Genomic DNA, 68,882 nt, shown 5'->3' on the forward strand with positions numbered 1-68,882 from the left:
TTTCTACAATATTTAAGGTGTATGGTTAGAAAAAGAACTGGAGGAATATACCGGACAATTAACAGTGTCATCTCTGAGGGATGGGTTATGAGGCACCTTCCCTTTGCACTGTGTATCTCTGGGGTTTAATAATAATCGTGTATTACATAAGTAGATTTTAAAAATACAGATATTTTTTAACATAACCATGCATGTACATATATGTGCAGGTAAACACATAGTAAAGGGGCCTGAAGAACATATATCAAACGGTTGACAGTGGTTACCTCTGGGGGGGTGTGGAACTTGTGCGGGTTGACAGATGAATAGGAAACTGTTTCGCTGTCTTTGTATAGTGTTTAAATCTTGTATGTAGAAAGTATGTAGAAAAACGAAAAACTCCAGTGCCCAACAGTCCAGACCATCCATCCAGAAGTAAAACAACTCCCCCCGATGGGACGGAGGGGAAAACCTTCGTCAGGACATGGACAGTATTGCCTTCCTCCCTCCGACCCCAGAACCCAGCCCAATCCCCAACCCCAAGTGACCCACACACACTGAAAGAGGAGCCAAGGGGCCTCATTGTAACACTCATTTTTATATAAATATCCGCAAGTCATGTTACAGAATAAGCCCCACCTGGGAAAAAAAGTCAACATTATGTTTTTGTTAAACTGACCCCAGCCTGGGGGCGCCTGCTGTTTTGGGAAGGCTGGGGCTGCTGCCCAGAGGCTGCTAAAGAAGCTGCCTGTGTGGCCCACCCCCAAGCGGACCCCCTTCTTTGGTGTGTGGTACATGGTGACCTTCTCTCGCCCTCCTTAGCCTGGGGCAGGGCTCTGGGAACAGGGCTCTAGAGAGCAGGGCCCAGGAGTCCTGGGGGCACTTGGAAATGGAGTGGGGGGACTGAGCCACTAAGAAAGTAGACTCTGAAGCTTAAAGGTTGAGCCTTTTGGGGATGGGGCACACAGAGGTAACAGGAACAAGTGGGGGGAACCTGGGCTGTCAGCCAAGCAGGAAGCATTTGCCCTTCTTCCCAGTCTAGGTACCCAGGTCCCTTCCCGTTGGTCCACTTCCTGCTGGACCCCATATTCCGAGGGATAAGCCTTGGGCCTGCTTGTCCCCTTCCAGCTCTTCCCCCTGCAATCTCCCCTCCCCCCCACAGAGAGGCCAGAGGCTAGGAACACAGCACCAGTCTGAGGATTTAATTAACCAGGAAGGGAGATTATTGGGAGGGGCACCCCTGTAAAAATGTACAAAAGGTCTGGGGGGCTATGTGGAAGGGGAGATAAATATGTACATGGAACCCCCCTTCCTTTAGCCCCTCCTCCCCCAGCCCTGAGAGGGCATGAGGACTTGGGTGGTAGGTGAAGGGGAGGGGGGGCACTTTGGCCTCTGGCTTAGTGAGCCCTTGGGGAGGCAGGCCAAGGGCCTAGGGACCCTCAGAGGGAGCTATGGTGCACCTCAGGAGATCATGAGCTATGACCTCTGAAATGACCCCCTCTCTCACGTATGTGTATAGACACCCACACACATACGCACGCACACACACCCCCCTCTCTAGAGGTTTGTGACCTCTGCCCTCCCAATGACCCCAAGGTTCATCTGATGCTTGATCTCAGGGGGGGGGAGTTGGGGCTCTGTTCTCAGGTTCCATGACCTCAGAGGTGGCTGGTGAGGTCATGACCTTGGCCCTCCAGCCCTGGCTTAAAACCTCAGCTCTAGGACCTTATCAAAAGGAAAGGGGGATGGAGCTTTGCCCCTGCCCCTCCCCTTCCCTCACCTGTCAGCCCGGGCTGGGCCAGGGGCTCTAGGTGGGGAACTAGGCCGGGGGGCGGGCACAAGTGGAGGTGGTGCCCCCAAAAGGGCTCCTGGTGGAGTCTTGCTGAGAAGGTGAGGGGTTCCCGGGGCTCCAGTAGGTGGTGGTGGAGGAGCCAAGCGGCTGTATAGCAGGGGATGGGCAGGCTCTAGACCATAGAGGCGGGCAGCAGCCACTGCCCCTGGTCCAGTCAGCTCCTCGCCGGCCTCATAGAAGCGGGGTGGCCTTGCAAGGCGAGGGGGCCCTGCCAACCAGGTTGGCTCCAGGAAGCTAGCACAGCGCTCTGGAGGGCCAGGGCCCAGAAAAGGGGGTGGCCGGGGCCTCTCAAACAGCAGGTGAAGGCCCTGAGGCCCAGTGGCGGCAGCGGCGGCGGCGGCGGCGGCAGCTGCGGCGGCTGCGGCGGCGGCGGCAGCAGCAGCCTCCTCTTTCCGTTCTTCCTTTACCCGCACGGATTCCTTGGCCGGCCTGGCCCCTTCCTCACCAGCCCGGGCCTTGGGAGTAGCAGGAGACACTCGGGGCTGGGGCCGTGAGAAGGGGAGGTCCCTGGGAAGCAGGGGTGGAGGGAAAGAAGAAAGGTACTCAGGCTGTCAGACGCCGGTGGAGGAGGCGGCGGAGGCGGAGGCACAGTTTGTGGGGGAAGCATACCTGTCTTTCTCCTCCTTGGTGATAGAAGTCTCCCTCCGCTCCACAGGCCGCTCCTTGTCTGAGCCTGGTGTGCGGGCGGCCTCAGAGGGCCGGACCCAGGCAGGAAAGGCCAGAGGACTGCGGTGCAGGCGTCCCCATGGGTCTGGGGGGGAGGCGAAGGCTGGTGGGGCCCCTGGGCTTTCTTTCTGGGCAAAGACGGCGCCGGAGTCTAGACAGAGGGCAAAGTAGACAGTGACAGGAGCCAGGAGTGGGAAGCCCCACTCAGGCACCTTCCCATCATCCTGCTTGAGCACATTAACCCACTGCCGCAGCCCCTCACCCACCCTACCCCACCCAGCACTCACTGAATGTGGGGCTGCCCAGGCCTCCAAAGGCCCCGTTGGAGAAGGCAGCCAAGGAGGCGAAGCTTGTGGGACGCCCAAAGGGATCTGTGGGAGAAAAGTAGATGGTCAGAGCATTGGGCAGCCAACTCTGAGAAGTCACCAAGAACTAACAGGGTAGAGGCAATAAGCAAGCAGGCTCCGAAGTCCTTGGCGGCTTTGTCTTAACAGCCAGGTGCTGGATACTTCCTTGGGCCAGGCTAGGTACTGAGCTCTGACCTGCCAGTTAACCTCACAAGCCCATATTAGATAGAGAGGATCATTCCCACTTAAAGATGATGAAACAGGCTCAGAGAGGTGAAGTGACTTGCCAACAGTCAACCTAGGGCCTCTCTGACTCCAGAGGTCAAGCTCTTACCCCACACGAGCTACCCAGACTAGCTCAGCAAGCCAGTCGCCTGAAGGCCTCTGCTGGCTTCCTGCCACCTGACATCAGGGCCCTTCCCAGCCTGACCCTAATTTCATGCATGTGTCACAGCCTGTCAGAACAACTAACCTATGCTACTACGGGACCTCACAATTTCCTCCTCTAGGAACAGCTTTCCCTATGTCATCATACTCAAATCCTCCTTGTCCACCCAAACCCAGGTTAAATCTCCCCCAATAGCCGCCTGAGATGGTTAGGAACCAGTGACCATGCTCTCTCCTGGGGCTGCGCAGTCTTCCTTCACCTTCCTCTCCCAGGTGGCACACTACCCCTTACCACTGGCTATTATTTCAGAGAATATCTGGGCTGGCAGAGATAAACAATCACTCTGCCCTTTCCTATCCCGTTTTACAGGCAATGAAATCAAGGCTCAGAGGGGGTACAGTAACTTGCCCAAGGTCACAAAGCAAGTGGAACCAGGTCTACTTTCCATTTCATCTGCCTTTCAGGTTTAACTTCCATCCCCAGCTTCAGAATTCCTGGAAGTCATAGACAAGGCCTGAGTTGCCCAACATGCCCTTGGCTCTTACCAATGTGGGTGCTGGGGCTCAGAAAGGGTCCGTGGGCCCCGGGAGCTGCCGTGAAAGGGTTGGCTGCAGCGTGGACGGCACCTGGGGCAGAGAGGTGGGAGATTCTGATGAGGCTGAGTGGGCGCAAGGTGGGCCTTGGGTTATAAATGGGGAACCTCAGGCCCCAAGAGGGCTGGCCAGACTCACCAGTCGCAGTGAAGAGGGAGGTGGCCGGGTGGGAGAGCTCCTGGCCAGTGGGTAGGGCCCCATAGGGCCCCGGAAGGCAGGGCAAGAGGTCGTTCCGAAAGTCAAGCTTGTGGGAGTCGCCCTGTGTGGGACGGGGAGAGGAGCAGTGAGGAGCCAGGTTTGGTCCTGCTCTTGCTCTTCCACCCCTAAACCCCCTCCAAGGACTACCTGGCGCCAAGATGGGGACTGAGTGCCTTTTCTCACCACCCCTTGGTTAGCCAGAGAACCTAGTGCTCAGGCAGTGACCAGGGACAGGATGGGATATTTCTGGCCAAGATTCTGCCAAGCTCTACAGAACGTAGAACCCCAGAGTTCAGGCAGGCCCGCTCTCCCCAGCCCTCCGGCCCCAGTACCTTCATCTTTTCCTGGTGTCTCAGGATCATGTAAGCCACGCGCACGTGCATGGCACACCACTTTCCTGGTTTCTGCCGCCCCAGAAGGATGACCAAAGGGAAAGGGAAGGAAAGAATGTTCACTTGTCACCCACTCCAGGCCTGGCTCTGGGCCCAGACTTGCCACACAACATCTTTTATCATCCCTACAAATGAGGGATGACTAGGTCCATTTCACAGCCTAGGAAACTGAGGCTCAGAGAGATGAACTGTTTTGCCCAAGGTCCCACGGCCAGTTACATCTGAACCCAGGTCTCTGGTTTACAGTCCTTTCTCTTTCTGCTATTCCACATCTGGGTGCCTCCATGTCTTGGACTTCTCACTCATTCTCAAGCAAGACCCCCCCACCCCTCAGTCAAACACCCTGACACCAGCCCCCAGCCTCATGCAGCCTGAGGTCCTCACCAAACTCACCCTCAAAGGTGGCCGGAAATGGTCAGGGATCTGGGGATGGCAAAGCAGAGATTGGTGGCGATTCAGACCTGTTTACTGACCTGGGCACCTCATCTCCACAGCCCCCGAACATCTCTTTGAGACCCTGTGTGGCTCCCTCAATCCTTTCCTGCTTGTGTTGAGACTCCTTGCCCCACCTCTCCCACTGTGGGCGTCTCCCCTCTAGCACCAAGTTCCTGAGTCAGGTCCAAGATGATGCTTTGCTTGGAAAGCTGGGGAGTGGGTTAGTGGGCAGGCAGGACATATTTCTCAACAGAAGCAGCTATCCTATTAACAGCTTTATATGAAGGTCTGTTTAAGCTTTCTTTAGAGAAAAACTTTTATTACTGCTTAAAGAGGTTGGAAAACCTCTGGTCTAATCTATCCTTTAGGAAATACATCCTGTGTTTTTTCACACTGCCCCTAGAGCCCTGGGCTCTAAGTGGGAGGGAAGGCTTGGGCTCCTTGTGCCATTTCACAAAGGGACAGCTTATCTTTACACTGTTTTATGGACAGGACTTCCTGGTATGATGTCATTTGAAAAAAAGAAAAAAGTTTTGTAACTTAAAAAATTTGAAAACCCCTACAAAAACCACTGCACTAGTAATCCTATTTCTTGGGCAACTTCATGAAATTCCTATTCCTCATGCCTGGGAAATCCTGTCATTTCCATAAATTCTCTCACATCAGATTCTGAGGAACACCCCCATCATGTATCAAAGGGAGGGATCAGTCAGTGATTCATTCTCAAGTCAACCCTGCTCTACTCAACAGATCTTCCATCTCCAGCAGAACCTGCCTTGGCGCCCCTCACCTGTGTCCCCTTTTGGGGAAGCCCGCTTGGCACTGGCCCCAGTCGTGGTGGCAGCTCGGGGTTCGTGCTCTGGGAAAGGGGAGTGGAGGGATCAGTCAGGAGAGCTGGCACTAGGCATAGAAGGGGTCTAGAACCAAGCTGGGGACTGGGACAGGGAGGAAATATGGCTTTGGGGAAATCTGGGCCCACAAGGGGAGGGCAGGACGGGCATGGTTTGGGGAATGGGAAGAAGGTATATGGACCTGGAGGTATCTGGGTTTAAAGGGGTGGGAGGGTGGTGGTAGTGTCTAGATTGGGAGCTCACCTTGGGCTGGAAGGCCCCCTGCAGGGAGCCAAAGGAGACAGCCGGCGGGAGGCCCGGAGGTAGGCCGGGCACTGCGGGAGGGAAGGCCGTGTACGGCTGTGGAAAGAAGGGGACTAGTCCAAACTGGGGGTGGAGGTGCAGCCCACGTCTGGTCTGCCCATCAGTCCTCTGGCCTCCACCCTAAAGCCTCCCAAGGAGCTCTCCCAGGCTCAAGGCTCTTGCTTTTGAGGCTCAACATAGGACCCCAACAGTTAGGGCCACACGCACTGATGCATCTATGCCCACACACCACACACATGCACTCACATTATGCCGGAAAAGGCCTTCCATCTTTCCTGGGTATTTCTCAAACTAGGGAAGAGAAGGGAAGAGTAAACTACTAGCCAGGGACCCCGGGCCTTCCCCTGGAAGCCAGACCCCTCCCCCCAAGTCTCTGAGCCTCATTACCGGCCCAATGAGGAGCTCACCATGTGGGGGCCATGGGGTGGCAGCAGGCCCGGGGGGTAAGGGGTGAAGTGCTGGTGGGTGTGCTGGTGGGTGTGCTGGTGCTGGTGGTTGTGCTGGTGGAACTGGAAGGCCAGGGGCCGGGCCGAGCCCCCTGCCCCTACCACCTCGGGATAGCGAGAATTCAGGTCCTGGCCCATCAGGTCCTGCTCTGTGGGAGGGGAGGGGGAGAAGGCTTTAACATCTGTAGCCACCATGTCAGCCTCCTTGGGCCCGGGTGACTGGCCTTCCCTTCTGGCCTTGAGCCACTCCCTCCTCAAGCCCTGCAGTCTGCTAAGGTACGAATGCCCCAAAGCTGACTGGGCCCGAGCCCAGGGTCATGGCCCCCCACCCCCCGGCCAGGACCCCAAACTCACCAGAAAGGGCGTTAGCAGCTGAGGCCCCAGGGTGCCCTGGCACCTGCAGCAGGGGTGGAGGCGGGGGCAGGGTGGGGCCAGGGGAGAACAAGGAGGGGTGGTGGGGTGGTGGGGGGGGCCGCAGCCCAGGGGGAGGAAAGCTGTGGCTGGACAAAGGCAGGGGCAGTGAGGGCGTCGGGGGCCGGTGGGTGAGCTGCGCGGACGAGGAGGAGGCAGATGAGGAGGAAGAGGACGAAGAGGATGATGAGGGGGGAGGCTGAGCCACGGGAGGGGCCGGGGCCTTGGGGGGCGGCCGCGAAGAGCTGGGGAGAGAAGTGGGGAGATGAGTGAGGGGCTGGGAGGTGCCAGCTCTGACGGGAGTGGGTCAGAAGCCTGGGCGATACCTTGACCCTGGTTCTCCAACATGGAAAGTGGCAGAACCCGGCCCCCAGAACCTCCACCCCCACCCAAGGAACCCATCCTCAGGCTGAGGTACCCCCCACAACCATCAACCCCCTCTCCCTCTCTAGGTCTCATCTTCCACACAGCTGCCTCTGATGTCTCTGGCCACGACTTTCCCTTTTCTGACTCAACCACAGCACAAAACATATCATTCACTTTGACGCTTAATTACAATAGGCCACCTGGGTTCCTACCCTAAGACAGTGGAAGCAGCACCCTGCTGGCCTGGCCTAGGAGTTCTAGGCCCATCTTGCCAATAACATCCTGGGTGACCTTGAGCAAGTCACTGCCCTTCTCTGAGCCTTAGTTTTCTCAATAATAAGAAAAAAAATAGCATTGATGACAATAACAACAGAGATAGCATCAATAATAATAGTGTCAATAATCCTTACCCTTTAATGAGCACTTACTGTAGGCCAAGTGCTGTCACTTGTTTTACATGCTAATCCAAGTCTCCAACATTTCACACCACCTTCCCAATTGCTGCCGCATCCATGTAACCACCTGTACCATTTACTTCTTTCTTTAACATAACTCAGTTTTTCCTTTTAACTTAGCTTCACCCAAGCCATAATGTGTGAAATCAAGGGGTGAGATACTAGTCATACTTTTCTAAAGCATGTAAAAGCTGAAAAAAAAATGTACTCACATAACATCTGAAATGATCTCACATATCACTAATGATGAGCGTACACACTTTGGGAAACACTGCATTAACTCACAATTCTCACAACAGCTTTAGGATGAAGGTACTAGTATTATTTCATTTTACAGAAAAAGGAAATTGAGGCTCAGAGAGGTTAAGTGACTTCTCGAAAATCACACAGCCAGTAAGTGGCAGAGCAAGAATTTGAATCCAGGTAGGACTGACACCAAAGCCAGCATTCTTAATCATGACAGCATTTCCCAAAGTATGTTCTGAAGAACACTATTCCTAGCAAATGTGCCTTGCAAAGAGGTCTCACCAGCAAATGGCACAAACTGGATTCCCCTGCATGTGAACATATAAAGGGTTCTATTGAGTTCTGTAATAATCTCTTTAAATTTGTTTCACCCAGTGTCTTCCAAATTTTTAAGTCTCAGAATCCTTTTTCAAATCACATCCCAAAGGTACTATATCCCATGTCCCAGTCATATAATGCAGGGGTTGATGCCAAAATGACCAGGCCTTTCCAGACCAGACCAAACCCCTGGACCACTCACCTGCCAGTGCTGAGGTCCAGGCTGCTGCCATAGGGAGAAGTGCGGAGGCCGAAGGGTGAGACCCGAAGCTGCAGCTGGGGTGGGGGTGGCAGACTGGGGGCGGCCGGCAGGGGTGCAGGGGGTGAGACAGGAGGCCGAGGGGCTGGTGGAGGTGGTGGTTCCTTTGGGGGGAAAGGCACTAGCAGCGGATCGGGCCCTGGGGGCTGTTCCTGGCTCCGCTCCAGGCCCGACACTTTAGGGACTATGGAGAGTTTTGCTTCACAGTTCCCATTGAAGGCGCCATGAGGGCCTGAGGCTGTGAAGGTAGGACAGTAAACATATTCTGTTAAGATCCATGCTCACCCCAATTCTCTCCCTTGTCTCCAGCCCCAGCCCTTGGAACCAACCTTTGCTGGTTGAAACAGTAAAGGATGGGTCGAGGTCATCATCGGAGACCTGGGGAAGAAGGGTAGGGATAGGGTCAGGTTCCGGTAAGGCCCGGCCCTTACCCAGGAAAGCCAACAACCTCTGAGCTTGCTAGGAAAGGGCAGTGGTGGCAAGCCTATTCCATCACCTTAGTTGAAATCCATCAAATACTATGCTCTAGGGTGCCTATGCTTAAGGAAAAAGGGTGGAGCAGCTCAGCCTAAGAATCTGATAGGCCAAGAGGCCTAAGTCATGGCAGCACTAAAGTAGAAAAGAAGCAAGAAAATCAAAACGATGTCACTAACTGCGGGCCAACAGGCCTACTTGGCTTATTTGGTTCACAAGTGTTAGCAAAAAATTATAAACTAATTGCCGATATTTAGAAATTGAGACTCCTTATGAAAACTCAGACTTGGAGCTTCTCTTGAGAACGGGCCCTAGTCTTACATGGCAACAATGAGCTAGTACTAAATAGTGGCTGCCCCCTTTAAATGGACAAGAACTCTCTGGTTCACCACAGTCCCTGTACAGCCAACTTTAAAAACTACAAGACACAGATCAGGGAGTACAAGTTGAGTTAGTTATAGGGGTAGAGCACTAACTGCTAGGGCGTACTATTTCAAAAGAAGCATATCAGCCTTATTAATAAACTGAAATACACCTTTATAGGGTATGTCCTCACCACTGACTACAATGGTTTAGTATCCTCAATGCCAAGACCACAGTCTCTGCTCAGACTCTAAAATCTATTAAAGACCGACTACTGGCAAGCAGGAAGGACCAACCTGGTTCCATGGCCACTCTGAATTTCCATTGGAGAACCCTTGGTATCTCTAGGGGCTTTAGAAATGATGGCACACCAAGGCAGGGGCCTTCTATTCTTTGGTCAACTGGCTCTGGTCACCAAGGAAAAGTAGTTATTTACTCTCTCAATCTACCCCCCTTCTCCCAAAAATCTAATCCTGGCTCAACCTAACTCATGTTTCCCACTCAAGAGGAGGCTCTGTCATTTTATAAGCTGCACCGCTGCCCATCCAACAAGTTCTAACCCCACTCACCCTCTCGTCCAGATCGCTTTCTGCATCACACTGGGGAGAAAGAAAGACAGAAGTGTGAGAAAAGGGAAGAGGAGTGGGGCCCAAAATCAAATGGGGACTTTTAGAGAGGGAGTACAAGGGGAGGACCAGTACAGGTGGAGAGCACTTACTATGTATCCAGCTTCCAGGGAGTGACGAGAGAAGGCCTGAGAAAGACCAGAGTCCAGAGGTAAGGGAGGCTGACTGGCGAGGCCTTCGGATGTCTAACCTCCCCAGCAAGGCACTCAAGACCCCTCATGACCCACTTTCAATCTCTCTGGCTGCTTCTACTACTGCCCACCCCTGTTCTCAATGCTCTGACCACCGTCCAAATATACCAGACTCTCATATCTCTGTGCTTTTGTCCTAAACAACTTTACCCTGTTTCTCCTCTTAGTAAAACTTACGACTATTCTTCAAGACCTGACTAAGATATCCTAGGGGGCTTTCCCTAACCACAAGCCTCCTCCCATCCCCCAGGCAGAATGAGTGGCTTCCTCATGTGGGTTTCTACAGCACCCCTCCCAGACCTCTGCCTTTGGTAGCCTATAGAGTTTGAGAACAGGTATTTACTTGTATATTGTTTCTTCCCTGCTAGATTGTCACCACCTCGAGAGGGGGAGGGCAGAGACATATCTAATTCATTTATGATTCAGCTAAGTCCCTTTGACACATCTCTGAATTATCAATGTTTGAGGCAGACAGTGCCTGCCAGAAGCAGGCAAGTCTGACCCTGGACATGGATGTGTCTTTGTGGGACTTGGATGGGGGAGTAGGAGCTCAGATTTGCTCTGCCTTCTCCTTTGTCCTCAGAGACTGAGATCACTGTTTATAGTGGGTGGTGGCACTGTTGATGGAAAATGGGTCTACGTGAAAGGTGTTCTGCCCAAGGTTTTAAAGGGCAGGGACCTAAGACAAACTCACCTCTTTCCTTCTCCGCTTATTGGGCCATTTTCGGGCACGATCTCCAGAGGGTCGGCCAGGCTCCCGATCAGAGCTGTCCCCTGGTTCCCCAGTGGCCCCACTGGAGCCCCCCCTCTTCCGCTTTCCAGAATGCTTTAGCCGATGTTCTAGTCGCTCTGGGGGCTGAAGAGAGGCATCCTTCTGTGGAAGAGGAGATAGGACTAAAGTAGATGGAGAAAGGAAAGCTCCCGACCTCCCTAGGGGTGACCAGGCTACCAAAGTGGCTCTCAGGCCGGGTAACCTGGTGGGTCCCTAGAGACTAGCTCTACCTCCTCCCACCCCAGGGCGGGGCAGAGACCTGGCCAGAGGAGCCGGTTGCTCTGGTTTGGGGTGCCACCATTCCCCCCTCAACTCCACCCACTCCAGGCACCGTACCCTTCCCTCTGCCCCTGTGAAGCCCCCAAAGGTCCCCAGTCCCATCAGGCCCCACCTGCAAGGCCTCGAGGCTGGCAAAGCTGGCGATGGCGAAGCCATCGATCAAGTCCTCCTCCTCTTCTTCCTCCTCCTCAGGCTCCTCCTCGGCCTCCCCGTCGTCTGCACACCCCCCCTCCTCCTCCTCCTCTTCTCCGCGACTGCCGGAGCCGGCAGGGCGCTTTCGAGCTCGGGGTCGCGGTGGCCGAGGCCTGGGACGGGGCCGCCGCCTTCTCGGGCCTCCGGGCCGCTCTCCAGACGAACCTGACGACCAGGGCCTGGCGGGCGGTGGCGGCGATGACGAGGACGAGGAGCCGCGCGGGGCAGCCAACAGGGCCCGGGGCGCGTCGCCGCCAGGACCTCGGCGGCGCCGCTGCTCCCGGTCTCGGCGCGAGCAGCGTCGCCGCCGCCGCTCTCCCTCAGCGGCCCAGCCCGGGCCCGGAGCCGCGGCCGTCTCCATGGCGACCGCCCTCAGTGCCGCATCCGGAGGCGGCGGGGCCCGAAGCGGCCTGTCCGCAGGCCCGGGGTCGCAGGCGCGGCGTTGGCGGCTGCACAGGGACGAGAGGGCCACGGCTTCCTCTTTAGAGCAGGATCTGCTGGCCCTGAGCTTGCCCCAAGGCCAAGGCCTGGGGAGCTGGCGCCGCCCCCGGGGCGACAAGCCCGAGGGTCCCCCCCCCAGTGGGGCCGGTGGGGCCAAGACGGCGAAAACGGGGCGGCCGTCCCTTTAAGGCAAAATCTCAAGTTGTCCAGCCCCTGGCCCCTTTAAGACGACCCGACAGTGTCCAGCCGGCCTAGTGCGGTGGCCGCCCCTTGCCAGGGGTCGAGACTAGTCTCCCCGAAGAGGAAGGGCCACCCCTTTAAAAGGGACCGAACGCTCGCCCGAAACGCAGACCTCCCCTTTAAAAGTGTCTCAAGTCCTCCGGCTAAAAGAGGCCACCCCTTTAAGGAGTCCTGGGTCCTCAAAACAGCAGGCCGCCGCTTTAAAGGCTCGGGAGTTTGTTTCCAGCCCTCCACAAGCGGCCACTTCCCCTTTAAACTGAATTTAAAGGACTTTCTGGAGTGGGGAGGAAGAGGAGGTAAGAATCCTCACTCGCTCCAATTCTCCCAAGAGCTCAGTTCTCAATCTGTCAGCTTCTGTTCAGCGGCTTCCCCTTTAAGGCTGGCGTTGCAGTCTGCCGAGTTCAGTGGCCACCCCTTTAAGGAGATTTAAAGGGGCCTCTTCCAGTCCCAGCTCTTCCAGCCTCCGCCTCCAGTCGCCATGAAAGGCGCGAGGGGGGGCGGGGCCGCGGGGGCCAGCCCTCCAAAGGCCCGGATGTGAGGCAACACTGACGGGTAGAGCTTCTCTGTCTGCCGACATAAAAGTCTCTTCCTCCTTTCCTCGTCTCTCTATGACTCGCTCCTTAAGGGATCCGAAACGGCCGTTGGTCAGCGGGGGAGCTCCAGCGCACCCTCCTGTAGTCGCCTTTGGCGTCTTGTGCCTCTTCGCCAGGACTTCCCTACCCCTCCTCCCTCTTCCTCCTCAGCCTACGCCTCCTTCCTCTCTCAGCCTCCTCCCACTCTTCGCCCCCTTCCCCTCACCCCTCCACAGGTTTAGTCGTTGATTGGTGGAAAAGTGTACGTCAAGACGGAGGGCGGAGTCAAACTCAGGGAGTGGGTAATTTGTAACCGCCCTCAAATTCTGGATTGGATCTACGTCAGATTAGGTCCGTCCTTCACCAAGTCTCGTGACTGGACTGGTTAGAAGTAGGTGCGTGGGCGGTTCTGCAGATAACCCCGCCTTTCCCTGTTCTTCGTTCATTGGTCCATCTTCTGGCGGCGTCAATGCGAGGAGTCGGGATGTGGTGCGCGAGCGCTTGGGGGCGGTTGGTCGCTGGGCGGTGCGCGGCTGCGGTGCGCGGCTGTCGGCAGCCGGTTACGTCGTCTCTCAGTTTCCGCCGCCAGGCTTCACCCACAGGTCGCCTGGCTTCCGCGCACGCGCGTGGCAATACTGTCGTTCGGGGGGGAACTCGGCAGGATTAGTTCCGCGGAGTGGGGTGGCCGGAACACGCAGGGAGGAAGCCGCGTCGCGTTTTCTGTTGCTTCAACGGGCAGCTGCTGGCCTGTGGGCTCTGCGTGCTAGCGGAAAGAAACACCTTGCTCTTGTGCGGCGGGTACTTTCTCACGTTGACTCATTGGGTAGTGAGAATTCTCTTAGGGAGGTACAGTTATTAACCCCATTTTACAGAGGGGTAGGGATCTGAGGCGCAAATAGTTTCCTAACCAGGGTTTGTACTCAAGCCTAGCTCTAGAGCCTTGTGCTGTTAGCCATTGCTCTATTTTGCCTGTAAGTTATGGAAGCTGTGGAGTGCCACTTCTGGCCTCTGGTTGGCTGGGTTACCCTCTGTGTAGACATTTTGCTGATACACTCAACTTGCTTTCCTGTGTATAACATGGGTATAATCCCCTCTTACTGGGTTATGTGCAAATCAAGTACTCCAGTCAGTTTGTTGTAGGTACTCAGTTTTAGTTGATTACTCTTAGCTATTTAATCCAGCAGCAGATGCTGGCCTGCAGAGTAGAAGGAAGTCAGGGCCATCTTGATCAAGGCCTTGGGCCACTCTGGGACTTTCAGTGTCCTCTTTGCTGTTTGCTGTAAGTGAATTGGGAGAACCCTGACCAAGGTCCAGGATCACAGTATCTTCTGGAGCAGATTCTGAAGTATTCCTCCACACAGGAAAATTCTCAAGTAAATAAAGTATCTTCATAAATAAAGTTAGTTATCCCTGTATCTAACCTTCATTGCCTTTCCTAACACCTCCCCCATTTCCCAGTCTTTGAAGGCCAAAATAGAAACATCAGCCAATAGTGCCAATCAATCCCAAACTCAGCTAGGAACATACAAAAGAATCAGAAACATTACGAAAACTTTATTAGAAATACAGAGAAAAAAATAAAATGGCCTCAGAGGCTTCCCCTCCCTCTACGATGGATGTACAGAGAAACAGATGGAGCTCCTAGGTCTGATGGGGCCAATCCCTAATCCGCTGCCTCCTCTTCCAGAAGCAAGGCATCCAGCTCCTCCAGCCGCTGCTGCAGCAGGGGTCCCACATCTGGGCTGGGGGCCAGACTGGGATTAAGGGTCCTGCCAGTTGTAGCCCGGACCCCACGAGATGGTCGCCGGGATCGAGGAAGGCTGCTGTCCCGAAATTCCATAGCCCGCCGCAGCTTCCTTGAGCTGGTCAAAATCAGAGTCCCGTTGCGCTCCCGGGGTTCCTCGAAGATGGTCTCAAATGTCCTGGACCAGGCAGGGAGGGGTGCTGGTTACCAGCATGCCCCCTGGTTCTAGCCTTCCCTCTATCACCCCCAAGCCTTCAAAGTGTCTCACCTCCTGGTTGTAGGCGACTGGTAATTCTTGTTGGTGTAAATTTCTTCCAAGCTGAACTCCTTCTTGTTCAACCTGGGAGAAAAGAGCAGAGGCCACTAAAAAACCTGGGGCCAGTGGGGCCTGGAGAAGGGATAAGTAAGGCCTGGTCTGTATTCAGTTTCTGGGACATGCCAGATGCCAGGAGTACTGCCTGAGGCAGACAGATAGTTCAAAGCACAAACCACCAAACTGGACTGTGCTCCCTGAGGAGACAAAGGCACACTCCAGGGATTGTGAGCGTACATCTGTTTGGCCAAGGCAGCTCCATACACAATAAGCATTCACCTGATCGGTCGAGGCAGCCCCATTGGTGTAAGGTTTAGTTGAGGACGGGCCAGTGTCCTGCGTATTCTAAATCGAGAAACCTTTCCCATGGTCTGCAAAGATGGGGCAGAGGGTAAGAGTGTGGCATGGGCACAGCCTCCCACTTATTTCCTCCCCCTCATCTGTACACCTACCTTGGTCTCAGGGTCTGAAAGCACTTGGTCCTCTGTGGCCCGTGGCTCCTTCCCCTTGGTTGAGCCCAACCTACAGAGGTCAAGGTTCAGGGACAAATAATATTCATAGCAGTATCCCCATCTCCTGCCCACTGGACTAGGGAAGGAGGCTAGGTAGGCCCAGACTGTGGCCAGGGGTTTAAGGGTTTACTGAGAGCACTACCTGGGTTCTGCAGGTTCAGAGAAGGAGGAAGTGGATGCGGTGGACGGACAAGATGTGACGAGGGGAGGAGAGCCTCCCACTCCTCCAAGAGGGAAGACCTCTTTCCGGAGACAGGGTCGAGGGGGTGGCGGGGCTCCAGCCATCTCCCCACCACCCACAGTGTGCCGTCGAGGCCGTGGCCTGCTTGGGTGGTGTGGAGCAGGGGGCCAGCTGCAGGTATCTGAGCCAGGAGGCCCCAGGTCAGGGCAGGAGTAGCTTCGGCCCAGAGGTGGTTTAGGGAGAGATGCTGGGGGATTGTTGTCTTGGGCTCTCCACTGGCGGATAGGGGGGCGGGGACTGACAAATGCAGTACCCTCAGCAGCCCTGGACTGCTCAGCCTCTGAGATGGCAATCTTCAATTCCAACTTCATGGGGGGTGATGGGGGAGGGGGCTGTGGGGCTTTGATGGGTGTGAGGAAGATGTCAGCAAAGCTCTCTAATTTGGAGCGGACAGAACGGAAGAGGGGGGCCAAGCCCCAGGGACTGAGGCGGGGGCGTAAAAGGCTGGACGGTGGTGGGGTCGATGGGGGTTCCAGAACCGGATCTGGAGCTGAGGAAAGGAGAGGGTCACAGGTGGGCATTCCTCAGCTGCAGGTGTCTAAGCCCTACTTCAGTAACTTCAGCACTTCCCCAAACACTAAACTGCCCACAGAGGAAGCCTATTCCTAAAAAAACTAAGCCCTAAATTTAGGAGTTGGACATCAGGCTCTTAAGTCGAAATCCCATCTTCACACACCAAGCTCTGCCCTGGAAGGGGGGTTAAGCTCCACCCTCACCTCTGCCTCTGACACTTCTAAGCTCAGCTAGGATTTTCCAGAGCCCCAAATCTCATCCCTCTATCTCAGTCCTTACCTGGTGAAGGGTTCTCCAGAGGGTCTGCAGGTAGGGCAGATGGCTGGAATGGGGGTTCCAAGTCCCTGGGTGAAGGCATTGTCTGGTGAATCATCATCATGGACTCAGTTCTGGAGTGAAGGGGCAAAGTAAAAGCTGGGGAAGCTTCCAGATTCAGATCCCACCTGAGCAAGCACCTCCTCCGTCCCTTAAGGCTACTGAAGGTGCTACATGGAACTACTGAACAAAATTCTAATGTCCCATAGCTCTGGCTGCCTGTCAATGGCTGTTGCTTGGACATCTTAATAATTCCTTCCCCAGCCTTCTCACCTTCTCGCTGGGATGATGAAGTTGGGATTCTCGTCCTCCAAGTCCTGGATATAAACAGGGGATGTTTGTGGACCAGCAGGGAAGCCCCCTTTGGCCTCCTTAGCTTCCCACATCCCAACTCTCTCAGTCTCCAGATGCCTTCCTGGGTTCACACCAAAGACTTTTTCATATAGGTCTTTGCTCAAACAGTGTCTTCCACCAATAGTGCTGTCCTCTTTGCTCTGAGCAAAGTCTACCCCAGACTCAGCTCTCCTACCCATCTTCTACCCTCACTGGAGTGTCTGCCCCAAGTTGCACCTGACATCCTTACTGGAAGTTCCCATACCTCAGGTGGGGGTCTGGGACTGACAATGTCTTCTAACATAACCACCAGAGTGGGCTGGGGGGGCCGGTCCACCTCTTGTGAAGGGCCTTCCTCTGGGCCAGGGGTTGTCCTTGATCGACGCCTCAGGGTGGGAGAAGGCCGGTGGATGCGGGTCAAGGGCTCTCGGCATAAGTGCAGTGGGTACGGAGGCCTAGAAAGGGAGCATGAAGATCAGAGGGGCTCAGCTGTGTCACCAGCTTACCCCCTACCCTGCCTTGCTTACCTGGCCTGTTGGGGTGGTGAGGCAGGCGGCTGGTTGTGGACAGAATCCCAACGGTTGCTGCAGTGCAGTGGGGTGGAAGTGGTCTCTTGGGGCACCAGAGGGACCTGGGAGCAGAAGTGTCAAGAGCAAGGTGATGGAATGAGGTTAGACTGGACAGGGGCTCCCTATGTCTAATAGTGTCCTATGACACAAAGGTGACAGAGGTTGTGGTTAGAATCCACTCAAGATCATCAAAGAGGTGAATTGAACTGAATTGGGGGCTAAATATTACAGTGTTCTGAGCTGCTGGTGTAGGACCTAGATAATCTCACCCAGGCTGTTGGAAGAAATGAAAAAAAACACAGAGTGACCTTGGGTGAATTACTGCCCAGTTTGGGGTCTCAGTTTTTCTCTGTGCAATGGAGCCAATGATCTCAGTCTGTTTCCTAAGTATTGCCTAGAAGTTGGGCTAGGAAGAAGGCTGAAGGGTTTCTCATACTTAAAGAGTTGTAGGGATGTGGTTCCAGCCCAACAGGGTTGGTGGTGGGTGGGGAATGGACACTGGGGACCCTGCCCCATTTGAGGTTGGAGTTAGAGAGTAAAGCAGAACTCTAGCATTTTTAGGGGGGCTGCCTGAATGACGTGTGTGAGAATGAGGTGTTTGTACCTCAATTATCCTCACTAGTGTTCTGGCCTGATTGGTACTGAGGGACCTGGGAGAGAAGTCCCTTCCAGGTCTCACCATATGGGCAGCCATGACATCTTCCAGTACCACGGCCAGGACCCGCCGCGAGGCCTTTTCCAAGGGTGAAGGGGCCACCGGGGGCTGCAGTCTCCGCCGTTTCGGGCTTACGGTTCCCCATAATGCTCGAGTCAGGGGCTGGCGGCACAGACGTGGTTGGCCAGGCGGGCTGCAGGATGAGAGAAGCAGAGGACGGTCGCCTGAGCCCGTAGTTAGTTTTGTGGTTTCCCCTGTACGGCCGCCAGGCTCCCCGTTTCCCAGGCTCAAGACAGGCTGGCAGGGTACACTCTCACCTGGAGTCCCCCGGCAAGTCCATTGGGGAAGCGGCGGCTCCGGGGAGTCCCTGGGGGATCCCAGGCTGCAGCCTGGGATGGGAGGTGGGGAGCGGGGGAGTGGGGAGTGAGGGCCAGCCCTTTCCCTGGGGCTCCGCCCTTCATGGTAGCTGGAAGCTCTCGGTAGCCCACGGGCTGGAGACCTGGGACGCTAAAGGGCGCCCCAGGTCGGCCTTCCGGAGCGGGCGTCTTCCCACAGCCGCCGCCGCCGCAATCAAAGGATCACTCGCACCCTGCTTGGCACTTGCCGCGAGAGCCTGGATTGCAGCAGCCCCACTTCTCCCATGGCCCGAGCCCCCTGGGGCCTTTGTCCCAGTAGATTCTGCTCTGAGAACATCCCCCCCACCCGGGATCAGCTGGGATCCTGGTCCTGGGAGGCTCAGTTTCCGCCCGCTGCGATCCCCATCCACTTCCCACGAGTGGCTGAGCATTCCGTGGCAATACTCCCACACACCGACGGTTCCCCCCTCCCACCAGGTCCCCTAGACTTGATCCAAGCGGAAAGAATCCTACAGCGCGTTTCCTCCAATCAGACGCCGCGGGAGGATCCTCCTCTCCCAGTGAGCTTCGGCTCTGCAAAGCTCTACTCAAGGACGCCCCGAGCTTGAGCATCACAAACTCTGTCAGGATCCCCGGGGATCCACCGTCCAGCAGATACCCCTTCACTCCAATCCCGGGAGGTCCCGCCCACAGACCCCCTCCCTCCACCCTCTCCGGATCCCCGCCCAGCGCTCTCCCCAGTCCGGGACCAGATGGTTCAAAAGTTTCCTTCCCTGCCTCCCTCCCCCGCCCTTTCTCCAGCCGCTCGGCACCCTCCCCCGCTCGCTGCTCACCGCCGCCTCCCGCCGATCCCGGGTCTTCGACGGCTCCCACCTGCGGCTCCTTTAAAACCAGCTTTACCCAGTACTGCCCAATCGCAGAGGGGCTTCTTCTCGGAGCCTTCGGGCAGTGCCCAATCGCTGGTTCGCGTCTTCCTGGGTGGTGAGAAACTAAGTGAAGCCACCTGGCAGCCATCATCCCTAGGGGCAGGCAGCCAAATTGGGCAGCGCAGCCATTGTGGTTGAGGGCAGATGTCGCTGTTTTGAGGAACCAAAGTGAACTGCGTGGCGTCACCTTATGATGGGCAGGCAGTGGCCGAAGCCTATGCCAAGTTTCTTGAGATAGTGAGACAACCGTAGTGAAGCTAGCGTGCAGCCACGTTTTTTAAGGGCATCTTCCGGTTCTTTCGGTTTTAGGCCAATCAACGTGAACAGAGTGCTAACCATATGTGAAATTCCCTGTTTCCTAGAGAGGCCCCATGGAGGCCGGTTTCGGTACCAACCTGGGTACTTCAACCGGGTTCTCACTTTGGGAATGGGTGGCTGGGGCCAGAGACCAGGACAGGTCTCCCTTCGGGCTCCGCTGCTCAGCGGGTTCCTGGAGGGACTGCGCTGAGCCAAAGTGAGGAGGGCACTGGAGGTGATGAGCTTCACTTTACCCGAGTGCTGTGCACCTCTTCAGGAAAAGTGGGGGTTTCTGCGGTCCGTGCAGAGGGCTCAGAATAGGGGTGTCACTGCAAGAGACCAGTAGTGAACTTGGCGTGCTCGGTGGGGTCCAGCCGCTTTCCTCTCTGTTCCAGGCTCCCACGAGCCCTCTTTCAAGAGGGGCCTGGCTGATGAGGCGCGTAAATAGTCTGTAGTAGTGAGGAACCAGGGATGTAATTCCGCTGCTTGGAGAGGCTGCATCATGGAACCTTTATCAGGAGCCGGGTTGTTGATGGGGAGGAAGTGGGTAAGTCCTGGCTTCTTGCATTGTGAAGGGGCTCTCGCAGCCTAACCAAAGCCGGTGCCTCCACTAGTTCTCCTTCCCCAGGATTCCCTGGTCCAAACCAGTACATATTTTCTTTATTTTTTTAAAATTGATTTTTGAGAGAGAGAGAGGAAAAAAACCATCAATTTTGTTGTTGTTGTTCCACTTAGCTAAGCATTCATTGGTTGCTTTTTGCCTGTGCTCTGACCAGAGATCAAACAAAAACGTTGAGGTATGGGGAGGAGGCTTTAACTGAGGCAGCTACCCGCCTGAGCAGTACATATTTTCTTGATGCAAGAGAGCCTGAAGCCTAGAATTTTTGGCCTGAGATGAAGGTGCCTACCCAGCTCAGCATGATTCTCTCTTATCAGATTAAATGATAAAAGCAATGACACAAAAGATGGTATAGAAAGAGCAGAATCAGTAAGATCTCATGTGGAAAGTGGACTCCCAACTCTATAATCAAGGACTCATCCAGATAGCTCTCCCAAGACTACAGCGACTCTCTGTTATGGCCTGTTGGGTCCTCTGGAATTCCATGATAAGGCTTCTGGTGGAAGTAGGCAGCAGCTCTTTCAGCTAGAGATGTTCTCTCCTCCTGGATCAGGACTGGCTGCATAGTACCTGAGGATGTTCCTTGGCCGTATGATGATGGTTGGAGATCCTTCTCAACCTTGGTGAGTTAAGAGGCCCTCTGTAGGCTCTCACTTAAATGCTTAAACACGCAGGTGCTTCCCAGGCCTCAAGGCAAGAAAAGCTGCCAGATATGAGTTTTAATTCTCTAGGTCTCCAGAAGAACTCAATGCCAAGGGCAAAGGAAGTAGTGTTAAAGAAAGGGCCTGGAACTGAGAAATCTGGTAGGAAGGGCCCAGCCCTACAACCCTAACTGGGGCACTGGAGTTCATAAAGTTGAAGTCTAAGGTAGACTCTGGTGTCTTGGCCCCCAGCCCAGGCCAGCAGCTGTGAGACTTCATAGCTTCAAGATCTTACTTCGGCCCTTTTCGCAACTACCATTTCAACAACTCCTACCTTACCCACCACCTGTGTACATATTCTACGGTGTGGCCAGAGGCCCCTCACAGTCTGCAGCATGGCAGGTGATGTGTCTGGAGATTGACTGTTAGGGCACATCAGTGTATCATTCTTCAGAAACTCTAGGCCCCTTTAGACTCCGGGTCTCCCAACTACTTAATTGTTCCCTCGCTTCAGTAAAATGAGAACAATAAACCCTGTCGTGCCTGTCTCAAAATAGACTTGGAAGATCAAGTAAGAAGACGCATCTGAATGTGCCTGATAAAGTCGTCTCTGGCTACAGTAAAAAGAGGGTGATAAAAACTGCCTTTTCTTCCTCTCAGGATGTCCCTATGCCTTCCTTTCCCAAGCCAACTGCTTTGCTCAGGACCTTTCTCTGCAGTAGCCTTTAGCTTGAGTTCCAGATCAGCCAGGGTAGGTTGGGTTAGGATGTGGCTTTAGGGTATTGAGATGAATTTGGGTTGCTGCTCTGGTTTGCATCAACCATTCAACAAAATAATAGTGCCTCCTATATGCTATGTCCTGGGGACAGACAAGTGCCTGTCCCTAAGAGTTTGGAGTTTATATCCCTATATACAAAAGTGCCATTAGCTCTGCTGATTCCCTCAGCTTCTGTCCTCTCCATCCTGAAGTACTCAGTCCAGCCAGGTGTCAGCACATTCCTTCCCAATTTAATTCACCTGCTGAGGAACTTTAAGACCCACCTTTGGGGACTATTTCACTCTGGTCAGCTACTGGGAATTATTAGAATTTTTATTTATCTGAGAAAGCTAGTACTACCCATGGTCTAACTCTGTCTCTTCCCCAGTCTAGAGAGCCATCCACTACCAGTTCCATTTTTGCCTTTTTTATTGGGGGGGGGGAGGGGGCGTGCAGGTAGCAGGGCCTGATAGGCAGGGGTCAAGTTTGGAGGAACTGAATGGTAAAGTGATAGGGCTTATGGTAAGGATGTTGGGGAAGGGGAGAAGGTTTGGAGGATTGGAGAGAGAGTCAAGTAGGGTGAAGGGAGCTGCCTATCTGAAACAATGATATGTCACCATACTGGTTATCAATTTATTATCTCTCAGCTCTGAATTCATTATTTTTGCCTGCCCTGTGAAAATGGATCTGGGCCCTTTAAATATCTTTTTTCTTTGCCAGCTGGAATCATTAAGTTTTGCCAGCTGAGGAGACATTGCAGGAAAAAAGGGTTTTACTTTCTGGTTCCAGTGAGCCCTATTGGCAGGGTCCTGCAGTACGAGTGTGTTCCCCAGCTCCCAGCTTTTGCAGTGCAAGCAGCTTCTCCAGTGCCAGGCTTCTGCAGGGCATAGTGGCCAACAGCACCCAATGGCTAGCAGCTTCCTCTGGTCTACCCCTTGGACACTTTTGTGGTATAGTGCCTCTGGTGAGATACCTTCCCATGAACAGTTTTCCCTAACACTCTAGAGGGAAGATTTCCAACAAGTTACACCTGAGTGGCACCCCCATAACTTCTGTCTTCTCTCCAAAAAGTGCTGGATCTCTGCCCTGGCTGGGTGGCTCAGTTGGCTGGAGCATCATCCTGTACACTAAAAGACTGCGGGTTTCATTCCTGGTCAGGGCACATACCTAGGTTGTGGGTTCAATCCCCAGTCAGGGAGCATAGGGGAGGCAACCAATCCATGTTTCTCTCTCTCCCTTTCTCCCCCTTCCTCTCTCTCTAAAAAGCAATTAAAAAAAATTTCTCAGGTGAGTATTTAAAAAAAAGTTCTGGATCTCAGCCCCAGGGAGGCTCAGGTAGAGACTTTTTCTTGGGTGCTATATCTGTCAGCCTGAGGGGTAGTGGCTGCTTCTATATCTGCTTTCCTGTGTTCTTTAGAATTCTTTTTACTTCTTACTATCTGTAGTGGGCAGAATTGTGTACTCCAAAAGATATGTTCTAACCCCCAGTTCCTGTGACTGTGGCCTTATTTGGAAATAAAGGCTTTTCAGATATCATCTATGAGGTCATATTGGTTTAGGGTGAGCCCTAATCCAATGACTGGCATTCTTATAAGAAGGAAACTTGGACACAGACGTATGGAAAGGAGAATGCCATTTGAAGACTAGCACAGAGACATATGGGAAGAATGCCATGTGGCAACAGAGGCAGAGATTTGAGTGATGCATCTACAAACCAAGGACTGCCAGAGATTGCCAGCAGCCATCAGAAGGTAGGAATAGGCCAGAGAGGATTCTGCCCAGGATCTCAAAGGGAGCATGACCCTGCTGATGCCTCAATTTCAGATTTCTAGTTTCCAGAACTGTAAGCGAATAAGTCTGTGTTGTCTTAAGCCACCACCCAACTTGTGGTAATTCGTTATGGCAGTCCTAAGAAACTAATACACAATCCAATCCCTCATTTCTCTAATTTCCTGTTATAGTGGGTAATTCTTTATATTAAACTTGTCCTTGTTGAAATTACTATATGGTTTCTCTCTTTCTGACTGGACCCAAACTTATACCATTACCAACAAAAATACTAGTGTTTCAGTGTTAAATAAAATGGAATATCTGAATCTTAAAAGTCCCTACTGCAATTGCTATGCAGATATTTAAGAAGTAGGCCATTTTTGAAAGAGGAATAAAGTCTGCATTGCAGACATATTCCTTAAAGGCATTTGAATGCTCCTATCACACCCGAGAAAAGAAGTGGAAGAAGTTGAGCTGGACAGATGCCATGTTGCTAAAGGCAGGTCCTTTCAAGTGGAGGCCAACTCTAAACAACACTCAGAAAACAAGTCCAGGTAGAGTTTTCTGGAAGTGACTTTGTCTGATGTTATAGGCTGGGAAGGCAGAGGGACAGTGGTGCTCAGGGCTAAAGTGGCAGTGCTGGGGCCAGGAGGTCCATGACACACACAAAAAACATACACAGCTTGACCTTTTGTCCAGAGAGGGCTAAATGTGGGTTGGCAAAGGCCCCAGGTGGTCAAGAAGGCTCTAAATATGGGCTGAGGTGTCCATTTATTTGTTCAATACATTTGTTGAATTCCAGTCATGTGATAGACAAAATACTATGGTGAACAAGACAATGAGAGTCCTTGTTTTCAGAGAGAGACAAGTGCATGGTGAGATAAATGCTAAACTCAACTTATATATGGGTTCGCAAAAGAGCACATAAGCATAGCTAGAGAAGAAGAATTCACAGAGAAATAATGAATCATCCAAGAATTGAAGGAAAGGGTGTCAGGAAGGGGGGACTGCCTAGGTCACCACAACTGCGCAAAGATCCAAAGGGCAAAATTCAGGAAGATGCAACTTGGCCATCAACCTATCAGAACTAATGCATGCATTTTAGAATAAATATTTTGAATGCTACTTTTATGAAGTAAATGAATAGAGAAATAACCCATCTATAGTCCTACTTTAAAAATCAATATAACTCTTGCCCTGGCTGGTGTGGCTCAGTTGGTTGGAGCATTATCATGTGCCCCAAAAGGTCTCAGGTTCTATCCCCACTCAGGGTACATACAGGAAGCAACTGATTTATGTGTCTCTTTCACATCGATGTTTCACATCTCTCTCCCTCCCTCTCTAAAATCAATTTTTTTAAAAATAAAAAATCAATATAGATCTTACTATGATTTAGAGAACAAAGTAATTTATTTAAAAATGTGTATCCAATAGTATACTATACATAACTTAGAATAAAAACTGTAACTACAGGCAATAATATGAATGCATTTTAAGAAGCAAAGGAAGGCAGACACAAAAGAATGTACACACACACACACACACACACACGTACACACATAAAAATACCTTATGATTCCATTTGTATTATGTTCAAAAAGGCAAAGCGATAACATTAGAAATTGGACTAGTGGTTAACCTTGAGAAGGGTAGTGACTAGAAGGCACATGAGGAGAGCCTAGGGTACTAGAAATGTTTTGGTTTCTTGATCTGGGTACTGATCATATGAGTGTGTTCATTTTGTGAAAATTCATTGAGCTTACACTTAGGATTTGTACACTTTTTTAAAAAATATGTCTTTATTGATTTCAGAGAGAGGAAGGGAGAAACATCAATGATGAGAGAGTCATTGATGGGCTGCCTCCTGCACACCCCCGACTGGGGATGGAGCCTGCAACCTGGGCATGTGCTCTGACCCGGAATCAAACAGCGATCTCCTGCATCATAGATCAAAGCTCAACCACTGAGCCACGCTGGCCGGGCTACTTTTTTTTTTTTTTTTAAACAGAATTCAGCTTTTTGTTGAATGTTACAAAAGAGGTTTAGTCAAAAAGACCAAAGCCCTTGTCATCATCAGACTCCTTAGGTTCTTCTTTTTCTTCCACTTTCTTCTCAGCTGGGCAGCAGTGGTGGAGGGGGCAGGACCTCCTGCTGGTGCAGCACTAGCTGCTGGAGCAGGTGCACCAGCCCCTACATTGCAGATGAGGCTCCCAATGTTGACATTGGCCAGAACCTTTACAAAAAGCCTGGTCAGAAAGGTTCAGCATTTACTCCAGCTGCTTTAATGAAGGCATTGATCTTATCCTCCATCACTGTCACCTCATGGTCCTGCAGGGTAAGAGCCAAGTGGATGCAGGTGAGCTCAGAGACAGAGGCTATGGTGTGGGCAAGTGCTGGGCAAGCGCCGCCAGGAGTGGTGCTAGTTCTGGGATGAAGTGAGGGCTTCACCCTGATGCGGTCTTAGCTTCCTCGGAAAGACCGAGCACCTTAGCTGCAGCTGGGAAAAGGGGCAGGATCTGTACACTTTATCTCAGTATGTAAATACTTGGGTAGGGCTTTGCTATGAGGCTTAGTGAAGTGGTCATACTGAATTAGTAATATACTTTCACCTACATGTAGGATTTCTTGAATACAGCATCTACAAATGCAAACTATCACAGATGAGTTGTGTTGGTTCAAATTCAAGTGTGGCCATCTGTGTCATGATTTGCCAAAATGAGAAATAATTCTTGTTAAAGTTACAGGTGCTGTCTTTCTGGAAAAGTCAGGATTAAAACTGGACTTACAAGTTTGTGTTCATATATAAAATGAATTTAGCTATACTCAGATAACTTGTTTTCACCTGCATGAATGTCTATGGGGCATTCTAAAAATGGAAGACAAGGGACAGTTTCTTTTTCTTTTTCAATTAGTTGACATTTGATATTATATTAGTTTCAGGTGAACAGCATAGTGGTCAGACATCCATGTAACTTACAAAGTGATTCCCCAGATAAGCCTAGTACCCACATGGCACCATACATAATTATTACAATATTATTGACTATATTCCCTATAATGTACTTAACATCCCCATGACTGTTTTGTAACTGCCAATTTGTACTTCTTGATCCCTTCACCTTTATCACCCAGTCCCCCAAATCCCCAACTTTCTGGCAACTATCAGTTTGTTCTTTGTATCTATGAGTCTGTTTCTGTTTTGTTTGTTCATTTATTTTGTTTTTTTCACTTAGCATAATACTCACTAGGTATGTTGTAACAAATGGTAAGATTTTATTCTTTTTTATAGCTGAGCAACTGTATTGTTTTTTAGAATTTATTTTATTTTTGCTCTGATCTTTATTATTTTCTTCCTTCTACTCACTTTGCATTTTGTTTGTTGTTCTTTTTCTAGCTCCTTCAGATGTAAAGTAAGATAGTTTAAGATTTTTCTTGTTTTTAGGGGTAGGCCAGTGTGGCTATGAATTTCCCTCTTAGAACTGCTTTGGCTCTGTTCCCTAGATTTTAGGTGGGTGTGTTTTCCTTTTCATTTGTCTCAAAGTACCTTTTGATTTCTTCCTTGATTTCATTGTTAACCCATTCTTGTTTAGTAGCATGTTATTTAGCCTGATATATTCGTGTTTTTCAGTTTTCTTCTTTTAATTGATTTCCAGTTTAATACTGTTGTGATCAGAGAAGATGCTTGATATGATTTCAATCTTCTTAAACTTATTGAGACTTGTTTTATGACCTAACATGTGGTCTGTCCTGGAAAATGTTTCAGGGGTTCTTGAAAATAATGTATATTCTGCTGCTTTGGGGTGAAATTCTCTAAAAATATTAATTAAATCCATCTGGCCTAATATATCACTTAAGGCCGTTATTTCCTTGTTGATTTTCAGTCTGGATGGTCTATTGGTGTAAATGGGTGTTAAAGTCCACTACAATTACTGTATTACTCTTGATCTCTCTCTTTATGTCCATCAATATTTCCTTTATATATTTACCTTCTCCTATGTTGGGCGCATACATGTTTACAAGTGTTATATCCTCTTTTTGGATTAACCCCTTTATCATTACAAAATGTCCTTCTTTGTCTCTTGTTATAGCCTTTATTTTAAAGTATTATAACCCCAGTTTTTTCATTTCTATTTGCATGAAATATCTTTTTCCATCCCTTTACTTTTTTTTTTATTAAATATATCTTTATTGATTTCAGAGAGAGGAAAGGAGAGGGAGAGAGAGAGATAGAAACATCAATGATGAGAGAGTCATTGATCGAGCCCACAAGCCGGGCATGTACCCTGACTGGGAATCGAACCCCAATCTCCTGGATCCTAGGTCGACACTCAACCACTAAGCAACACCCGGCCAGGCCATCCCTTTACTTTTAATCTGTGTATTTCAATCTGAAATGGATCTCTTGTAGGCAGCATATGTGTGGGTCTTGTTTTCTTATCCATTCAGCCACCCTATGTCTTTTTAACAATTTTTAAAAAATATATCTTTATTGATTTCAGAGAGAGGAAGGAAGAGGGGGAGAGAGAGAGAGAAACATCAATGATGAGAGAGTCGTCATTGAGCGGCTGCCTCCTGCATACTCCCGACTGGGGATCAAGGCCGCAACCTGGGCATGTGCCCTGACCGGGAATTGAACAGTGACCTCCTGGATCCTAGGTCAGTGCTCAACCACTGAACCACACCTGGCTAGGCTTTAACAAATTTTTCTAAAATGTGTTTTTATTGATTTCAGAGAGAGGGAGAGAGAGAAAGAAACATCAATGATGAAAGAGAATCATCAATTGGCTGCCTCCTACACACTTCCTACTGGGGATCCAGCCTGGAACCAGGGCATGTACCCTGACTGGGAATTGAACTATGACCTCCTGGTTCATGGGTTGAAGCTCAACCACTGAGCAACACCGGCCGGGTAAATTATCCTCATTTAAAAAAATTTTTTAATGTTTTATTGATTTTAGAGAGAGAGAAAGGGAGGAGAGAGAGAGAGAGAGAGAAAGAAATGTCGATGTGAGGGAGGAACATCAGTTGGCTATTTCCTGCATGCACCCTGAACAGGGATTGAGCCCACAACCTGGGCATGTGCCCTGACCAGGAATTGAACCAGCAACATTTTGGTGCCCGGGATGACGCTCACCACCTGAGCCACACTGGCCAGGGCTAAAACTATCCTCATCGTTTTTTGTGTTAATCTTTACCTGAGGATATTTTTTCTATTGATTTTTAGAGACAATGAAAGAGAGGGAAGGAGGAGAGAGAGAGAGAAACATTGATATGAGAGAGACACAACGATTGGCTGTTTCCTGCATGCATCCTAACTGGGACCGGAGATTGACCCTGCAACCCAGGTCCATGCCCTTGACTGGGAATCGCAGCCATGATCCTTTGATGTGTGGGCTGATGCTCTAACCACTGAGCTACACCAGTCAGGGCTAAGCTATCCTCATTTTTAAAATTCTTTTTTCCTTTTGCTCTTCTGATTGGGTGTTTTCTGCTACCTTGTCTTCCAAATCACTAATATGATCCCCTCCTTCATCAAATCAGCTGTTGATTCCTTCTAGTGTATTCTTCATTTCAGTACAATAGTTCTTTTTCATAGCTTCCGTGTCCTTTTTTGTGTTTACTATCTCTTTGTTGAAGTTCTCACTGAGTTCATCTATTTCCTCCTTTAAGTTCGTTGAACGATCTTGTAGTCAGTGTTTCGAACTCTGTGCATTTGATGGATTACTTGTCTCCATTTTGTTTAGCTCTTTTTTTGGAATTTTGTCCTGTTATTTAACTTGGGACATGTTTCTTTGTCTCTCATTTTGGCTGTCTCTCTGTGTTTGTTTCTATGTATTAACTAGATCTGCTACATTTCCCAATCTTGTCATGGTGGTCTTATGTAGGTGTCCCGTGAGGCCCCGTGGTACAGTCTCCCTGGTCGCCTGGGCTGGGCTCTCCAGAGGTGAACATTATGTGGGTTGCGTGTACCCTCCTGCTGCAGTTGAGCCTTGGTTGCTATTGGCACATCAGTGGGTGCGGCTGACTCTCAGACTGACTGGCTATGAGGACTGGCAACGACCACAGCAGACAAACTGCTGTACGGGCGCCAACCCAACAGAGCGGGATTTGCCCCAGCGGGCTCTGATGCCTGGCAAGATCACCCTTTGGGTGTGCCATTTGTGGAGCTAATCGGGTGGTGCTATGTTATGGTCGGAACCTGGCCACCAGGTGTGTTGGTTCTGGGGCCCATTGGGAGGCACTCCAGCGCAGGCCAAGGTCAGCTGCTGCTTGTGCCCACCCTGGGCCATCTGGTAGGAGCTACAAAGCTATCCGCAGTTGGTAGCTGCCTGTGTTGGGCCCAGAAGCATGTGGGAGAGGCCATGCTGACACCAGTGGCAGCCGGGGGCCACACAGCAAAAGGCACAGGGCACATCACAGCCTGCTGCAGCCTTCCTGGGTCCTGCTGACCTCTGAGAGTTTTTAGGAATGTCCAGCATGAGCTGCGGCCAGCTGCCTGTGAGGAACAGCTGCTGAAAGAGCCTTGGACAGCGCATGAGTTGGGTGGAGTGGGGTCTCGGAGACACCAGGGTAGGGTAAGTGGTATTTACCATGTTAACGCAGATTCAAATTTGGTGCTCGCCTGCACCTGCACATGCAAGCCGTGTGGGGGGAGAACTCAGCACCGGAACAGTGTCAGCTGCCCCTTCAGCCCTAGCTCTGAAGCCACAATTCCACTTCTCCCCACATGTCCCTCATGCCTTTCAAGCTGCCAAGGGACAGTTTTTCATTGAACAGGATGGTCTGATACTGTGTAAGATAACTGATATTTCTGGGTTCACTCATTAAATGCCAATAGGTCCTCCATCACTGTGACCAAAGAAATGCTCCTACAAAATCACAAAACACTTAGCCATTGAGAGCCACAGGTTTGGGGCCATAGATTTAGAGCATGAAGTTCAGTTCAGCAACTGGGGAGGGACCATCAGAGAAATGGGAGGTGAAGAGATTACTCAGGGCTCAGTGAAGGTCAGCTTACGTGGAGGAAAAAAGTGCTGTAGTGGGGAAAGTGGGGGCTTCCAGGCACTGGTGTGCTTGATTCCATGAAGATTTGTTAAATGGCTAGGTGAGCAAATGAGTGAGTGGATGCTGCAGGTAAGGAGGAACTATTGTCTTTTAAATTTTACATTTTATTAAGTAATAAAGTTACATGGCTTACATTTTAAAAATAATTTTCTATTCAGTCCTGGTCCCATATAGGAAATCATTCTTATTAGATTCTTATCTATCTTCTAGAGTTTCTTTGTGCATAGAAAAGCAAATATCCATATCTGCTCTTCTGCCTGTCTTGTTTATACTCAGGAGGTAACATATTACATACAGTGCTCTGCTCTTCACTTAATGTATCTAGGAGCTCGCTCCTAGCAGTGCATAGAGCACTTCTGTGTTGTTGTCAACAGATGTCTAGCTTTCCACTGTGTGGCTATACTGTAGTTCCTTTATTTTTTATTTTTTAAAAAATATATCTTTATTGATTTCAGAGGGAGGAAGGGAGAGTTGAAACATCAATGATGAGAGAGTCATTGATGGGCTGCGTCCTTCACACCCCCGACTGGGGATCGAGCCCGCAGCCCTGGCCTGTGCCCTGACCATGAATTGAACCACAATCTCCTGGATCCTAGGTCGATGCTCAACTGCTGAGCCACGTCCGGCGGGGCTATACTATAGTTCCTTTAATTGCTCTCCTACTGATGGGGATTTAAGTTGTCTTCTATCCTTCAGAATTATAAACAGTGCCTCAGTGCTAACCTTTACATGTGTGTCACTTAGCACATGTGTTTTATAGTGAAGGTTTTTGAGGAAAGACAAGACAAAAGAAAGATGGTCCTTTGTGAAGATTTAAGAACTGCTGTGCAAGATGGATCTGGGAGTGGGAATATATGACATGGAGGAGTTGGGGGAGGACCACAGCACCGAGCTGACCACTGAGGAACTCCAAGGCCCGCAGAGGCGGCGGCAGCCAGCAGCCGAGGACCTCTCTTCAGGGGACGCGGAGGGCAGGGAGGATGTTCCTCCTTCACTGATCAAGGAAATGCTTGGGAAATGGGGAGAAATGCAAAGTTTTATTGAGAAATATCACCCTGCCAAAGAAGTAGCATACCGTGCGATAAACTTGTTCAATGACAGTGCAGGGTTTCACTTCAGGCAAGTGTTCAGACACAGGCAAAAATGAACATCACTGGATGGGCTTTTAGTGAGACAGAAGCAAGTCCTAGAGGAGCAAAGAGACAGAGGAAAGAGCCCAGGAGAGCAGCTACCTGCCGTTTCCACGGAGGGGGCTCCCCTTCCAACAGGGACGTCCCCCCCCCGCCGTCCGCCCTCCCCCCTCTCCACAGTCAGGCATCCAGAGCTCCCAGCATTAAAGGTAAGCTCTAGTGTGTATGTAAATTTTCGTTGTTTACTGTACATTTCATTCCCTTTTTGTTGTTTTCATCTACATTTCATGTCCTTTCTGTTTTTACAGTGTTTATTTATAGGTTAATCAGTACATTAGATGTGTACTGTACGTAAGAAAGGTTAAAACAGGGCAGCATTTGGGGGTCTGGAACGGATTAATCCAATTTACATTATTTCTAATGGGGAAAAATGATTCATTTTTTGCCCTAGCCGGTTTCGCTCAGTGGTTAGAATGTTGGACCTCGGACTGAAGGGTCTTGGGTTTGATTCCGGTCAAGGGCACATACCCTCAGTTATAGGCTTGATCCCCGGCCCCAGTAAGGGCAGGGCACATGCGAGAGGCAACTAACTGATGGGTCTCTCTCACATCAATGTTTCTCTCTCTCTCTCCCTCTCTCTCTCTTTCTCTCTCTCTCTCTCTCCCCTGCCCCACTCTCTGAAAAGCAATGGAAAAAATATCCTCTGATGAGGATTAAAAAAAAGAAAAAAAAAATCAGAGTTGGATTGTCCCTATCCAGTCCATCAAGCTGCAAACATCATGTTCATTTTACGTAGCACAATCTTACCCAAACAGACATTTTCAAAAGCTCTTCCTCAAATACTCTATGCTAGAGCCAGACTGCTCTAATTATTACCATGATATATGTCCTGTGCTTTTCCAACATTGTGCCTCCGTTTGTCCAGATTCTATCATCCTTGGAATCGCCTCCTGAAACCTTCTTCAGTCTCTTCTTGAGATCTTCTAGGGTCTTTCCCACTGTCCTGCCCTGCAGTTATGTGTGTGTCTTTCTAAAACGCTGATCACCTCGAAGGATGGGCTGGAGGGCAAAATTGGATAACAGATGGGGAGATTTTGCGATATGTAGAGCACCCAAATTTTTAGTGAAGTTACAAAGGACTTTCACCCATTTAAAAACGGTTTTATTGAGAGAGCTCATGTATGACATAACTCACCTATTTGAAAAGTACAATTCAAAGGCTTTTTGTATATTAGCACCACCACGATCTAATTTTAGAATATTTTCATCACCCCTGGTAACAAATTCCTAATCCATTAGCAGTCACTTCCCATTGGGCCCCTCCCTGGCCCTACTTCTACAGATTTGTTTATTCTGGGCATTTCATATAAACTTTCACACATTTTTACTTGACTTCCACAAGGACAGTCTTTGTGGGTATTTTTCACAATGCTCTTGGGGGATCAACATCCCTGTTTTACAGGAGAAAACTGACCGTTAGTGAGGATTTGTAAGCGCCAAACTCGCACACGGTTTCCGATACGACCGCTCCACAGTCCGCCCGAGACCTTGAGCGCTCCAGTGGGAAGCTCGACCCCCGCAGCCCTGCAGGCCCCTGAGCGCGCCTTCCTCGTCGGCTTTTCCTCCTGGCACCGGGTCACTGGCCCCGCGAGCATCGCTAAGGCCCGGTCTGCGGGTTACACGCACGCCCTTCCAGGCCCAATCGCAGCGCCTGGTGTAGGCGTTTGACTGCAAATGTCCTATCAACCGGCGCGACTGTGGGGACTGGCACCCAGCTCACGTGGGTGCCAGCGCCGAGAAGAGGAGCCCGACCTGTGCCTGGTTTAGTAAGGTTACCTCGACCCAGCGAGGAAAGGACGTCACTGCTTTGGGTAAGCAGGTGGTGACGCTGGCTGCGCCAAGTTTTCTAAGGGACTTTCTCGGGGTCCAGATCCAAAAGGCGGGGTCCTCCGGGGGCCTGGAGTGGGGAGGGTCACTGGGCGGGGAGGAAAGGTCCCTGGACCCCTGTCCAAGGCTGAGGTGGGCCATTGATTTAATCAGTATATCTTTATTGATTTCAGAGAGAGGAAGGGAGAGGGAGAGAGAAACATCAATGAGTCATCGTTGATCAACTGCCTCCTGCACGCCCCCTGCTGGGGATCGAGCCGCAACCCGGGCACGTGCCAGGAGCAGGAATCCAACCGCGATCCCCTGGATCCTAGGCTGCCGCTCAACCGCTGAGCCGCGCCCGCCGGGCATGAGGTGGGCCTTTTATAAAGTCGGCAGAGGGCTTAGCCATTACCGTTTTGTTTTGTTTTGTTTTTTGTTTTGTTTTAAGCTGCCGTCATATTTTAAAAATGAAAAAGAAAAACCTAAAACAGTGGTATGTTTTACATGCATTTAGCAAATTGATACTTTTAACACAAAAGGCACTGCAATATAATTGTGTTACTCACAAAATAATTGTAAGAGAAAAATAATACATAAAACCAAGGTAAGACTGTCTTTGGGTCTAGACTACTTGTTTATGGATAAAATCGAAAGTTTAAATTTGAGCCCGGCCAGCAAGGCTCAGTTATTGAGTGTTGACACGAGAACCAGGAGGTCACGGTTCTGGTCAGAGCACAGGCCAGGGCTGCGGGCTCCATCGGGGCATGGAGGAGGCAGCCAATCAGTGACACTCTCTCACAGATGTTTCTGTCTCTCTCTCCCTCTCCCTTCCTCTCTCTGAAATCAATAAAAACATATTTTAAGTAAGTAAATAAAATTTAAATTTGAGAGTTTCCTAAAAGTGAGGCCTGGGACCAAAGACCCTCTGCCCCTAAGCTGTGGGTCACAGGGGCAGTATATTCAGTACCTCACAGTAGTTCAGTGCTTGGGGACTGATGTCAAGCAGACTTGGATTCTGATCCTGACTCCATCCCTTGCATGCGGTGTGGACTTGGGCAAACCATTTAATTTCTCTGAGCCTCAGTTTCCTTAGCATAAAATGGTTCTAATAACACCTTGTTGAGTTGTGCCCTGCCCCCTCCCAGACTCCTACACCACCTCTGACTCAATTCTTTTTCCCTGAATCTGAAAGCACCTTGTCTCTTGGATAAAACAAAAAGTTGAAGTCTGTGGTCCTCTGGAGCTGAGGATCCCAGAGAAGGCAGGGCCCAGAGGAGCCTGTTGAGATGAGGGAACTTGTGTCTGCCTAAAGTTAGATTTTCCTGGAAGGCCTCAAGGGCCCATAACTTACAAAGATCTCCCTCTGAAGGAACTATCCAGTGCAATTTCAGTAACTTTTCTAGGTCAGTTCCATTCTCTCAGAGTCCAAGTGGCACCAGGCTGCTTCCAGGTTGGGGGAATATATACCTATAGGTTTTGAAAAATAACCCCTGGCCATTCTTTCCCCAGTGAATGCTATGGAGAAAGAATGTCATGTGTGGGGGTAGGGAAGGGAAGTAAATTTTGTTCAACACATACTGAACCTTAATGCTTTTAGTCACATTATCTCATTTGATCTCCACACATCCCTAAGAGGAAGAAATTATTTCCCCGCTTAACAAGTAAGAAAATTAAGGGAGAGAGGTTGAGCCCCTTGCTAATGAAGGGCAAAGGATCAGAGTGCTTTGTAAAAGGTAATTCTCAACGAAACAGGAGCTCTTTGGAAAGGGGCCCAAAGATGACAAGTGTTGGAGCTCAGGATGCATATCTTTCGATTGGAGTGGGAGAGTGCAAGGTCAGTCGGCATTCACATCTCAAGGTGAAGAGCAGGGGTTTTAATGTGCCACTCATTAAAAAGACCTTCTGCCTTGGCCGGGTGTGGCTCAGAGGTTGAGCGTCGACCTAGGATCCAGGTGATCGGGGTTCGATTCCCGGTCAGGGCACATGCCCGGGTTGTGGGCTTGATCCCCAGTCCGGGGGCGTGCAGGAGGCAGCCAATCAATGACTCTTCCATCTTTGATGTTTCTATCTGCCTCTCTCCCTCTCCTTTCCTCTCTCTGAAATCAATAAAGATATTTAAAAAAATAATAATAATAAAAATAAAAATAAAAAGAGCTTCCAATCTACTGGGCCTTCCTCCTCCCCCCTCCCCCCTCCTCCCCCCTCCTCCCCCTTTCTCCCTTCCCCCCTTCTTCTTTTTAGCTTTGCAGCTACACTTTCCTGAATATTCATGTGTTACTAATCTTGGGCCTTTATGAACTGAAATACAAAGAATGTCAAAGTAGTTTCTCTACAGATTGAGGATCTTTGTATCCTGTTTTTTCCTGAGCTGGTCCTAAGGAGTTCCTAGAGGGTTCCTGTTGTTGGCAAGGAGTGGGGGGGGGGGTCTTTCACAGGTGAGGAACAATGCCCCAGACTGAGGCGTTCTAGCAATCCCCATGGACAAAGATGGGCTCTTGGTAAGGGGTCAGTGTTCCCAGGATTCTGTAGGACTATGAGCCAGCTGTGGGGACTTGAGGGCCTCTCTTAATCGATTATCCAGGGGAGGTCTGACTCAAATCTTTGAATTTTCCCACTGCCCTCATTGAATTTTCCTTACCCCTCCAAGAACCATGAAAAGCCTCATGGACTAAAGCTGCTTATAGTCCAAGTCCTGAGACTCCAGGACTCCCTCTTCTCCAGCAGAAAGTAAGGGGAAGGAGATGCAGAATGAAGGGATCAAAAGTCAAGAAACATTGGGAGATAGAGATACCAGTGCTGCAGCAGGCGCCTCACCCTGAGACAAAGAACCATGGCCTGGACCCACTATTCCTGAACACCACTGAACCTGAAACCTCCATCCAAGTCCGTGTTAACCCTCCACTGCAAACCCTGAATTAGATATGTTGCCTTGACTGTAGCTGAGCTCTGCAAACTCTACCTTGGATTTGCACCCAAGGTGCATGGCCATGCCTCTTCCCTGGGTGTGGCTGTTGCTTCTTGAGGAGCCTAAGAACTGAATCGCCACAGAAGCAGTATCCAGAAATGTCTCACTACTTGTTCATGAAGCACAGGGCCCTATTCAGCTCCCACAGGACATCACCTGAATTAGCATCAGCAGAACCACCCTCAGTGGTAGAAAACAAACTAACAAAAAGATCAAGATACATGTTAATAAGTAGCCATGAGCTTGGGTCTCAGTTCTTAGATGCAGATCCAGAGACATCTTCCAGAAGTTAAGCATTACCCAGATACCTTCCATAAGTCTAGATTAGTCAGCCTGGGAGAGTGAGGAGGGCAGGCACCAGGAATATGGGAATGGAAGATACTGAATAGCCAAGGGATAGAATCAGAAGGTGGGGGTGAAAGTCATACCCCAACCTTCAAGACTTCTCCAAGAATGAAAATTATATACTTATGGTGTTTTCTTACTGCTCCAAGATAGTAGAACACGCTAGGAAACATCTGTTGGAGGAGGTGATCAAGATGACCTGTGAGCCATCTTGGTTGATCCGTGAGCCAAACCTGGGCAATTGGGAGGCTCCTCACCCCCTCCCCATCCTTGGAATGTGTGTTCTGCCCACCGGCTCCACAATGGGAGCCATTTTCAAGGATGAAGACTTGAGAGAGCAATGTGTTGTTGAGACCATCCAGACAGTATATATGACTGAACCCTGTTAAGGCCCCTATATAAACTTTTAAGATTTTTGTGGGCATGGGTGGAGACCTACTTACAGCTGCCCAAGACAAGCCTTGTATGTAAGTTCCCTGCCTTGTTAAACCTGCCACCTACCAACTAGTCTGGAGTAGTCTGCCTCTTTCTTTGCTCTCTCCTTGCCCTCCGTGTATGGGAACCAGTTTCAGATTTCATCTGGGAAATTCCCCAGGTTGCAAACCACAGCATCTCTCTTGTTAGCTAAGTTCTGTCTCTTTCATATAATAAGTCACTTGAGTTAACTGCCTACCATAGGCCCCACACTTTACAGCTTTTTTAAACTTTGCCCTGGCCGGTTTGGCTCGGTGGTTAGAGTGCCAGCCTAAAGACCAAAGGGTCCTGGGTTCAATTCCAGCCAAGGGCACGCACCTCGGTTGCAGGCTAGATCCTTGGCCTTGGTCCCGGTGCGTGTGGGAGGCAACCAATCGATGTGTCTCTCTCACATGGATGTTTCTCTCTCTCTCTCTCCCTTCTACTATCTCTGAAAAAACAATGGAAAAAATATCCTTGGGTGAAGATTAAAAAAACAAACAACAACAACAAAACCCACAAAACTTCAATGACATGTCTAAGGTAGATAGTATGACCCCAATTTTACAAGCGAAGAAACCTACACTGGCAAGGTGAAGAAGCGGTAAGAGGTAAAGGCAGGGCTCAAGAGTTTCCTCTGACTCCAAGGCCTGAGCTCACAGGTCCTGTACCTCATATCTGTAAAGGAAGCTAATTATAGAATGGGTCTCTTTCTTGGGGTGCAAGGAATGGGGCACAGGGGTAAGGGGAAAGCAAAGAAAGTTTTATCATTACTTCCATATTTTTAAACAACTGTTGTGCCTAGGAGAAGCTGTATAGCATAATAGTTAGGATATTTGGGCTTCAAAGTCAGATACACTGGGTGCTATTGCTGGCTCCCTTTAGCTGTGTTACTGGGAGTTTCTTACTGGACTGAGTTTGAGCGCCCCCATTCGGAAAGTGAGATGATCAGCCTCCTGGGCTTGTCTCGAGGATTAAATAAAATTAACCAGGTAATGTATTTGGAGTGTTCTGCACAACTCCCAGCACATTGTGTGGGCGGTTGTGTTTCTTATTATCGCTACAGTTATTAGATGCTTAGGAGCAACAAAGGATGATTCTGACTTTGTCTACTCAGCCCTCAAAGCGGTGGAGAAAAGGGAAGGGGCGCTTCTGTGAATCAGTGAAGCCCTGCTGGTGGCCAGGACTTCAACCCCAGGAGTGTTTGTGAGCTCTCCCAAGGCCATGCCGGCTCAGAAGGGAAACCCCTTAGTGATTAATTAGGTCAGTAGACAGGACACTGGACTTGAAGCCAGACAGGCCTGTCAGCCAGCCTCAATTTTCTTATTCTTTTTAAAAATAGGTTTTTACTGATTTTAGGGAGAGAAAAGGAGAGGGAGACAGAAACATCGCTGCATCAACATCGAATGGCTGCCTCCTGCACGCCCCCTGCTGGGGATCGAGCCGCAAGCCCGGCATGTGGCCGGACTGGGAATCGAACCCGGGACCTCTTAGCCCATGGGACCACGCTTAACTACGGAACCACACCAGCTGGGCTCTTATTCTTAAATAGGGACCACACTGCCTACCCTCATGTGGAGTGTTGCCCAGGGTTAGAGGGTCCCATAGTGTAGAAATTCCGTGAATGTGCTCAGCTTCCCAGAATTGTTTTCTCTCAGGACAGGAACCAGTTCATTTGGCGGCCAGGACGCGCCCTCGGAGGCCTCGTGCGTCAGCGGACCAGGGGGAACCGAGGTGGAATCGCGCAGAGGACGCTGACCAAGCCCGCTCCTTTCCCGGGAAACCCCTCCGAACGCCTGAGCCCGCGCCCCAGAGCCCGGCCCCCTGTCAAGCGTTGCCTAGCAACAGCGTCCTAGAGTCTGGCCCAAGGGGCCAATCAGCGCAGACGTAGTTTTTCAACGTCTGGAGTAATCCAATCACTGGGCGCGGTCAGAAGTCGCGTCCTCAAGCCAATAGCCGCAGGCACCCAACGAGGGGTTAGGAATTATGGGAGCGGGAGCTAGAGTTGGGAGCGGACTCAGACTTGATAAGATCACCTAGAGGGAACTAACGACGAGCTTCGGCCTGCGTGTGAGTGACGGCCGTGAGGGCGGGTCGCCGCCATATCCTCTTAAGGCATTTTCCGGTACCGTTGTCCCACTCCGAGCGTCAGAGCGACTCCGTTCTGGCCGCGGCGTGGCCCCACGCGGAACCGGATCCGTGCCGCTCAGACGCCGGGCCCAGCGGAGCAGTGTCTCAGCCCGGAAGAGACCGTGGCCCTGGGGCTGTAACATCTAGGACCTGGGGACTGAAAGAGTCCAAAGCGCCGCCCCTGCCCGCGCCCGCGCCCCATCCGGAGCCCAGAGCCTGGACCTGAGTGGAGGAGGAAGGGGCTGGAAAGCTTCGCGGCCAAGGCCGAGTATTTCTTCCAGGGGGCGCGTTGAAGCCTATAGCCCCGAGGGCCCTGTCCCGGGAAGTGATGCCAGAGACCTACGGCCACCTGGGGGCGCTCGGTGAAGCCCTTTATGGCCCCGCGCTGCCCATTTTTCTCATCCATTTATTCGTTTATTCTCGACCTACTCAAACCAATCTCAGGCCAGAGCTGCAGACGCGGAGGCTGCCCAGAGAGCACAAAATGCTTAGAGGAGGGTAGGGAAATGAGGAGCCAAAATGGCTGGTATCAGGCTGAGGCTTGGGAAGGACTGTCCCAGAAGCGCTCCTGGAAGCCTTGAGGGGTGGGTGGGTTGGTTGGTTGTTCTTTGGTGTGTCTGTGTGTGAATAATTTACCATGACCATCTTTCCATGTTTACGACTACAACATGGTTGTTATTTCAGCAGCTTTATTGAGATGTTATTCACAGACTGTATCACTCACCCATTTTAAGTGCACAATGCAATATTCTTTGTATTTTCAGTTATGATACCACACCACAATAGATATTAGCACATTTCATCACCCCAGAAAGAAACCCCTTAGCCATCACGCCCTCATTCTCCCCTCCTGCAGCCCTTGGAAACCACTAACCTACCTTCTGTCTATATAGATTTGCCTATTTGGGACATTTCATATAAATGGACTCAAAAGACATGTGCGGTCTTTTGAATCTGGCTCCGTTCACATAACATAATGTTTTTAAATGGTGTACCAGGAATCATTATTTAAAATTTTTAAAAAATATTTTATTTTTGAGAGTATTTTAGGGTTCGCAGTAAAAATGAGCTGAAAGTACAGAGTTCTCTCTGCCTTCAAACATACACAGCCTCCTCCATTATCAACATCCCATACCAGAGGGGTACATGTGTTACAATCTATGAACCAACACTGAAAAAATATTATCACCCCAAATCCATAGTGCTCATAAGGGTTCACTTTTGGTGGTGTACAGTCCATGAGTTTTGACAAATGTCTAAAGACATGTATACATCATCACAGTATCCATTGTTATACACAATCATTTCACCACCCTAAAAACCCCCTGCGCTCCACCATTTATCACTCCTCCTCCCCATCCTCTTATAACCACGGATCTTTTCACTGTCTCCATAGTTTTGCCTTTTCCAGAATGTCATATAGTTGGAATCATACAGTATGGAGCCTTTTCAGATTGGCATCTTTTACTTAGTAATATGCATTTAAGGTTCCTTCATGTCTTTTTCTAGCTTGATAGTTCATTTCTTTTTAGTGCTAATATTTCACTGTATGAATGTGCCACAGGTTATTATCTGTTCGCCTATTAAAGGACACCTTGGTTGCTTCCAAATTTTTGCAATTACAGTAAAGCTGCTATAAATGTCTGTGTGTCAGTTTTTGTGTAGGCATAGTTATCAACTTGTTTGAGTAAATACCAAGGAGTGCAAACGCTGGATGATATGGTAAGCATATGTTTAGTTTCATAAGAAACTGACAGTCTTCCAAAGTGGCCATAATAAAGTTTTGCTTTTTTAAAAAATGAATTCCTTAGGAGTTTGTGTATCATCATTCACAAATAGCAGTAGCTTTACATCTTCCTTTCTAATCTCGATACCTTTTATTTAAGTTTCTTGCCTAACTATCCTGACTAGAACAGTACAATGTAATAGAATAAAGTAGAAGTGATGAGAGTAATAATGATGAATGGAATGGACCAGAACAGAACAGAATGGGCCATAGCAGACCTCTTTGTCTTGTTCCTGATCTTATGGGGAAAACATTCAGTCTTTCATTAGGTTGAGGACATTCCCTTGTAGTCCTAGTTGTTGAGTGTTTTTATCATCAAGACATGTGGATTTTGTCAAGTGCTCTTTTACATCTGTTAAGATTATCATGTGGTTTTTGTCTTTATTTTATCGCTATATGATGTATTACATTAATTTTCAGGTGTTAAACCAACCTTGCAATCCTGGGATAAATCCTGTCTGATCATGGTGTTTAATTATTTTTACATGTTGCTGGATTTGGTCTGCTAGTGTATTTTATTAAATATTTATTTTTATTAATTTATTTGTGGTAAAACACACAATATAACATTTACCATATTAACCATTTTTAAGTGTACAGTTCAGTAGTGTTAAGTACTCTCACATTATTGCGCACTGATCTCCAGAACCTTTTCATCTTGCAAAACTGAAACACTCTACTCATTAAGCAACTCCCCAGTTGACCCTCTCCTCAGCCTATGGCAATCACCCAACCACCATTCTACTTTCTGTCTCTATGAATTTGACTACTTTAGATACCTCATATATGTGGAATTATACAGTATTTGCCTTTTTGTGACTGGCTTATTTCACTTTGTAAAATGTCCTCCAGTTTCACACATGTTGTAGCACGTGTCAGAATTTCCTTCCTCTTTAAGGCCAGATAACACCCCATTCTGTGAATACACCTGCTGATGGATAATGGCTGCTTCCACCTCTTCACTGCTGAGAATAGTGCTGCTCTAAATATTGGCGTACAGATATCTCTTAAGAACCTGCTTTAGGGGACACCTGGGACTCCAAGACGGTGTCAGTCGTACCATTTAAGGAGAAGGACCCCATGGATGTCAAAACGGGAACTGCCTGCCTGGATGCTGATGCGGGATTTCGCCCCAGAGGCACTGCTGGAGCGTTTCACATTTTACTGCCGGTACTTACAAGTATGTCGTGTGAAGAAAGGGCAGGTCAGTGGGGTTTCTACGGTGCTGGCAGCTTATGTGGTTTTTCGACAGCTGCCCTTCTAAGGAACTCAGACAGGACATAGGAGTGAGTACCACTGAAGAGGGCCCAGTGTGGGCTCCGCATGCCTGGCCGTGACCTTTGCCCAGCACCTCTGAATCCTTTCTATCATGATTAACATCTAATAAAAGGTGACTGGTTAAAAGACAAAACCAAACCCTGCTTTGAATTCTTTGGGGTATGTACCCCAAATGGAATTGCTGGATCATGAAATAATTCTATTTTTAATTTTTCAGGAACCGCTATCCTGTTTCCCACAACAGCTGGACCACTTTACGTTCTGGCCAACAGTGCACAAGAATTCCAGTTATTGCACTCCCTTTTCTGTTTTTATAGTACCCATCCTAACTGTTGTGAGGACAGTGTTTTTTTCAATACTGAAGATTGAAGACAGTCTTAATCACCCGTTTTAAACAACTGCCTTTTTATATATATAAATATTTACTTCAGAGAGAGGAAGGAAGGAGGAGAGATAGAAACATCGATAATGGGAGAATCATTGATCGGCTGCCTCCTACAGGCCCCCTACTGGGGATGGAGCCCACAGCCCCGGCATGTGCCCTGACAGGGAATCGAAGGGCGATCTCCTGGATCCTAGGCCGATGCTCAGCGCTGAGCCCCGCCCGCCGCGCTAAACCGCTGCTTTTACTGTAACTTCTCTCGCTCTTCCGAGTTCCAGCCGGGTGGGAGCCATTTGCCCTTCCTCTCCCCCCCCCCCTTCTATATGATTCATAACGCTCATCTGTGCTCACCGCAGAGGTGAGACTGCCTCATAATTCCCTACAGGATCGCACAACTGCTGCTTTCTCATAGCAGATCCCGCTATGTTGGAAATAAGGCTGTGGCTGAGCTGAAACGTGCAGGAGGCCTGCTGTCCGGCCTCAGAGGCTCATAGAAGACACTGCTCAGCCGAGAGCAAGCCTGCACCGCCCCGTGGCGGCTCCGCCTGGGGCTGGGGCTCCCCCGCGGGCCTTCCCAGCGCCTCGGGCACCGGCCCTGGGCCCTGGGCCTCCCCCACGAGGCTGGCAGCACCGCCGAGCGCAGGCACCCTCGAGCCACCTCTTTCCAGCCCCCAGCATTGTTTCGAGAGGCCACGGCAAACCCCTTGAGACAGTAGCGCGGCAGGCGCCGGAGGACTACCCTGAGGTCAGGCCCGGGGCGGCCCTGAGGGTCGGGAGGGCTGCGGGGACCACGTGACCGCCGCGGCGGAGACTCGGCGAGGCCCCTGCTCCCCCCGCGCTCGAGCCAGCAGGCGCTCAGCGAACGTTTGAACGCCGGCCAAGCCTGGGCGGCCGGAGGCAGGGAGCCCCGGCCACGCAGACGGGGCTCTGGCGAGAGCGGCGCAGAGTGCGGGGCCGGGAAAGGGCGATGCTGAGGGCTCTTAGGGCGCAGGGCTGCACCCAGGGGCGCCCCGCGAGGCCCGCAGTGCTCTAGGGAAGGGCGGGCGCCGGCTTCCTTCCCGCCCGCTGGGTCTCCGGAGGCCCCGTCCGAGCGCCGGCGCTGCGCTCAGGCCGCCCCGACCAGGGGCCGTGCCGGGGGGGGGGGGGGGGGGGGGGGGGGGGGGGCGAAGCCCACGGCGCCCGGAGACTTGCGCGCGTAGTCTCCAGACCAGGTGCTGCGCGGCGCGCCTCGTACAGGAAGCCGGGGGCCGACCTTGGGTCCCGGGGGCGATCGCAGAGACCCTCCCCCCGCCGCCCGCCCTTTCTGCGGCGCCGAGACCTTTCGGATTGCGGGCGCGCCTGGGGGCGTGTCTCGGCTGGGGAGGCCTCCTCTCCGAGGGTGCAGGACGGTGTACCCCACCCTTGCAGAGGAAGCTCCTTCTCTCGGCCCCTCCTCCCCTGGGATTTTCAGGCTCTAAACACGCCCTCTCATCTCCTGGGTGGAGAGGAGGGAGGAGACGTGATAGGTGAGGAAAGGAGGGGGTTGCCCTTTCTCCCAGAAGCCCCCCTCACCTACACCCACACCCCACTCTTCTCTTTCAAGACCCCAGTTGGTAAGAATCCTGGGACCCTTCTCTTCCAAAGCTCTCTTTCCCAGGCCTGGAGTCTTCCTTGCACTCAGAGGTAGCCCGCTTGTCCTGCTGGTCCCTACCGGGGGGGGGGGGGGGGGGGGGGAGGCGGCCTCCTTGGCGACTGAGGTCTTTTGCCTGCTTCCTGCTGGGCTCTTAGAGCATTGCTGCCTGAAAGAGCTTTCAATTATGGGAACGTTCTGTATCTGTGCTGTCCCTTGGAGAGGCCACAAGCCGCTACAGGTGGCTATTTAGCACTTGAAATATGGCTAGTCGGCCTCAGAAAGTGACCTTTTAACTTGCAGTGACTTAAGGCTAGAGGGTCTGCACACTATACTTTTCCTGGCCTTGGAGAGAGGCTAGAAGTTCACTCAGATTTGCCCTTGTCTCCCAGGGCAGCGTATCCTGCTATCTGAAGCTGTCTGGAGCACTGTTTACATATATAAAACATTTGATGACTTGCCAACTTCCAATTAGGATAGAAACAGGTATTTGGGGACACTCAAAAGGCACTGAGGTCTCAATTTTTTGAGAAATATTTGTGCTGAAATGCCCACATTTAAGGTCTTTAACCAGGAAGAGGTGTCAGCCTACCTCTGAAAAGAATTTGGCTCTTCCTTATGAGAACACTATACAGTTTTGGAGGCCCTGAATGAAGGATAGAACTTTTTAGAAAGTGGGAAACTTCTCCCTGAGCTGGGCGAGGCATTGAGGGATTCCGTTAGGTCCTGTGCCTTGGACGAGCAGGCGCTCAGTCTCAGGTGCTGCTCTAAATCTATACCCAACTGCCTGATTCCAGGAGAAAGACAGTTACTCTGATTCAAAGCACCTTACACTCTTCCATTCCATTTGTCTCTGCAGAAAGCAAGAGTAAGAAGAAAAGAAGAAAGGGGGATTAAGGAACTTAATCCGGCCTTTGAGAGAGAGAGACACCAGTGCAGAAGGTGTGGCAATGGCCCTGGCAGTAACTGAGGACTCTAACTGCAGGGGGTGTTGCCAGTAAATGCCTCAGGGCTCTTCAGCCACAGGGCAACAGTGCTCTCAGGCTCCAAATGGGCTATACCCACGTCTAGGCTGACCTCTTTCTCCTGGCCAGCCCCCAGCAGGTCTAGTCTGCTGAGCAGCCCTTCCCTGTGGTAGTATGGGCGCTGCTCTCTCAGTGCAAGGAACTGCTCCAGCATCAACTCATCCACACAGGTGAGACACCCCTTCTCTGCTGCCAGCATGGACGCTGCTTTTGAAAAAGCCGAGCACTGGCCACCCACATAAGGGAGAAGCCCTATGCATGTCTTAACTGTGGGCGGCTCTTTGCCTTCCTCTCACTGTTAGTCAGCCACAGGCAGATCCACTCTGGTGACTGTCCCCATGCTTGTGGGTCATGTGATGTCCATTTTTACCAGTGGGCTTACCTGGTCTAGCACCAGCTGCTCCACAAAAGGGACAAGCCCTGCCCGTACCCTGGTTGTGGCTGCTACTTCCACCCGAGAAGGGGGTGTATCCACAGGTGCAGACATATGTGCACAGACCGTGGTGCCACTTTACATGCCCTCCCTCCTGGCCAACCAGCACTACCATTCCCTACAATGTGGCAGTTACTTTGCTCACCAGGAAAACTTACTCCAGCACCAGCTCATGGCTGTAGGTGATGCTTCCACTAGAGGCTCCCTTGGCAGATGCACACACAGAGGTGGGAAACCTTGCCCCTGCCCAGAGCATGGTATCTGCTTCTCCTACTCCCTCCTCCTGCTCAGCCACGGGTGCATCCACTCTGATGAGAGGCCCTTTCCCGGCACTGAGTGTGGGAAACGCTTCAAGAGAAAGCATGCCGTGAAAGCCCGCCGGTGGATCCATCAGGCAAAGAGGGTGAGGCAGAGGGTCAGAGACCTTCTGGGAAGTCCCTATGCCAGGCTCTGGACCTCAGGGATTAGGACCCCCCAGTTCACGTCCACTGTTTCTCAGATAAATTCCAGGAGTGTGGATGGCCTGTGTCAGGTTCTGTGAAGGAGCTTATGATGGGTGGTATTCCTCCTTATCAGATGTTGGTCATGCAGAGCAAGCAGGGGCAGGAGAGAGAGGAGAAAGGGAAATGTAGAGTGACAAGGTCTGTAGGTGCCTAGAAGTCCCCCTTCAGAGAGCAGGATATAGAGGTAATCAGAAATGTATCAGTGAGTTACCTCACTCAGAAATGGAACAGGTTGGAACTTGCCTACATGAATCCATTAAGAAAAGGTGAGCCTGGCCGGGTGTGGCTCAGCGGTTGAGCGTTGACCTAGGATCCAGGCGATCAGGGTTCGATTCCTGGTCAGGGCACATGCCCGGGTTGCCGGCTGCAGCCGATCAATGACTCTCTCATCATTGATGTTTCTATCTCTCTTTCTCCCTCTCCTTTCCTCTCTCTGAAATCAATAAAGATATATTTTAAAAAAAGAAAAAAAAAGAAAAGGTGAGACTCCTTCATTGCTCGTTACCCTCCCCTAGGACTAACACTGCTTGCCCAAGTCTGGGTTTATGACATCTTAGGCAAAGATTAGGCTCTAGTCAGTCTATAGGGTACGTTCTGTGTGTGCTATAACTGAAGGCTGCACTTTCAGGCGCTTTCCCTCACTGAGCATGAAATGAGGAGAAATTAATCTGAAAGCCTTTCACCCAGTTTAGAGCTGCCAGTGCAACGCGGAGGACATTCCAGGTTCAAATCTCATCCCTGCCCTTACTAACAGGTTTTGGACAAGCTGCTCAACCTTCTGATAACTGTGATATAAGGATAATCATCCTCATAAGGACTCTGGAAGGTGAGTTTCAACTAAGATCATCTATGTCATTGTGCCCACACAGTGGCACCTGTTATTTACTGGCCCTCAACATCATTTCCCTTTACCCAGAACAGGGGGCCTTTGGTCTTTATGTGGCCTCTTGGTGTGTAGACTCCCTGGATCTTCTCCACCCTTTTCTGCAGTGGGTTGTATTCCTTCAGGAAGAGCCCTGCTTGTCCCTGTGCCCCATGTGGGTCCAGGAATTTATACAGAAAGGAGCAAGGGGCTCTGCTCTTATCAAGTCCTGAGTGCTTTTCTCTCCGAAGTGCTTCCCTATAGTTGGAAGCATCTCACTCTGCCTGAATCCTAGGCCCTACCTTAGTGGCTCCAGTCAAAATGGTGGCAAGCCTGGTGTCAAAAAAATTCAACTGAGTAAATTTGAAGGTCTAGTTGGCTTTATTCAGTGATTCATGAATTGGGCAGCGCCTCATCTAGCAAGCAGAGAGATGGGCAAAATGGAAAGGAGGGTGAGGCAAGGAAATTATTAGCGAAAGTTCACTGGAGGAAAATAGGAGTTCAGGGTGACAATGGCTTCTCATTGGCTGAGCTGCATGCTTTTCAGTGGCTGGGCTTGTTGCTGGGCCAGAAAACCTTCCCACTGTAGAGAGACATATTCCTGTAGGAGATGCAAGGTACATGTCTTCCAGGTTAGGGTAATTGATCTTGAGTGATCTGGCCTGAGAGCTCCTTACACAAGCCTTCCCAACTCCCATTTTAATTGAGGTTTCCTTTATTAACTGGCCAAATGGGGCCTTTGGAGCCTGGGGCCGAAAAGGCTAGGCTGAGGCTGTACCTTCAGGCCAGCCTGCCTGCCTTCTTCCTGGATGTGGGAAGAGCACTTGATCACTTCAATATTTAGTCTTCTTCCCTATTCAATGTCAGCACCTTCTGCTTGTTCAGCTGACAGAACATCATTATCATTTAGGCAGGACGTCCACAGAGGAAGTCAGATTTTTTCCAACCTCCTCTGTTTAGCCACTTTCTTCCTTCCAAATGAAATGGTTTGCTATCCATTTGACTTTTTTATTCCCTTAGCAGCCTAAGTTTACATTCTTATTTTTCCAAACTGAACCACGTGTAGACAGAAAGAGTAGGCACAAAGCTATCAGTTCATCCTGCAAACTATCAGAGTAATCTTCCTAAAACATGTTTGGAAGGTCTTTCACTTCTCTAGACTTATTTAGAGCTCTCCAAAGTAAAGGATGAAGCCCTGCAATATTTGGTGTCGAGCCACCCTTTCTGTCCTTCAGTTTTACCATATGTGTATCTTGCGCTACATTAGAAAGCAGCATCATTCTCTTCACACCGAACTTGCCTGAATTCCTGGCTTTATGCCAGAGACCTTCAGCCACCATGAAATTCAGCTGTTTATTCAACGAATGTATAATGAGCACCACTGTCCTCCCTAAATCCCACTCCTTCATAGACCAAACTGATTTCCTACATGATGCATCAGTCTGGAAAGTCATTAGGAGAAGGGACTCTGTCTTATTCGTTTTGGCAATCTTGACATTCTATCTACTCCCCCAGTAGTTTTTTCAATAAAGTCACTATCCTTAGGACAGAGTAGAACTCAGTGTAAGGCTTACTGCAGGTTTTTTCCTACCTCCTCTGTTCAAAAGTTATCCTCGAATTATCTTACTGCCTGTGTTATCTTGTGACTTCCTGTTACATTTTCTTTATTCCCTGTAGGCTTTGGGGTATTGTTTTGCCCATAGTAGGCACTTTAAAATATTAATGGCTTGGACATTGTAATGATGTTAATCCTTACAATCCATGAACATGGTATATGCTTCCACTTGTTTGTATCTTCCTCTACTTCTTTTTCCAATGTCCTGTAGTTTTCCTAGTAAGTTTATTCCTTGGTATCTTGGTTAAGTTTATTCCTAGGTATCTTAATTTTTTTGTTGCAATGGCAAATGGGATTTTTTTTTTTTAAGTTTCTCTTTCTGAGAGTTCATTATTGGTGTATAAAAATGCTATCAATTTCTGGATAATAATTTTGTATTCTGCTACTTTACCAAACTCATTTATTAGATCTAGTGGTTTTTTGGTGGAGTCTTTTGTATTTTCTATGTACAATATCACATCATCTTTGAATAATGACAGTTTCACCTACTCCTTTCCAATTTGGAGGCCTTTTATTTTTTATTTTTGTCTGATGGCTGTGGCTAGGACTTCCCAGTACTAGGCTGAATAAGTGGTGAAAGTGGACATCCCTGTTTTTACCTGTTCTTAGGGGAAATGCTTTTAGTTTTTGACCATTGAGTATGATGTTGGCTGTAGGTTTGTCATATATGGCCTTTATTATGTTGAGGTATGATCCTTTTATTCCCCCTTTGCTGAGAGTTTTTTAAAAATATATTTTTAAATCCTCACCTGAGGATATTTCTCCATTGCTTTTCAGAGAGAGTGGAAGGGGGAGAGAGGGGAGGGAGAAAGAGAGAGAGAGAGAGAGATCTGTGACCAGGGCTGGGGATCAAGCCTGCAACCGAGGTATGTGCCCCTGACTGGAATTAAACCCAGGACCCTTCAGTCTGCGGGCCGACGCTCCAACCACTGAGCCCAACCGGCCAGGGCTTTGCTGAGAGTTTTTATAAAAACTGGGTGCTGGATTTTGTCAAATGCTTTTTCTGTTGCTATGATCATGTGATTTATGTCTTTCATTTTGTTTATGTGATGTATCACATTTGTTGATTTGTGAATATTGTACCAGCCTTGCATCTCTGGAATAAATCCCACTTGGTTACGATGTATGATCTTTTAAATATATTTCTGGATCTGACTTGCTAGTATTTTTTGAGGATTTTGGCATCTGTATTCATCAGGGATATTGGCCTGTAATTTTCTTTCTTTGTAGTGTCTTTATCTGGTTTTGGAATTAGGATAATGCTGGCCTTGTATAAAGAGCTTGGAAGTCTTCCTTCCTCTTGAATTTTTTGGAATAGTTTGTGGAGGATAGGTGTTAGTTCTTCTTTGAATGTTTGGTAAAACTCCCCTGTGAAGCTGTCTGGTCCAGGACTTTTGTTTGCTGGGAGTTTTTTGATTACTGCTTCAATTTCTTTAGTTGTTATTAGTCTATTCAGAAAGAATATATGCACCCCTAAGTTCATAGCAGCACAATTTACAATAGCTAATATCTGGAAACAGCCCAAGTGCCCATCAGTAGATGAGTGGATGAAAAAGCTGTGGTATTTACACCATGGAATACTATATAGCTGTGAAAAAGAAAGATCTCTTACCCTTTGAGACAGCATGTTGGGACCTGGAGAGTATTATGCTAAGGGAAATAAGCCAGGCAGAAAAAGACAAATATTACATGATCTCATATGTGGAATCTAATGAACAAAATAGATCCAGAGACATGGAAGCGTGTCCAGTGACGAATCTCAGAGGGAAGGGGTGGGGGTGGGTGGGAAGAGATTAACCAAAGAACTTATATGAATATATGTATAACCCATGGACACAGACAGTAGTGTGGTGAAGGCCTGGGGTGGGGTGGGAGCTGGGTGGAGGGGGACAAGGAGGGGGAAAAAGGAGGGACATCTGTAATACTCTCAACAATAAAATGTTTTTAAAAACATCCAAAGTGTTAATGGGTTCAGAAAATAAATGTGTATGTCATCAGTTGAGGTAAGAGATATAGCAAATGGTATACTCTCCTGTTCCCAGTTCTCCTGGGTGATGACACTGAGCTAGTGCAACTCCGCACCTCAATACTTACACAGAAGTGAGGACAGACCCCATGGGGGTGGATGCTGACTGGTTCCATCAGCAATTTTCCTTTCCAATACATGCTTGTATCATTCTGTTATTATTAGTTGTGAATTTATATGCCTCAGTAGACTGTAAACTTCATTCAGGGTATGGCCCATGACTTATTTTTGTAATCCAGCCTCTCTTCACCATCCACCACTATGCTTTGTACATTGAACAAATGTCATGTAAAAATAAAGTGTGGAGAGATGCGCAGAAGATTGAATCTGAGAAGAGACCAGGCGCTCAGGTGGATCCTTGAGTTACCAAGCAAACTAAGGCAGCGATCGGGAAGAGTGCCTAGTTCAGCGGCGTGGATCAAGGCCCTGTCCGCCCCACGTTTAAATCTGCCCCTCTGCTTTCCTGGCGGTAACCCTCTGCGATCTTTCGTCATTAGTGGAACTGGGCTGAGAACCATCACCTCCCACAGTGGTGGCAAAGAATAAATAAGATAGAATGTGTAATATGTTCGGTATGGTGCCAGCACAGATGAAACTCTAACGTTAATTCCCTTCCCAAAAGGGCAACAAGGAAGTTCCCCATCATCCAAAGCGAAGGTTCCTTCTGAGAAAGACACGAAGAGGCACCCAGGGCATCTCAGCGTGGGTTGGCCGGAGTGGCTCCCTCGCTCAATCCGCCCCTCCCTCAGGTGGGCAGCGCCCGTCTGAGAACAGCCGCGGGGTGCTAACCCCAGGCCACGTCGAGGCTTCCCGCCTCAAAACACAGTCACCCGACACCAGCCGGCCAGCTTCCTGCCCTTACGCTTCCGTTGGCTTCGTTCAAACGGGCCGCTTTTGTCAGCATCCAATCAGGACGCTCGATCTTCGGGCGCCGCCCAATGAGCGCGTGGGATAGGAGGAAAAGGGGCGTGAAGCCCAATCGCAGCGCCATCATACTTGAGGGCAAAGAGGGTAGGAAGCCGGCATGGCGCTCTGGTCAATAAAATCGATAGCTGGAAGCTGCCTGTGTTCCAGGCAAAGGCGGTGCAGTAGCAGCGCCGCCATCTTCGCCGAAGGCATCTTCCGGTACCTTTCCCCCAAGTTCGGGCAGGAGTTTCCTGAATAACAGCGCGAGGTTTCCGTTAGCCCCGCAGGCGGCCGATTCCCGGTCCCTCCCGGCCTGCCCCAGGCACACTCAGTCCCGGTCCGGCGGGGGCTCCCAAATCCCGGGGTCCGCCAGGGGCCGAGGCCGGGACAGGGGAGGTCGGGGCGCGGGCTTCTCTGGTCCAATGGCACCGCCTTCTTCTCCAGTCTCCGCACGGGGACCAGGAGAGGCCGGACCCGGCCGGAGAAGGGGAAGGAAGCCAAGGGCGGTGAAGTTCGCGGACGTGGCCGTGTACTTCTCCCCGGAGGAGTGGGGGTGTCTGCGGCCCGCGCAGAGGGCCCTGTACCGGGACGTGATGCGGGAGACCTACGGCCACCTGGGCGCGCTCGGTGAGGCCCGGCCCAATCCGCTTCCGCGGGTCTTGAGGGATGGAGGAGCTTGGCGGTGGCGGGGCGCAGTGTGTCCAGGGTCCTGGCCTGTGACCAGGTTGTGCGAGGGGAGGAGGACGGGGGCTTGGCAGGAGATGCCACCGGGTAGGTATTTACCCAGAGTTATTTATGAGCTGGACTTCTGACTGGTTCTCCTTCCCCAGGGTGCGCAGGTCCCAAACCAGCCCTCATCTCCTGGTTGGAACGAAATACGGATGATTGGGAACCAGCTGCCCTGGATCCGCAGGAGTGCCCGAGGGGATTAACAGTCCAAAGAAGTGAGTGAAAAAATGCCTGTGGAGGGCCTGCAGCTTCCAGTGACAGTCCAGGGTTATGGTGGCTGTGGCCCGTGTTGTAGTGCTCCATTGACTGAGTTCATGTTCACAATTTCAGGGTACTGTTTATGATGGTGTTGGTTTGGTCCACCACACAAAGATTCACTTGCCAGTTTGAAGACCAAGTACATATCTACAGTTGTCTATTGTGTGAATCAGTGAGCTTTTAAAAGAAGCTACTACCCTCCTGCCTCCTTCCCAGGATCCCTGCCCCCACCCACCCTCCTTTGATTTGGGCTCTGACTGAGAGACCCTATACCTCTCTGAGTTTTCTGTGTTTTGGTTGAAGGGACTTAATGGAGAACAGCTGCCTGGGGTGCAGGGACCCCTTTCTGCCCTTCTGGCAGTACAGTGATCAGTGCAGGACATACTGCACTCTCAGGATCAAGCAAGGCTCTGATTAGCACCATTCAGGTAGAAGGGCCCCAGATCCACCCACAGGGGCAGATGGAACTGTTTGGGCTGGGACTTCTATGCCAGATTCTCTAAGACCAGAGCTATCTTTCTAAAATTCAGATCTAACCATATTTCCTTTCTTAAAACCATTCAGCCCATAAGTGGTGATGGAAAGATAATAATGAAATAAAATAAAGGGGAGGAAAGACCATTCAGCCCACCTGGAGTGGCCCAGTTGGTTGAGTGTTGTCTGGTGCACGGAAAGATTGTCGGTTTGATTCCCAGTCAGGGCACATACCTGGGTTGAGGGTTTGATCCCTAGTGTGGGATCACATCACATCAACGTTTCTTCCCCCCCCCCCCCCCCCCCAGCATGTCCTTGCGTGAGAATTAAAAAAACACACAAAACATTCATTTTTTTTGCCAAGTGGGTTGTCAAATGGCTAGTCACTTGGGGAACTTGGTAAAAATGTAGATTATTGGACACCACCCCAGAACTATTTATTTGCCTTTATAGATGTCTAGGAATGTGTGTTTTAATAGCCCCAACTGATTTGGATGTATGTTTAGGTTTGAGAACCATTGGGTAAAATACAGTTCATGGTCCTTACAACAGTGGTTCTGAGAGTGTGGTACTCAAACCAGTAGCAGCATCACTCCTGATCATGTTACAAATGCAGATTTGTGAGCCCCACCCCACATCTGAATCAAAAACTGGGAGTAGGGCCCAGCAATCTGTTTCAGTAGCCCTCCAGTTGATTCTGATCACAGTAAAATTTGAGAACCATTGCTGAAAGGGCCCTATGACCTAGTCACTGCCAGCTCATGCCTTGTTTCTACTTCTTGCCTTAAACTTACCTCTTCAAAAACTTTTAATTTTTAAAGCCAGCTTAATTTCCGAGAAATCTTACCCAACTTCTCCAAGCTGGGTTAGGGGCTCCTGTTATTCTGTCCATACTTTAATAGTAGTAGGTCACACTGGGTTGTCTGTGTCTCTAACACTCTTTAAACACAGGGGGTGAGTCTGTTTGTCTTATAACCTGTAATACTGTAATAGGCAAGAGTAGTAGCCCAGTATTTGTTAAATTAATTTTTCCTGTGTCCCTGTAGAAACCAGAACCAGGAAGAAGAACGGAGAGAAGGAAGTATTCCCACCTAAGGAGGCACCCCGGAAGGGGAAGAGAGGGCGGAAGCCCAGCAAGCCCCGACTGATTCCCAGACAGACATCTGGGGGTCCCATCTGCCCTGACTGTGGTTGTACCTTCCCTGATCATCCAGCCCTGAAAAGCCACAAGTGTGCCCAGAATCTAAAAAAGCCTTACCCTTGCCCAGACTGTGGGCGCCGCTTTTCCTACCCATCCCTGTTGGTCAGTCACCGGCGGGCACACTCCGGTGAATGTCCCTATGTTTGTGACCAATGTGGCAAACGTTTCTCGCAGCGTAAGAACCTCTCCCAGCACCAGGTTATCCACACAGGCGAGAAGCCCTACCATTGCCCAGACTGTGGCCGCTGCTTCCGTAGGAGTCGGTCCTTGGCCAATCACCGGACCACACATACAGGAGAAAAACCCCACCAGTGCCCTAGCTGTGGGCGACGCTTTGCCTACCCGTCCCTGCTAGCCATCCACCAGCGCACACACACAGGAGAGAAGCCCTACACTTGCCTGGAATGCAACCGCCGCTTCCGCCAGCGCACCGCTCTGGTCATCCACCAGCGCATCCACACGGGCGAGAAGCCCTACCCTTGTCCAGACTGTGAGCGGCGCTTCTCTTCGTCCTCTCGCCTGGTGAGCCACCGGCGAGTGCACTCTGGGGAGCGCCCCTACGCCTGCGAGCACTGCGAGGCCCGCTTCTCTCAGCGCAGCACTCTGCTCCAGCACCAGCTCTTGCACACGGGAGAGAAGCCCTACCCCTGCCCAGACTGTGGACGTGCCTTCCGCCGGAGCGGCTCGCTAGCCATACACCGCAGCACGCACACCGAGGAGAAGCTGCACGCGTGTGATGACTGTGGCCGCCGCTTTGCCTACCCCTCACTACTGGCCAGTCACCGGCGCGTCCACTCAGGCGAGCGGCCCTATGCTTGCGACCTGTGCTCTAAGCGCTTTGCCCAGTGGAGCCACCTGGCCCAGCACCAGCTCCTGCACACTGGGGAGAAGCCTTTCCCCTGCCTTGAGTGTGGCCGTTGCTTTCGCCAGAGGTGGTCTCTGGCTGTCCACAAGTGTAGCCCCAGGGTCCAAAACTGTAGCCCTAGATCTGCTATAGAGGGGCCCAGTCAGAAGGGCAATGCGCTTTAGAATGGGAAGGACTGTCAAGTTCATTTCATTTCAGAGAGGCCCAGCGAAGGGAAGGAGAAGCCCCAGGTCATACAGGGCAGATTCAGAACTGAAACCCAGGTCTCCTACCATACAAACCTGAAATATATCCTACCACACTGGCTGCCTTACTCTGTCTAGAACAGATAGTCGCATTAGGAGAGTTAAAGTTTAATGAGCTATCCTATCCTAAAAGAATTCTGTTTGTGGCTGTCAGGGTAAAAGTTCTCCCCTTATATTCCAGGGGCTGTCTGCCTTTAATTTCCATATAGGGATTACCTGTCCCCTTGTAGGCAGTCAGGAGGATCCTATTTATAGGTGGCAGGATCTTCTACTCTGCCTCTTCCTCCATACCAGGTTTAAGCAAACCTAGGTTAGCCCCCTTTTTACAACACTCCTGCCAAGTGGTGTTCTACCCTTGCTTTAAAACCTCCCTTGACAGTGAGCTCACTACCTCACAAGGCAGGTCATTTCTTTGTGGGATAGCTATGATCTTTAGGAAGTGGTTAAGTGCCACATTCTCCTTCCCTGTAAGCCTTGCCCAGAATATGTCTAATACTTTCTCTACATGGCAGCCTTTCAGATAACTTAATCACAACTTCTTTGCCCCATGTTTTCAGATTAAACAGCATTAATTTGGTCAATCATTTCTTAAAAATAGGGTTCCAATTCCCACACATGATCACCCAACAGGTGCTGGTTTTTCAATGCCCCTTTTAAAGGGTCATACAAAAATAAGCCAGCACCACAGTGTACACTGTATACCTCCTTGGTCTGGTCTTGTTTTAACAGCTCTAGATTGCATTGGATTTGGGAGGAGTGGCAGTGCCAGGAGTTTATTGGGTTGCAGACACCCAAATACCTAAGCTTTTTTAAACCAAATGCTGTGAAGCTAAGTCTTCTGCACCCTGTGTTTGGAAAATTGGTTCAAGTTGGGTCTGGGACATAAGTGCAGTGAGCTTTGGGACAAGATTGTTCTTAAGGAAAAGCAGGGGAGGTATGGGTTAGCTGCAAGAAGTGAAAACAGGACCGGCTTGTTGTGCTTTATCTGGTGGGTTTGGAGCGTTCCTTACAACCAGTGGTTGGAAAATCCTAGGTCTCACTTTAGCACAGAACCTTCCATGAGTCCTCAGTCAACATTTTTTAATAAAATGAGGTGAGGCCATTCAAGGAGGGTAGACGTTAGGTGATTGCATACAAAGCAAAAAGTATACAGTCATCAAGTTGTGTTCATGCCCACCCCTCACATAAGCTCCAGAAGGCAGCTATGTGTCTTAATCATGTTAAGCCTCCATGGCACCCACCCCTGAATAGGTTTACTGAATTGAATGAACAGGCCTATCACTGCCTTGGGTAGCTGCACCAAGTTGGAATTTACAAACCTGACTTGTCTCATTCCAACAGCTAAAAGGAGGCATCCTACCCTTGTATCTCCTGATCTCAGCCCCAGAGTGGCGGAGCAGCTGGGGAACACAGCTTTTGTAATTACCTCTGTTCTGGTGTTGAGCAAGTTGCATTATAACTGTTTCTCCTTGGGTGACGAGCTACCTTAAGGTAGGGGTCAGACCAGATTGGGTCTTATTAAAATGTCTGTTGAATGAATTATGTTCCTTGTGTAATTACTGTTTATAAAATGTAAATCAAGTTCCTTAACCAAGTAGAAAATTTTAAAGTTCTGATGGAGACCTGCCCTACCCTAGATGAGACCTATTAGATACCTGCCTAGCCCCCTGTTTTAGAACTGGCTCTTTTCCCTACTTTATCACCAGGACAAACCAACTATTTCTTTACCTAGGAATTTATAACTTTCTTTGGGCCTAACTGTAATTAATTAAAACTTGGGAGCCATTGGTGGCCAAGTTCCAGTATGTAGTCTACAGAGGTCAGAGATGAGAGACAACTTCCTACATTTCCTAAAGCACTTCAGTCCCAAGGTCTATTTGATGACCAGCTGTATCCTTCCAGTCAATTTCCCCATCTGCTTTAGGTAGTTTAACTTGAGTTTCTGTTACTTGCAACCAAAAGAATTAACTAATACACAGCCCCAATATAGATTAATCTCCCATCTGCCTTTATGCCTATGTATGAGCTATGAAGAAAAACTTCTGATCTCTTTTCTGATCTCCAACCTCAAACCTTCAGTATCACTTAAGTCTTCGATATATCTTGAGCCAGTGGGTACCTTCTCCTTCACTAAGGACATACAAGGTATTAAGTAGGAACTCCTTCCACATTCCCCAACCAACTCCAAATTGACTAGTGTGAGCACTCTTACTTGCTTCCATCCCACCTCAAGAAAGTCCCTCATGTCCTGGCCGGTGTGGCCCAGTTGGTTGAGTGTCATCCCATGCACTAAGAGGTCACTGGTTTGGTTCCACGTCAGTGCAGATGCCAGGGTTGTGGGCTCAGTCCCCAGTAAGGGGCATGTAGGAGGCAGCCAATTGATTCTCTCATATCAATGTTTCTCCCTCTCTAAAGTCAATAAAAACATTAAAAAACAAAAACCCTCTCATGCAATGATCATGAACATAGCTGTGCCTGGATTTCATCAACTGCCCCCTCAGGCAGTTAATGAAACTATTAATTTTCTCCATCTATTAATTTTCTCTCTCCTCTTAGTTTTATTATTACAGAGTCCCTCTTTTTTCTGGAACACACCCTAGCCTACAAACATGCTAAAATCTATCTTTAAAAACAATAAAGAACTTCCCCTCTGGCCTCTGTCCCCATCTCCCATTTTCAGCTAAATTTCCTGAAGCAGTAGCCTGCATTAACTGCATCCATATTGTTTATTCTTTAGCCTACTGCAATAGTATTACAGCCACTCTGTCGAGCATTTATGATGTTCCATGCACTATGTTAGGCACTTATGAACATTCCAATCTAATTTTTACAAGAACCCCATAAAGTAGGTGTCAGGAGATGCTCTTCCATGGATTTCTCATGTTGCTATGTATCTTGCTAAGTTGCCAAAAATGCAAGGCCCTGCCCTCAAATCCTCAGGCATTAGCCAATTCCAGACCTAGAGCCCCTCTGAATGAGGGGAGGCTGGGTCCTATTGATGAAGGACGGGGTTACATTGGCAGAAACATGCAGTCGATCTTCCTAGCCCTTTCCAAATGTACCTGCAGTCATTCACCAGGGTGGCTGGGCACTGGAGAACTGGACATTGGATCTAAATTGATTCTAATTCTTGGAGGTCAGGTGTGTGCAGAAAAGAGCTAGCTCAGCAGACTGAGGTTGCTCAAACCCTGCACATCAAAAAAAAAAAGCTCCTCTTTAGGACTGGCATTCACTGTGGGAGATAAACTCTGAGCCCTTGGAATATTTTGTCAGAGTGTCTGATGGTGGAGGCCTTGAGCCATGCTACACCAGTCTGACCAGATAAGTGTGCCCTAACAATGTGACTTACAGTGAACGCCCGTGTCTGTTCTGGGGGACCGGGGTCTGAGTAGCTGAGGACAGTCATGTGGGCATTCCATGTCTATGTCACTGACTCCCAATAAAAATCCTGGGCAGCAAGGCTCAGGTGAGCGTCTCTGGTTGGCAACAATTTGTATATATTATCACAGATCATTGCTGAGAGAATTAAATGCATTCCTGCTCAACTCCCCTGGGAGAGAACGCCGGCAACTTTGCACCAGGTTTCTCTTGGACTTCGCCACAGGCGCCTTTTCCCTTTGCTGATTTTATCTGTATTCTTTTGCTTTAATCCACCCTAACCTTGAGTATAACAAAAACAAACAAAAGGCAAGGCCCTGGCCACTCTACCCAGCCATTTCTCAGGGTTGTGTTCGCAGCCAGCAGCCCTGCGGGAGAGGCAGTGTGTCTGTCTGGACAGAGGAGCGTGCTTGCCACTCACGTAAAGCAGCAGGTTCCCCGAGCCCATTGTTCCTCCCCGCGCTGCAGCTCACCGTGTTCCGAGCATCCACACGGCCCCTCCGGGCTGCCTTTGTGGAACTTAGGGGGCAAAAAGAACTAACGCAAACATGACGCTCAGGGGGCTTGTTGAGCCGCGAATGAGACCTTTTGTCTCTCGCATAGGAGTCTCTTGTCTCCTGCCAGCACCCATGAAACAGTGACAGACTGACTTGCTAACTTGCAAGTAAGGTAACCTCAAATTGCATGCCCGATGGTAGGTATTATTTCCTTAAAATAGAGGGGGAAGCCAGGCTCAGTAATATAGTATTAAATAACTTGCCCAGGATCACATATCTAGTAAATCTAAGAGCTGGGATTCCAAGCCAGGTCTTACTCCAAAGCCACCAAAGCCAGCCAGCTGCTATACAACTGACTACTCCGCTGAACTGTCCTTTAAGATAACTGGTAACTTAGTTAACAAATCAATACTTTAGTTTTATCTTAATTACCTCAGTTTTCCTGTTTAACCTCTCTTGTAACTTAGCTTCCATGCGCGTATTCTTCTAATCTTCCTGAAGCCTCTGGGGCTTCCTTCTGTGTGTACATGTGGAATTCCTTCCCAGCATTTCTTAAAAAATGTATGTTTCCCAGATCCCAAGAACTATCAGCCAAGAAACTGGAAAATGTTGCAAAACAATTAATGTGATACACACATAAATGAAGGATAAAAATCACGTGATAATATCAATAGATGAAGAAAAAGCATTCGACAAAGTCCAGCACCCTTTTATGATAAAAACTCTCAGCAAGGTGGGAATAGAGGGAGCACAATAAAGGCCATACATGACAAACCCACAGCTAACATTAACTCAATATGGAAAAACTAAAAGCATTTTCCTTAAGATCAGGAACAAGACAAGGGTGTCCACTTTCACCCTCTTATTCAACATAGTGCTAGAAGCCCCAGCCACAGCGATCAGACAAAAAGAAGAAATAAAAGACATCCAAACAGGAAAGGAAGAAGTAAAACTGTCCTTATTTTCAGTTGACATCATTCCACCAAAAAACCTAGAACTGATAAATAAATTCAGTAAAGTATCAGGATACAAAATAAATATCTAGAAATCAGTTGAATTATAAAAATTATTTCTGTTAATCCTCACCCGGGGATATTTTTTCCATTGATTTTTAGAGACAATGGAAGGAAGGGAGGGAGGGGGAGAGAGAGAGAGAAAAAGAAAGAGAGAGAGAGAGAGAGAGAGAAACATTGATTGGTTGCCTCCTACCCCCCCCCCCCCCCCCCCCGGCTGAGGATCAGACCTGCAAACCAGGTATGGGCCCTTGATGGGAATCAAACCCAAAACCCTTCGGGTTGAGGGCCACACTCTAACCACTGAACCACACGGGGCAGGGTTGGTTGCATTTTTATACACCAAAAATAAACTATCAGAAAGGGACACTAAGAAAACAATCCCATTAACAAACTTGCTGGTTTAAAATAATACAAATTTATTATCTTATAGGTCTTACAGGACTGAAATCAAGGTATTAGCAGTGTTACATTCTCTAGAGGTCTAAATCCATTCTTGCCTTTTCCAGCTTTTAGAGGCTGCCTGCGTTTCTTGCTTTATGGCCCCTTCCCAGCAATGCATGGCTGCCACCTGTTTGTGTTGTCACATCTCTGATTTTGATCCTCTCGCCTCCCTTTCATTAGGACCATGGTGATTACATTAGACCCCTTGGGGTAACCAGGATAGTCTTCTCATTATAAAATCTTAACCTTAATCACATCTGCTAAGTCCTGTTTGCCAATGTGACATATGCACGGGTTTGAGGGAGATCTTAGGATGGGACACAAACATATTTGGGGTCCATGTCACCTGAATAAATAAAAGAACTTAAGACCATGCTTCTCAAAACTGAATAGCTTGAAGATACAAAGTAAATATAGTATATATTCTGGATATATCTATTCTTCTAGTGGGTCTGGCAGAAAAGTTTAATAATTTAAATTGATAAAAATGGCTTAAAACACTAGTCTTCCCTTTGACTCAGCAATTCTACTTCTAGGATTTTATTCTACAGACATGCTATAATATGTACCCAAAGAAGTATTTCTAAGGACATAATCGCAGTTTATTGTAGTAAGACTAGAAACAAACTAATTGCCCATCAACAGAAAATAGGACTGTCAATCTTTAAAACAAAAAGGTAAGCAGGTAGGCCAGCAAAGTCAAATTTATTCAAGAATAGCAGATGAATTGCAATCCAGGACATGCAAACAATGGTGAATGATATGCAAGTCTGCAAAACAAAGGAGCGGAGTGTTCTCTTATGAGGAAAGGAGGAAATTGGGAGGGACTAAGAGTTTGAAGTTGTTGCAGTTTCTCACTGGCTGGGCTGTTGCTGGTCTACAAAAAAAATCTTCCTTCTTCCTGCTGGGGCATGTAAAGTAAACTGGGAAGTGCATGAGAACCCTCCCTCCACCGTTTCCCAGCTCCATTTGGACTCGGTTTTCTTTATTCATTTTCACATCCCTCCCCTTTATAAAGAAGTCTTTCTATATGTTTTTTTAATTTTATTTTTAATTTTTTAAAAATATATCTTTATTGATTTCAGAGAGAGGAAGGAAGAGAGATAGAAGCATCAGTGACGGGAGAGTTGTCATTGATTGGCTGCCTCCTGCACGCTCCCGACTGGGGATCGAGCCCACAACCCGGGCATGTGCCCTGACCGGGAATCGAACCACGATCTCCTGGATCCTGGGTCGATGCTCAACCGCTGAGCCACTCCTGGCCGGGCTCTTTTTATATGTCTTTTTAAATTGATTTCAGGGAGAGGGAGAAAAAAAGATAGAAACATCAGTGATGAGAGAGAGCCTTTGGTTGGCTGTCTCCAACTGGGGATTGAGCCCGTAACCCTGGGAATCGAACCATGACCTCCTGGTTCATGCGTCGACGCTCAACCATTGAGCCACACCAGCCGGGTGACATTTTCCCCTTTTGATCAAGATAGAAAGCATTACTGATCAAGTTAGGTTTTCTGTATTTAGTGGTTTTGTCCCTTGGTGCCAGGAAGTGCCTCTCCTGGTTGTCATGTCCCGCAGGGGAGGGAAAGTGCAGAGACTGAAAACTCTTGAGGCCACATTTGAGTAACAAGGGAGGGTGGGAGGAAGAGCTCTGAGGCATGTCCCATCTAAAACCTATATCTTATCAATATTGTAAGTGTTGGAGATCATCTTAAAGTGTTGAGCTAGCATCATTCTATTGGGTACATCGTTTCCACAAGAGTTTGACAGGCAACACCTACAAAGCTTAAAAATAATTATGCAGCCCGGCCGGCGTGGCTCAGCAGTTGAGCATCGACCTATGATCCTGGATATCACCCCCAGATTCCTGGGTTGCGGGCTCGATCCCCAGCCGGGCGGGGGTGTGCAGGGGGCAGCCGATCAATGACTCTCTCATCATTGATGTTTCTCTCTCTCTCCCTCTCCCTTCCTCTCTCTGAAATCAATAAACACATTTTTTAAAAAGTTATGCAAAGCAGAATTTAAAATGACATGAATAATCCAAATGGCTTGATGGCTCTAAACCGTGACCCTAGAGGCGAAGGCAGCCAGCTGGACAAATCAAATGACAATGGGGAGTCAGGTGAAATTTGTGGTAAGCAGTGTGCCTGCTCCCTGATGCGCTGTGAGTTCTCCCAACATTAGCTGAGGACCTGCCCATAAGGAGGCGTCAGCTGCTCAGGAGCTCAACGCCCTCAGCCGGCTCCAGTGCCATCAGAGAACAAAAGGTGTGAAGGGTTGTCTGGCCTACCCAGCTGGACATTTGGCCGCTGCACCAAATCCTAGAATTATTTACCCCCTTTGAGAGAAAAAAATTCCAGCATAATATTTTTCTAAGAAATCTCAGCCCAATTAATTAATTAGTTAAATATCAAAGAATTAAGAAGAAAAGGGTAGGTAACTCTTAGAGGGCCTCAACAAAAAGGGATAAATTTAGAGACAGAAACCTGTTGAGGCTTATTTGAGACCCCTACTATTTGAACTGTTTTAGTGCCCCAAGGCAGAGGCTACTTAATAACAGTAGGATTGAACACTGAGAGTGTGCTCTGGTGTCAATAAGGAGGGGGGGGGGCTTTCGTTTCCAATCTGGAAAGTGATTACTCCAAGGATTTGGGGGGAAACCTATAGCTCCTTGGATTCCTGTCACTGGGGTTTAGGAGGGCACTGAAAAGGTTAGTTGAAGGGCTGAAGATACCTAGAGTGCTTAAGCTTGTAATAGTCTTTCTTCCAATGCCTGGGTTTTGCAATAATGGCAGAGATCATGGGGGTTTTGGTTTTGCTTAAGGGACTCCATTTGTTGGAGTTGAAAATCAAGGATTTTAGTGGTCTTCCTTTTATTTTCATAAATTTTTATTGATTGATTGATTTGATTTGATTTTTTAATTTTTAAAAATATATCTTTATTGATTTTAGAGAGGAAAGGAGAGGGAGAGAGAGAGAGAGAAACATCAATGATGAGAGAGCCATTGATCGGCTGCCTTCTGCACGCCCCCAACTGGGGATCAAGCCTGCAACCCGGGCATGTGCCCTGACCGGGAATCTAACCCGGGTCACCTGGATCCTACATCCATGCTCAACCGCTGAGCCGCGCCCAGCAGGGTTGATTTTAAAGAGAGGAAGGGAGAGAGAGAAACACTGATTTGTTGTTTCACTTATTTGTGCATTTATTGGTTGACTCTTGTATGTGCCCTGACCAGGGATCGAACCCACAACCTTGGAGTATCAGGATGTTGCTCTAACCAACTGAGCTCCCTGGCCAGGGCAGTGGTCTTCTTTTTAGCGGAATCACCTAGGATGCTAATGGGCTGGTTTGCCACATCAACAGAATCCAGAGCAGATAGTTTCCCGTTCCACTCTCGTACTTTTAACTAGAGGACAAAGATCTGGGTTCAGCCCACTAATAAACGTAGAGTTAAAGGCTTTGGGTTACTTGAATCCAAAGGATTTTGGAGTCAACATTCAAAAACCAGAATTTTCCTTAAAGACAATTTGGAGTCAGCTGCAGCCATCATGCACAGGTTCCCTGGTGCAAGCCTAACCGCGTTCCCACTGACCCGACTTAGGAAGCCCCAGCAATTGCCACGTGGAGTCGCCCGGCCGTTCCCCAAACCTGATCATATAATAAGGCAGCGGGGGTTTCTTTTTCCCCAGGTTGTAACTCTAGAGACTTCTTGGGATCACCCCAATTAGCAGGATTCATGCAGTGTAGGCCTGGCTTTCACCAACAAGCATGTGAACAGGCTGATAGAAGTGAGAGAAACCAGGCTGATAAATTTGAAGTACTACATTAAATTCCTCAGCAAACCTGTGGGGACCCTCAGTTAATTTGGAAAAACCCCTGACTGTGGCTCCCAACTCAGCTTTAGTCCAGAGGACATAAGAAATTAGGGGCTTAGCGTTTGGATCCTCAGAGGGTCTGACTCCAATAGGTTCAGGGGAGACAGGAGTGGGGAGAGGCTGGGGGGAAAGGGAAGTCCAGTGAGAGGGACGGAATGAGGAAGGGGAGGGCACAGAGGGTGGGGACTGTGCCGTAGGCAGAGCCTGGGCACGATATGGCTGCCACATGCCTGGGGACATGTGGCATCTAGGGGAAGAAACTAGATGATACAGAAAGGACAGAGGAAGGTGGCGCTGGAGACAAAGAGGGTGAGGAATGGGAAAAGAGGCCTCAGAAGCTGTTTTGTTTTCTATCAATTATTTGTTGGTCTTGGTTAATTTATTAAATATTTTTTAATCCTCTGTGGAGGATATTTTTTCCATTGCTTTTCAGAGAGTGGAAGGAATGGATTGGGGGCGGGGCACCCACGTGAGAGAGACATATTGATTGGTTGCCTCCCGCAGGTGCCCCGACTGGGGCCAGGGATCTGCCTGCAACCCAGGCACGTGCCCTTGGCCAAAATCAAACCCAGGACCCTTCAGTCCACCCGCCGACGCTCTAACCACTGAACCAAACCGGCTCAGGAGGTCTTGGTTAATTTATAAATGGCACTTTGTAAAGAGGAAACTTTAGAGTCTTTTTTTAGTTTATTGGGGTCACATTGGTTAACAATTTATATAGGTTTCAGGTATACAATTCTACAATATATTATTTACATATTGTATTGTATGTTTACCTCCCCAACGACTTTAGAGTCTTAAATAAGTTTGGAAGTCTTCAGGTACCAATTAAAATAGGCATCCCATTTAGTCTGTTTAATTCTAGAGCCATGATCTTCTAATTTAGTTCTGAGAAACAAACCTGGGGAGGTCAAAATTCCCCGTAATGGTCATTGGAGCGCTAAATTAATTTTGGTAAAGTCTATCCATTTAGTTAAAAATATGTGTGAGGAGGGCCCATAGTTTTTTGTGTAGCAGATTCTCATTGGCTGGGTTGTTGCTGGGCAAGGAGAAAAATCTTCCCGCTAAGATTTGTAAAGTAAGTTGCCAAGCGTGTGAGAACCCCCTTCACTGCTTCCTGGCTCCATTTTGGATCAGGTTTTCTTTACTATTTTCACAGACTAAATAGTTTCATCCACACAATGGCACACTATGCGGCCATTCAAAACAGCATGTGCTGAACTTGAACACTTTGTAAGATATAAGTGAGGAGAAAAATGCAAAGTGAACAGTATATATTTTTCCCCCTGGCTGCTTGTCATTTATTTTCCACTTGGTACAAGGCACATGGTTATGGGGTGTCAGGAAGGCTCAAGTGTGGCTTGGGTGGTAAAGAGGGGGGCTCTCTCAACTTCCTTTCTGGTGTTTTCTGTTCTAACATAAGAGAACCCAGCTGCTTCTGCTTGCTGCAGCCCGCCCAGTCTGTGTGTGTGTGTGGGGGGGGGGGGGGTGAGGAGGGGGAAAGGGGATAGAGGACGAGGGGGAGGGGCACCTGCGGACGGCTGGTGGCTGGTGGCTGGTGGTGGCCGCTCAGGATGCGGGCCGCGTTGGCTTGGCAGGGCTGGCCACCGGGCTGCTTCCTTGTGCCACGGAGCCAGGTCACAGGTGATCATGCTGCTGGGCCCTGGGAGATTCCCAGTGCCCTGGGGACTCCAAACTGTGGCCCTGAACATGAGAGGGGGCTTCCTGAAGAAGAAGCTCGCCCACCAGCGACCCGGGCGGCCTGGGGGAGACCAGGCGGGTGGGGACGGCTTCCCCGGGGTGCTCTGCACTCCACAGGCGCTGTTGCTGGAGGTGGAAGCCAGGGGGCGCAGCGCAGCCGCGGCTGACCGCGAGCGCGCCCCTGGGGGGCGGAGCCGCGCTCTCGCTGCCGACTGGCCGAAACCTCGGCGGCGGCCCCTCGCGGGCTCGGCGCGATCACCGGGGCGGGGACGGGGCGCGAGGCGCGGAGCCCATCTGCAGAGGACACCGCGCGACGCCGCTGCACGACCAAGACTCCGGAGGTGAACAGTGTGTTTAGTGTACTACTTGTGACAAGAAAAAACATAAGAGACGCTTTTCTATACCTAAGCTATCTGAGGAAGAACACAAGGAACTGGTAAAAGAAGTTGCATCTCAGGAGGGGGTGGGGGCTAGAGGGGGGAGACATTTTTATTAATTGAAGAATACACATAGGGATAGGTTCACATATCATAAGTGTACAGGCCAATTAATTTTCACAAAACTCAACACATCTAAGTAACCAGAGCCTAGATCAAAAACAGAATATTATTAGCAAGCACCCTAGAAGCAAATAGGGCAAGGAATTATCCTGATTCTTTGTTGTTGTTAATCCTCACCTGAGGTTCCACTGATTTTTTTTTTTTTAGAGACAGTGGAAGGGACGGAGGGAGGGGGAGAGAGAAGGAGAAACTTCTCATAGGGATTGGTTGCCTCCAGTAGTCCCCCATCCCACCCCCCACCCCTACAGGGCAACCCAGGTATGTGCCCTTGACCTGGAATTGAACCTGCAACCCTTCAATGGTGGGCGACGCTCTAACCGCTAAGTCACACTGGCCAGGGCTATCCTGATTCTTAATGGCTTGAATTCGTTTTCCGTTTCTACTCTTTATATGAATGGAATCATATATAATACACTCTTTTGTGTTGGCTTGTTTTGCTCACTTGTCTTCAAGAGTCATCCATGTTATGCATATGGTTGTAAACCATTCTCATTTCTGAATAGTATTCCATTTAAGGAATATCCCATAATTTATTCATTCTACTGTTGTGGATAGTTTCCAGTTTGGGGCTCTTGTAACTAGTGTTACTGTGAACATTTGAGCACATGTCTTACAGTGAACATGTATGCATTTCAGTTGGGCGAACACCTAGGAATGGAATTGCTGGGTCATAGCCTACAAAATTATTCAGCTTTAGTAGATATGGCCAGTATTCCAAAGGGTTGTACTAACTTACACTCTACCAGTAGTGTAAAAGCGTTCCAACACTTGCAAAACTTACTTTTGATTATATATTCTTTTTAATTTTTTAAAAAAATATCTTTAGCCCGGCCAGGCGTGGCTCAGCGGTTGAGTGTCGACCTAGGATCCAGGCGATCGGGGTTTGATTCCCAGTCAGGGCACATGCCCAGGTTGTGGGCTCGATCAGTGACTGTCTCATCACTGATGTTTCTGTCTCTCTCTCTCCCTCTCTTTTCCTCTCTCTGAAATCAATAAAGATATATTAAAAATAATAATAATAAAAAATATCTTTATTGTTGAAAGTATTACACATGTCCCCTCCCCCCTTCAAGTCCTCCAGAAGTTTTTTCTTTCTTTTTTTTTTTAATATATATTTAGGTGCTCCTATATTGGGTACATATATTTTTACCAGGGTTATATCCTCTTGTTGGATTGATCCCTTTAGACCTTCCTTGTCTCTTGTTATGGCCTTCATTTTGAAGTCTATTTTGTCAGATATGAGTATTGCTAGCCCAGCTTTTTTGCATTTCTATTTGCAAGGAAAAATTTTTCCATTCCTTCACTCTCATGCAGTGTGTCTTTTGCTCTGAGATGAGTGTCTTGTAGACAGCATGTATTTGGGCCATATTTTCTAATCCACTCAGCTACCCTATGGCTTTTGACTAATCCATTTACGTTTAAGGTTATTGTTGATAGGTACTTATTTATTGCCATTTAAATTCTTTATGCCTTTTTTCTCTCTCTCTATTTCTTATTATTTCAGCAGTCCCTTTAATATTTCCTGCAATGCTTGTTTGGTGGTGATAAACTCCGTTAGCCTTTTTTTTTTTTTGTCTGGGAAGCTCTTTATTTCACCACTTATTTTGAATGATAGCCTTGCTGGATAGAATAGTCTTGGTTTTAGATCCTTGCTTTCCATTACCTTAAATACTTCATGCCATTCCCTTCTGGCCTGTAGAGTTTCTGATGAGAAGTCAGCTGACAGCCTTATGGGAGCTCCTTTGTAGGTAACAGATTGCTTTTCTTTTGCTGCCTTTAAGATTCTCTCTTTGTATTGAATTTTTGGCATTTTAAATATGATGTGTATGGGTGTGGGCCTCTTTGGGTTCTTCTTGCTTGGGACTCTCTGTGCCTCCTGAACTTGTGTGACTTTTTCCTTCACCAGGTTAGGGAAGTTTTCTGTCATTATTTCTTCAAACAGGTTCTCTATCTCTTGTTCACTTTCTTCACTGTACAGTACTCTATGATGTGAATATTGTTATGTTTCATGTTGTCCCACAGCTCCCTTAAACTGTCCTGTTTTTTAAT

At 49.2% G+C, this 68,882-nt stretch overlaps 3 protein-coding genes and 1 pseudogene across 7 annotated transcripts; 1 reads left to right on the forward strand and 3 right to left on the reverse strand.

The window, feature by feature from the left end:
* Positions 1–557: 557 nt before the first annotated feature.
* Positions 558–11,844, reverse strand: FBRS (fibrosin). Of its 2 annotated transcripts, none has more exons than XM_081133707.1 (18): positions 11,323–11,844; positions 10,854–11,030; positions 10,061–10,096; positions 9,912–9,941; positions 8,835–8,883; positions 8,449–8,743; positions 6,805–7,106; positions 6,412–6,599; positions 6,251–6,295; positions 5,945–6,040; positions 5,641–5,709; positions 4,809–4,838; positions 4,356–4,427; positions 3,964–4,084; positions 3,778–3,858; positions 2,785–2,868; positions 2,441–2,648; positions 558–2,338 (listed from the first exon to the last, which is right to left on the reverse strand). In XM_081133707.1, the coding sequence occupies exons 1-18, from the start codon at positions 11,761–11,763 to the stop codon at positions 1,756–1,758; spliced, it is 2,907 nt and encodes a 968-aa protein (XP_080989833.1). In that variant the 5' UTR covers positions 11,764–11,844; the 3' UTR covers positions 558–1,755. The 2 variants fall into 2 exon arrangements, with proteins under 2 accessions (XP_080989833.1, XP_080989832.1); XM_081133706.1 differs by having other exon boundaries at positions 10,854–11,033.
* A 2,350-nt stretch (positions 11,845–14,194) lies between these two features.
* PRR14 (proline rich 14) lies at positions 14,195–19,077 on the reverse strand. Of its 2 annotated transcripts, none has more exons than XM_081133708.1 (12): positions 19,040–19,077; positions 18,168–18,239; positions 17,875–18,043; positions 17,154–17,257; positions 16,892–17,081; positions 16,567–16,610; positions 16,258–16,367; positions 15,367–15,955; positions 15,165–15,234; positions 14,992–15,083; positions 14,668–14,739; positions 14,195–14,577 (listed from the first exon to the last, which is right to left on the reverse strand). In XM_081133708.1, exons 2-12 carry the CDS (start codon positions 18,188–18,190, stop codon positions 14,319–14,321), a joined length of 1,722 nt encoding a protein of 573 aa, XP_080989834.1. In that variant the 5' UTR covers positions 18,191–18,239; positions 19,040–19,077; the 3' UTR covers positions 14,195–14,318. The 2 variants fall into 2 exon arrangements, with proteins under 2 accessions (XP_080989834.1, XP_080989835.1); XM_081133709.1 differs by lacking the exon at positions 19,040–19,077 and adding an exon at positions 18,720–18,886.
* A 6,061-nt stretch (positions 19,078–25,138) lies between these two features.
* On the reverse strand, positions 25,139–27,227 carry LOC308554470 (large ribosomal subunit protein P1 pseudogene; annotated as a pseudogene). The gene is made up of 3 exons: positions 27,203–27,227; positions 25,530–25,591; positions 25,139–25,449 (listed from the first exon to the last, which is right to left on the reverse strand). The product of its transcript is annotated as a large ribosomal subunit protein P1 pseudogene (transcript).
* A 24,451-nt stretch (positions 27,228–51,678) lies between these two features.
* Positions 51,679–56,909, forward strand: ZNF689 (zinc finger protein 689). 2 transcript variants are annotated; one of them, XM_081131270.1, is made up of 4 exons: positions 51,679–51,817; positions 52,043–52,225; positions 52,429–52,542; positions 54,106–56,909. In XM_081131270.1, exons 2-4 carry the CDS (start codon positions 52,192–52,194, stop codon positions 55,287–55,289), a joined length of 1,332 nt encoding a protein of 443 aa, XP_080987396.1. In that variant the 5' UTR covers positions 51,679–51,817; positions 52,043–52,191; the 3' UTR covers positions 55,290–56,909. The 2 variants fall into 2 exon arrangements, with proteins under 2 accessions (XP_080987396.1, XP_080987395.1); XM_081131269.1 differs by having other exon boundaries at positions 51,682–52,225.
* The last annotated feature ends 11,973 nt before the right edge of the window (positions 56,910–68,882 follow it).

This window comes from Miniopterus schreibersii, assembly GCF_964146895.1.
Source record: "Miniopterus schreibersii genome assembly, chromosome: 3".
Lineage (NCBI taxonomy): Eukaryota > Metazoa > Chordata > Mammalia > Chiroptera > Miniopteridae > Miniopterus > Miniopterus schreibersii.

What these genes read in the sequence shown, in the direction of transcription:
- FBRS (XM_081133706.1), bottom strand. Translation starts at nt 11,763, where the DNA reads ATGGAGACGGCCGCGGCTCCGGGCCCGGGCTGGGCCGCTGAGGGAGAG. An exon ending in CCCTGGAAGCTGGATACATA is followed by an intron (nt 9,942 to 10,060) that starts GTAAGTGCTCTC and finishes CTTTCTCCCCAG; the next exon opens with TGTGATGCAGAAAGCGATCT. An exon ending in ACCAAGGAGGAGAAAGACAG is followed by an intron (nt 2,339 to 2,440) that starts GTATGCTTCCCC and finishes CCTGCTTCCCAG; the next exon opens with GGACCTCCCCTTCTCACGGC.
- PRR14 (XM_081133708.1), bottom strand. Translation starts at nt 18,190, where the DNA reads ATGGACTTGCCGGGGGACTCCAG. An exon ending in TTCATCATCCCAGCGAGAAG is followed by an intron (nt 16,368 to 16,566) that starts GTGAGAAGGCTG and finishes CCTTCACTCCAG; the next exon opens with AACTGAGTCCATGATGATGA. An exon ending in GGGCTGCCTCGACCGATCAG is followed by an intron (nt 14,740 to 14,991) that starts GTGAATGCTTAT and finishes CTTTTCTCCCAG; the next exon opens with GTTGAACAAGAAGGAGTTCA.
- ZNF689 (XM_081131269.1), top strand. Translation starts at nt 52,021, where the DNA reads ATGGCACCGCCTTCTTCTCCAGTCTCCGCACGGGGACCAGGAGAGGCC. An exon ending in CGGCCACCTGGGCGCGCTCG is followed by an intron (nt 52,226 to 52,428) that starts GTGAGGCCCGGC and finishes CTCCTTCCCCAG; the next exon opens with GGTGCGCAGGTCCCAAACCA. An exon ending in GGGATTAACAGTCCAAAGAA is followed by an intron (nt 52,543 to 54,105) that starts GTGAGTGAAAAA and finishes GTGTCCCTGTAG; the next exon opens with AAACCAGAACCAGGAAGAAG.